This window comes from Rattus rattus, chromosome 2 (genome assembly GCF_011064425.1).
Source record: "Rattus rattus isolate New Zealand chromosome 2, Rrattus_CSIRO_v1, whole genome shotgun sequence".
Taxonomy (NCBI): Eukaryota; Metazoa; Chordata; class Mammalia; order Rodentia; family Muridae; genus Rattus; species Rattus rattus.
In genome coordinates this window covers 96,955,406-97,027,132 of record NC_046155.1, presented here as the reverse complement: position 1 = coordinate 97,027,132, position 71,727 = coordinate 96,955,406, and the positions used below count along the sequence as shown (strand labels likewise).

At 46.4% G+C, this 71,727-nt stretch overlaps 2 protein-coding genes and 1 long non-coding RNA gene across 3 annotated transcripts; 2 read left to right on the top strand and 1 right to left on the bottom strand.

Annotated features, from left to right (window-relative positions):
* Window positions 1–33,058: 33,058 nt before the first annotated feature.
* On the bottom strand, window positions 33,059–48,771 carry Thap12 (THAP domain containing 12). The gene is made up of 5 exons (XM_032893005.1): window positions 48,419–48,771; window positions 43,640–43,760; window positions 40,986–41,093; window positions 38,148–38,184; window positions 33,059–35,986 (listed from the first exon to the last, which is right to left on the bottom strand). Exons 1-5 carry the CDS (start codon window positions 48,505–48,507, stop codon window positions 34,068–34,070), a joined length of 2,274 nt encoding a protein of 757 aa, XP_032748896.1. The 5' UTR covers window positions 48,508–48,771; the 3' UTR covers window positions 33,059–34,067.
* A 146-nt stretch (window positions 48,772–48,917) lies between these two features.
* On the top strand, window positions 48,918–56,137 carry LOC116893955. Its single transcript, XR_004387017.1, has 2 exons — window positions 48,918–48,994; window positions 55,380–56,137. It is a non-coding gene; the product is annotated as an uncharacterized LOC116893955 (long non-coding RNA).
* On the top strand, window positions 49,330–50,712 carry Gvqw3 (GVQW motif containing 3). The gene is given in 7 exon segments (XM_032895671.1): window positions 49,330–49,572; window positions 49,574–49,602; window positions 49,604–49,695; window positions 49,698–49,799; window positions 49,802–49,901; window positions 49,903–50,027; window positions 50,030–50,712. Coding segments are annotated over 7 exon segments (792 nt in total). The 5' UTR covers window positions 49,330–49,467; the 3' UTR covers window positions 50,269–50,712.
* Window positions 56,138–71,727: the final 15,590 nt, after the last annotated feature.

Below are 71,727 nucleotides of genomic sequence, written 5' to 3'. Positions count from 1 at the left end.
AGACTGGGCCGGTGACCTCATCAAGGTCTTGGTCTTGGACCTTGGGAATCCTAATTGTAGCCAGACCTGTTCGTAGTCCTGACTTTCTCTAACCAGAAGTTAGCTTCCTGCTGTCTCTAACTGGGGCCATTTTCTTCTGCTCATGACACAAAAACAAAAACAAAACAACCCTTGCTCCCTGTTGCCTGGGGACAGGTTTTCCTCCCCAATAGCCAGTAGCTTCCACATTGGTCCTATCATCAGCCACAACTCCCACTGTGGGCCAGACGAGGGGGCCAAGGTGTGGTGGGTCAGTCTGCCCACCACGGCCTGCGGGAGGAGCCAAAGCATAGAGTCCATATAAATTAATTTAATTGGTCCTATTATCACTTTGCTCCGAGCCTGCAAGTCTAATCTAGCGTTGAAGTAATTCATTGGGTGTGAAGTGTCCCCAGCCAAGACTTCCCTCTGCTCACGGAACAAACCTCTCCACACTTGGCGGAGACCCTGGGCCACTGCAGCCTGGCTCCAGCAGAGGGGTTGTGCAGGGAGCAGGGCCAGCAGGGGAAGACTTAAAATAGCTCCAGCCTTGGCTGCCTCCCCTGACTTTCCCAGAATGAGGCCCCAGCCCACACCCACCAACCCCCCAAAGTACACATATGCTCAGCCACACAAATACAAGATGGAGTGACATTCGGGCCTTCACACACCCAGAAGATGGCTACAGAAGTCCCAGGAAACCCAGGTGAACCCTAAATTATAGGATACTTGGGACAAGTGGCCTCGTCTCTGCTCTGTGCCTCAGTTTGCCTTCCTAAAACCATGTCCTGGTTTCTCGCTTCAGTATCAAGCTACTAACTAGGCTTCTAAGACTCGGCCTCCCTACCTAGGGAACAGACTCTCGTAATGGCCAATAGAGACGCTGGAAGGATTCGATGGACTAGCAAAAGATGAGGGCACAATCGTATGCAGTAGGTGCTCCATAAATGCTCGCCTGTTGTGAGAGTCAGGTAGGACAGTGCAGGGAGCCATCTGCAGCTGTAATTGCTGAGGCCAAGGTACACACTTGTTGTAATTTCAGAAATGTGGAAGGGCATGGGATGGTGTGGTTCCCACGGAAGCTTTATCCCAGAATTAGGGGTGCCTGAGAGCTGAGAGAATGCATGTTGCCCAGCTTGATGTGTTATGATTTGATTTGCATAATTTATGGTGCAATTATTCACACCCTGATGTCAAGCTCATTAAGTAATCAGGCACCATGAACCTGCTAGTTGAGCCCAAATCTGCTCAAGTGGAGGAGACCCAACTTTGGGGAACCTGGGGACCCTACCCTGAGGGCAGAAACAGGCCACTCATGTGTGAAGACAAGTATTCACAGCACACCCACATGGGGCCTGTCCATGCCCCTCCCACCCCAGGCATTCCTCAGGAAGGGCTGCTGCCTGTGAAGGCTTAGGCAGGTAGAGAATTTCCTGATCTGTCTGCTCCTCTGCCCCTGATACTGAAATACCACCAAATTATTACCACCACCACCACCATCACCATCACCACCACCACCATCACCATCACCACCACCACCATCACCATCACCACCACCACCATCATCATCACCACCACCACCATCACCATCACCACCACCACCATCATCATCATCAACAACAACAACATCATCATCATCATCATCATCATCATCATCATCATCATCATCATCATCATCATCATCAATGACACAGGCTCTTACTATGTAGCAGCTGCTGTCTTGAAACTCAGTCTGGCCTTGAATTTACAGAGATCCATTTTCCTCTGCCTCCCCAGTACTGGTATGAAAGATGCATGTCAGGATGCCCAACATTGTCAGCTCTTGTCTGACTCCCGCTCCTGGGTCTGAGCTTCCCACGGCTGTATCAGTGGATGGGGCAAGTAAGGGATGGGGGGCCCAGGCAGAATCTCTCTTAGCAAGCAGCAACGTGCCCATCTCCCTAACTCAGAAAACGTAGAGGACTCTGGCTCAGCTTAGGGAAGGACCTGGGGAAACTGAGAGGCCTGGGTTGGGACGCAGCCTGTGTCCCACTCAGAGTGGTGAGCCAGGAAATACTCAAGCGCTCCTTCCTTCTAATCCCTATCTCAAGCAGAGGCCAATAGTGAGGAACCCTGGCCCTGCTTAAAGCCTGTGGGGAAACTCTACAGGCTGGATCGCGGAACCCAGCCTCCCTACCCACAATGCAACCTTCCATGTTCTCTTAGCCCACGGACCCACTGGTTACCTGGGAGCAGGGCAGTTGATCGGCTTCCCGTTTTTCTCCCCCAGCACCCTGGGCTCAGTGGAATCCAGCCAAAAACATTCAGATCACATTCACATTCACATCTGTCAATGGTGCGAGGGGGAGGGGGCTTGGGGAATGGATAGGGGCATAGTGTGAAGTACTTCCTCTCTACCCTCACTCTAGGGCCGCCAAGGCTCTGGGGGAAAGTGGCAGGCCATACTTCAAATTCCTCTTGACTTCCACCTTGGGTTCTCTCCCTCTCATCCGGGTTCCCAGAGTTCCCATCGCTTCGCTGTAGCGGGTAGAAACTCTGCCTTTGTCTTTTGCATGGGCTGCAGAGTGTCAGGCCCGCACAGAGTGCTGAGAACTCGCGCATCAGGCCTTCGGTAAAGCACCTGGGAAACAGAGCCCGTTGCGTGGGAGTCGGGAGTCGGTGTTTTGTTTTGTTTTACCATTTACCTTGTCTAATCCATGCCCTGGGAATGGCAGAGCTCAGCCCCACCTGTTTTGCCCCTTTAAACACAGTGCTGACATCACCTGTTGGCTCTCAGCCAGGACCCAAGCCATGGCTCTGAAGGGCATGAGGCCAGGGATGCTACAGGAGCCAAGTAAGGACAGTTCTGAGGTTGTAGAACACAAGAGGGGTCCCAGAGCCCCCTCTCTGATGCTGTCTTAGGTGTCCCAGACTGGTCTCAAACTCCCTGTGTAGCTGATGGCGCTCTTGACCTGCTGAGCCTCCTACATGGGATTATAGGTGTGACCACCAGAACCTGTTTATACAGTGCTGGGACTCAGATCCAGGGCTTCATGCATGCTAAGCAAACACTTCAACAGTTAAACTACATTTTAGTTTCTGGTTTGGATGGAATGTGTCCTGCCAAGTTTGAATGCAAAGAACTTAGTCCCCGCTGCAAAGCATCGTGATGCGGGACCGCTGAGAAGTCACTCAGCCAGAAGGACCCTCCCTCCTGAGTGGACTCATAAGGAGTGGGCTCCCTATGAAAAGGTTACCGTGTTATAACCCAGCAAGGCCCTCAGAGGATGCATTCCCAATCTCGGGCTGCCCTAGCTCTGAACCAAATCCTATCCCTGTTCATTACACATAACTCAGGCCATAGCATTCTGTTACAGCAACACAAAACATACTAAGACACTAAATGGGGAAGACACACCACGTGTGAGGAGTGACCTATGCCATGCATGAATACTGCTGGGCTTTCCCCGCCCCTCTTCAGGAGGGGACCACAGCCACGCTGGCTGCCAGCACCTGTGCGGTATCACTCCTCTTGTGGGATAGGTTGCATCTGGGCACTGGTTGACTCCCAGAGAAGGAAGATGCAGCCCTCACCTCAAACTGGGACACCTCTGTGTCTCACCCAAGTCCCGGAGTTCACTGGCCACTATAGCTCAGTGCCTCCCGGGCCCAGGACTGATTCCCTTTCCCTTGTATAGGAGAGATTCAGAGAGTGTTCCCAACCCCCAGGCTGCGTGTCAGCCTCCACTGCAGAGGCTATGCACAGGGGAGCAGCCGTCTGGAGAGGATGCTGCTGCACAGACCATTCTTTAACGGAGGAGGAGAGGGTCTCACTGCAATGGGTGACAGGCACGGTTTGAAGAGCCAGATGTGGCAGAGGCTCACCAGGTCAGCCTCCACGGGCTTTGACTGCTGGCTTCCTTGCTGCAGGATGGATAAGGGGAGATAGGGATCTGAGAAGATGCTAGGTTTTAGGCCCAGCTCTGAATGGGTAGTGAGGTCATTTACTGACCTGAAGAAACATGGGAGAGAAGGGGTTGGGTGAGGTAGAAATTAATGTAGATTAAATTTCTGATTTGAGGATGGGTGGACAGCCAAGGAATGAAGCCTGAACATCTGTGAAATAAATGTCTGAGCTAAGGACTGGGGGCATCTTAGAGACTGACTGAGTCATTGAAGGAAGGACCTTGTCAGGTCTCTCTACAAACCTACCTAACCTAAGCCTGGGACAGAGATCATGCTGGGTAAATCTTGGCTGTATGGGTAGATAGGTGGCTAATGGACCAATGATGGGTGGACAGATGGTAAGTGGGTGGGTGGTAGATGAATATATCAGTATGGACAATGGATACATGAATGGGTGTGCAGATACACATATGAGTGGGTGGGTGGGTGGACTGTGGGTGGGTGGACTGTGGGTGGGTGGACTGTGGGTGGGTGGGTGGACTGTGGATGGGTGGGTGGACTGTGGGTGGGTGGACTGTGGGTGGGTGGACTGTGGGTGGGTGAAGGGATGGGAGGAGGGGTGGACAGATGAATGAGTAGATGAATGAATAGACATATTGACAGATGGATGAATGAACATGCAGTAGAGGGCTATATAGATGTATGGGAAATGGGTGAACATGTGGATGGGTGCTTAGGTAGACGGACATATGACATGTAGATGTATGGATAGATAAATGGGAAAGTAGGTACATTGATGGACAGATGGATAGATGATAGGTAGAAATATGGACAGATGAATAGAAGAGCGAGTGTCTGACTAGATAGATAAATGGATGGTTGGACAGATGGACAGGTGGGTAAGTGGACAGACTGACAAATAGATGTGTTCCCTGCAGTACCTCAGACCGACTGACAGTGGGGAGTGGGCCCTTTTCCGATGCTCACAGCCTAGTCCAGGACTCAGTATCTCGGCTTCCGCTGTAGCCACCAACCTCACTGGCAAATTGGAAAAAGGAGTGGGGAGGACAGAAGCATTGAGAACCCACCAATCTCAGCCAGCATGGTTGGGACACTGGACAGTGACTATGTCCTGAGAAAAGAACACCTGAGGCCCATGGGAACTGCTCACTCACCCGAGTGCACAGTGGGGCCTCAGATGGAAATGAACTGGGCTTTGAGGCTAAAGCTTGGTTTCAGTTCCTCATGAGGGGCATTGAGTACCGAGTACTCAGAAGCAGTCAGGTTCTCTCTGTGGGTCCCACCTCCCCCAGCAACCAAAGAAGACCAGAGAGGCCTGCTCTCTTGGGTATGGGCAAGGTGTGTCGCAGACTGAGAAACTATGAGCATGGTCAGCTTTCCAACGCTGTGGGTAGCTGACGGGCACCATCTCATCACCCAGCCTCCTGCAGGTCTTGCTGATGTCAGTGGGTAACCAGCCAAGCAGTGACCTGGGGCAAGGGACCACAGCTGAGGTAGAGGTTCCTAAGATGAGACCATGAGAAGCAATGTGGGCTGAGCACAGCCCGACAGGCCTTCCCCTACCCTTCCTGGGGTGTTCTGGCTGAAAGGACATGGCCATCCATCTGCCTGTGCACAGATCTCCACCTACGCACCCATTCCAAGAGATCACAGAGGGCTCCAGTCCCTAGAGTATAGGTGGGGCAGTTGAAACCAGGGTAGGACAGGGTTTTGCCCAGTGCACTGTATAACTGGTAACCGGTCCACACATTGGAGAGACATTCTCCCGCAATGCCCGCCCCCACCCTCAACCTGTCGAGACTCTGCCAGGAGGAACTCTTGGTCTGCCAGGGAAACAACCACATACCTAGTCAATGACAACATGGAACCGTATGACAACGGCCACACAGGGCTGGGGGAGGCCAGAGGCAACCCACTAAAGGCTCAGGGTGTGAGAGGCTTTCTAGAAGAGTCTGCAGAAAAGAGATATCAACATGGGCAAGCACAGGACCCACAGAGAGATCCCACCTCACTGTTCACTTAGTCTGAACCCCCAGAGCCTAAGACCCCTTCTTTTCTCAGACTGTATCCCAATGATGGGGGACAACAGGCCAACAAATTGTGAAAAGAACGAGAGCCCTTTTGCCTGGCCGTGAGACACCTTCTCCCCCGTCGCAGCAGCTGTCCCTGCTGCACACTGTAATGTCAGGGAAGGCAAGTGCAGGACACAGGGAAGGGTGAACCAACCCATGCTGAGGCCCCTGAGGACCAGTTCACTCCATCATTAAGGGAGTGTTGATCAAATCCCTGTTGTGAGGGAGTCGCTTCCACCATCACGATCATTCTAGGAAGAGAGAACGGCTGAATATCCTTTCCCTACAGACATACAGGGACAATTTGGGAAGGGGACTGAATGCAACCCCAAGGTTCCTTCAAGGACCAGTTCTCTGGGAATAAATGGGCAAACTGGGGTCTCAATAGATGAAGGAGAAAAGAGATATGCACACCGCATGAAGCAGCAGTAAGCAGAGCAATAAGGCTGTGGAGCAGGGAAGGCCTCCATAAATGTGTGTCCCGGTGCCCTCTGTGCGTGGCCCCCGGCAGGCAGTAAATGAGCCAGGGATGAGGCAGAGCCAGAGGAGCAGAAATCAGGCAGAGAGGCAATGGGACGAGCCAAGACTGGCCTGCCTGATTTCCCAGCTGTGGTGGGACGATGCTTTCTCTCTCATGTCACCTTAGGCAAGTTGGCAGGGCACCATCCCAAGAGTTGATCTGATCTTTTTCTCACCAGGAAATAAGCAGGTAGCTCGGCTTGCATCCACTGCTGGGCTACAGTGTAGTCCCGCCTTCCAGGACAGGATGGAGGTAGTTAGAAGCATCTCATCCAAAGGGCTAAGTACTCGCCTCTCCAAGTGGCTTGACCCCCTTGGTTGCACCAAGAAGCTGTGATCAGGACCTTGTGGGAGCCACCAGGGAAACCTCTTAGGGAGGATGACCTCACCAGGTGGTGTGATGCTGGCTGGCAGCGGTTGGGCGCCATGTTGGGTGGCACCAAACTGACATCTCTCTTCCCCAGCAATCCTACAATGTCTTTGTGCACATATTCCCTCAAAGATGCTCAGCTGGAGGGAGGATACACTCGAGGGAGGCTCCCAGCCCTGGCTGCACATTCACCCTGGGGAGAGAGAGGATGGACGAGCTGCCAGAGACCCAGGCTTCTACCCCCGATCCCCAAGAGAGTCGAGGAGTAGCAGTCCTGGAAGAACAGGAATCGGCAGAGGGGCCAGGAATCAGACCTGCATTCTGGGCCTGGCTCACTGTGGACCTGGGCAGGGAAACCCTCTCTGTGCCTCTTTCTCCTTCAGATCACCCAGGGCTTCCAGGTGATGTTGCAATGTGATGCTGTCACCTATGATGTTCAGGCACAAGAACTGCACAAAGAGTTACAGAAACGAAACTTTAAAAACTCAGTGTTTTGAAGAACGTTATTCGTTTGTGTCGGGTTGTCTGCAAAGCTGTCCTGGAGACATGAACCCGACACTGGGCGACAGCTTGGACACACCTGTCAGCTTCAGATACTGTGAGCCACCCTACCTCTACCTCATATAGCTCAGGACTGCAGGGACACTAAACCTAGAGTCCCCAGTGGAACTCCAGACTAACATTTTCCTAATTGCTGCCTAAAGCACCAGAGTCCCATCATGGCAGAGGGTCCTCTTATCACTTATTCTAAGACCCAAAAGCCTGCATCCTCTCTGGCAGCCTCCAGTCTCTCCTGTGCCTCTTGAATTTCTCGGCAGTCAATAGTTCCAGCCTGCAGCTGTGTCCTGCCCGTCCTATCCAGGGGCATCCACATCATCGCTCCCCTCCTTGCCTTGTGGCACCAGCCAGCTCACTGCAGCGTCTCTTGGAAAGATCTCAGACCAAGAGCATCCCAGCCTCCAGACCTTGCCCCTTCCCTGGTCTCTAGCTGACTGCAGGCACCGCGTCAGTGTCACTGATGCCCAGGTGCCTGCCTGACTCTGAACACTGGGGCTCGCAGGAAGGGAAGAGTCTCACTTCTTTTTTAATTATTTTTATTTCTAATTCTGTATTGTGTGTGGGTACATGCTTGTAGGCACATGTGAGTACAGGTGTCCACAGGGCCAGTCACTCCCCAGCAGAAAGCAGTCATGAGCTACTTAATGTGGGTGCTGGGAAGCAAACTTGGGTCCTCTAAGAGAACAATGTAAGCTCTTAACTGAGGGCCATCTTTCCAGCCCCAGACCTCACTTCTTGAAGGCACTCTGCTGCAAGGACCTAGGCTAGCCACTTGAGAGCTCCTCACCATCCCTGTAGCCCCCAGTATGGCCCGCCGGGCTCAGGATCTCCTCAGTCATGTTCCCAGGATTTGCAGCACCAGGCAGTGTGTGGAGCCCACTTCCATCACACATTGCTTTGTGGTACCAGTGAAATCACACTCTCCTTGGGGCTTCAGTCTCCACTTCAGGAAAACCAAGACAATAATTCCATTCTGACCTCACCAGATTGCCAGAGGCGGCACGGCCTACGGAAGGTGGGCAGCGTCAAGGTGTTCCTAGAGCATTGCTCATCCAAAAATGGCTGTGCTGAGCCCCGTGACAGTGAATGGGGGTGGATTAGGTGTCCAAGTCCCTTCCTGAAGGTTCTCTCTGAGTGATCTAGCAGAGGAGACAGGCAGGGCACTCAGGCACACAGGGTGTCACAGGCAGAGAAGGACCCAGGACAGCTCCCATCAAGTTACAAGTGGTGAGCAGCAGTTTGACCTTAAGCAGTTTGCAGAGACCACTTCAGTGACAGGAAGGAGGCCTGAGAACAAGCAGGTCTAGGCCAGGGGACCTAGGCAGATCTGCATGCTAAGAGAACATGGGTATCTGTCAGGGACCCTTCTGCAAGGTTGAAAAGCCTGTGGGTGACCTGGACGAGAAAAGATTTTAGCAAAAGTGCCCTGGGGTTGGGGGAAGGACTTTGATTGACAGTTATGTAAAGTCCTACAGTTGGGGGTGGGCAGTAAGAAAGAAGGCTGGGGCAGTTCTGCCCTAGCCAGGCAGACTGCAAGGAAAGGATTGGAGGGATGGCAGCAAAGACTTAGGAAGAAGGAGCTGGGTGATAGAGCAGCTCCCCATCTGGTACACTCGAACCTTCCTGCTCTACTAACCTATCCGGTGACTCAGGCCAGCCCCTTCCTCTCTAGGCCTTGATTTCCCCATCTGGGAAATAGGAGCAGGTGCTAGAGGAGCCCAGAGGCCCACCCCCAAACTCATACCACTCTCTCCAAGAGGCTTTAAAGTACCAGTCTTTCATGTTTCAGGGGTGGGGCATTCACCTTCCCCCTGACACCCCAAATTCATCCTTTCTCAAAGTTTGGGCTCTGGAGTTAGGGGGCCTCACCCACCCTCAGGTGAGGGCAGGTAACCTAGTCCAGGAGGCTGCATGTACAGAGCTGCAGCGCCACCTACTGCCCATGAGGAAAAGCCCACCAGATTCAGGCTTTGGTACCCAAGTCCCTGTGGACTAAAGCATTCCAGGCCCTTCCCCAGCCCAGGCCTCGTATTAGCTCTTTCCAGGGGTACACGAGGCGGTGTGGGAAAGCACCACCTTCCCCTGCTTCCTCGGAGGATGGGCCTCCGTTCCGTTCATTTCATTTTCCCTGGCCCCACAGCCAGTCTACGTGGAAAAGCCAGCTCCTTCTTTGTGTTCCCACTGCTGCTACCTTGGCCCAAGGACCATCTCGCCTCGCACTTGTAAAGTGAACGCCAGAGTGAAGACTGGAGGGCCCAACGTCTCTAGAAGCTTTTCCTAGGCCACAAGCTGGTGGGCTCTTTCCAGCGTCCTGCCCTTCAAACTCGGTATTTCAGTGATGCACAGTGACACACATCTGTCAGAAGGCCTTTGCATATGCTGCCCTCAAATTCTTTGTCATTCAGAACTTTTCTTAACTGTTCTCCAGAAAGTCTACCCACCCAGGGGCCTGCACATCCCATGTTGCGCAGTGTGGATACCGGGGCTCTGGTGGTCGGGACAGAAGGTGCACTGAAAAGGTCCCCTCCAAGCCCAGGGACATTTACAGGCTGCTCCAGGGGCTGGCAAGAAAGGTGTGGAGGCTGGAGACCTCAGGAAGCAGCTTGCACCTGGGTACCATGTTGTCCCCAGTGCGATACGGAGGCTGGCAATTGATTGTGAAGGTGACCCTAACCCTCCTCCCCACAGACCTCACTGGTCCTCAGCCCAGAAGTAAAGAGCCCCCACACATGCTGTGCTGTGCTGACTGCCCATGAAGGCAGGAAGAAGTCTTCCAGAGGCAGGTGTGGCACTCCTTCGTGTAGGTGGCTGGGCATAGGTGTGTCTGCTTGAGTCTAGTTAATGGGCTCACTTCCCAGTTATGAAGCATCCCAAAGCCAGAGAGAAGGGCCTGCTCTATTCTCTTTGTGCCTTTGTGTATATACCCAGGAGAGGTATAGCTGACCTTTGGCAGCACTGTAGGATGAGGGTAGCTCACAGACAACCAATACGCACAGGAACAGTGTTCAGTACCTGTAGCTGTCAGAAAATAGGAATCAAAACTACAAGGAGAATCTGTCTCACCTTAGATGGCTATCATCAAGAAAGAAGCCAACAAAGATGGCAGGCACTGGGTGAGAAGAGCCCTTACGGCAGAGGTTCTCAACCTAAGAGTGGAGGAGGAGTCACATGTCAATATCCTGTATATCATGCACGTCATGATTCAAAACAGTAGCAAAATTACGTTATGGAGTAGCAATGAAATAATTTTATGGCTGGGGTTCACTGCAACATGAGGAATTGTGTTAAAGGATTGCAGCGTTAGGAAGGCTGAGAACCACTGTGTAGACCGCTGATGGGAATGTAAATTATTGTAGCCACTATGGAAATCAGTATGGAGGTTCCTGGGAAAACTAAAAAGAACTGTCATGTGATCCTATATCTCTCCTGGGTACACACGCAAAGGAGTCGAAGGTCAGCACATAGTTAAAATTCCCTCATGTCTCTGTTCAGGATGACACTAGTAACAACAGGCATTCGTGGGGTCAGCCTCCTACAGATGAATGTAGTTGTAACCGAAAATGAAGTGTACCTGCAGGGGAACCAATAGACCTAGAATCATCAGAATAAGTCAGGTGCAAAGACAAGTACTGTGTCTTCTCTTGTATTTGGGATCCAGAAAGTGCAGCATAAAAGTAGTTGGAGTGCAGGGGGTGGGGCTGGAGAGATGGCTCGGCAGTTAAGAGCACTGACTGCTCTTCCAGAGGTCCTGAGTTCAAATCCCAGCAACCACATGGTGGCTCGAAACCATCTGTAATGGGATCTGATGCCCTCTTCTGGTGTGTCTGAAGACAGCTACAGTGTATTCACATACATAAAATAAATAAATCTTTAAAAGGAAAAAGCAGATGGGGACCATGAGAGAAGAGGGAAGGAACTGGGGGGGAGCATAAGAAAGTAGTGGGAGAGTGAATGAAGATGTCACAGTGAACCCATTACTTTACAGGCCAACGCTAGCTGCAGTGAGGACTGCAGAAGTAGCTCTCAGTTGATGGAGTGCTAGCTCAGCAGGCCCGAGACCCCGGGTTCAATCCCCAATACCAGGTGTAACCAGGCATGATGACACATTCCTATAATCCTAGGAGGTAGGGACAGGAGGATCAAGAGTTTAAGGTCATCTACAAGTCAGAGGCCAGCCTGGGCTGTATGAGACCCTGTTTCAAAGCTAAATTATAATGAAAGACCAAATATAGTCACAGAGGACAGTTGCTAACACAGAGGTTCCACATAGTCTCCAAGGTAAATGTCAAGACAAACAGGCAGCCCTGCTGCACATACTGTGACATGTTGAACACGTTAGACATTCCCTGGGCTGACGATCTGATAAAACCAGACCAGACAGGGTGGGGATGCAAAGGGCTGGGCTTGGAAGGGAAGGATTTGAATCCCGAAGCCAGAGCTCTGCAGCTGTGAGGTTAACCTCTGCGTTCTGGTTTCCTCTTGCCTCAAAGAGAGATGCTGTTCAGCTCTCGTAATATCAGAGATCTGGCGAAAGTGCCTTGCAAATTTCTCCCCAAACCTCATTATTATTCCAGTCATTGCTGGTTCTCTGAGAGAAGCCAAGCTGAGGCTTCTGCAATGCCAGCCACAGGGAATGAAGACCCTCTTCCTCTGAGCCACGCCCACCTCTCCCTCTCCCCAGATCTATAGGGCTTTCCCTGTGTCTAGGCTGACTTTAGTCCGCGTGCCATTTCCTCACCAGAATGTGACTTCTTCCTTCAGGGTGCCTCAAAGTCAGTGATGACAGAGGGCCTAGAGGGAGGAGACAGACAGACCTGAGCTCAAATTTCCCCCAGAGGTGCAGGATCTTGATCAACTTCCTGAGCCCTGTAGCTGGGAAATGTGTAAATGAGATGACCTCAGCAGTAGACTGTAATGGCTGCCACTGGGTTGACCCAATCAGGTCAGGCAACACGGGAGCTTGAGCTTGGGAGACAGGAAGTCATCACAGGAAGTGGACATGGGCATTCACAGGGGGCTGGGTGGAGCAGAAAGGTTCCTCCCCTCCCCCAAGGTTGATGTTTGTAAGTGGGCAGCAAACAATCCTTGCACAGGGTGTGCTGCTACTTTTCTTTCAAAAACTGAAGTGAGGAAAAGAGCAAGCTGAGCTTGTCCTGTGGTCTTTTCTGAAGCCAATTAAACCAACACAGAGGGATTTATCAAAACGCTGGCAGGCAGACCCATAGCACCAGGACTGCTCAGTGGCTGAGTCCCAGACAGGCAAGAAAGGGCAGCTCAGAGCACACCTGAAACCCTTGGATGCTTCTGGAATTTGCTGTGCCAGGTACTTCTGAAACTGGGTAGGTGGAGAGGCTAACTACAGGAAGGCTGCATGGAAATCTACTTAAGAAGCAGACTCCTGGGCTGCAGAGGTGGCTCAGAGGTTAAGAGCCACCTTCTGTTCTTGCGGAGAACCAGGGTTCAGTCCTGAGCGCCCACATAGTGGTTCATAACTGTCCATAACTGATATCATAACTGTCCATACCTGATATCTTCCTCTGAACTCCATGGGCACCATGCATGCGTGTGCCACACGTACATACATGCAGGGACGCGTTCATGTACATAAAACAAAAATAAATATTTGTTAAAGTTGGACGGGGTAGACTCCCAGCCTTCCCATCACACCCCTCTGCAGAATAGCAACAAATGGTTCAGGAAGAATCAAGGACGCGAGAGCTCAGGCAGGAGAAAAGAGGAGCTGTTTCTCTTGATCAGTCTTTGCAGTGCCTCAGCCAGATCCTTGCCCCCAGAGAACCCAGGCTGTGTTGTGATGTTTGTTCTCAGACATAAGCAGAGAGGTGAGCAGGCACTGGGGACACCCCCAGTGGGAGAGCCAGAGATTTTAAAGGATAAAAGGCGGAATAACAACAGAACCCCAGGGGATCTAAAAGGGAATCTAGTTAAGGGAGTCTACAGAAACCAGGCTTCAAACAGAAAAGGATAATTAGTACTCTGAGAAGAGGTATTATAGCCATGAACAAGAATGGGGCGCTACAAAAAGAACTCTTGGGGATTAAATATAAAATAGCAGGGGGGGGGCGTTAAGAAGAATGGTTGGAAGAAAGCTTTGGAAACATAGCAGAATGAAGAGAAAACAGAAAAGAGGAAATAGTGAGGGAATGGATGGCTGGAGCAATCGATGGAAGGCCAGAATGAGACACGGACGGGCAGCAAGACAGGGAGCTTAAGATGGGAGCCACCCCAGGTCAGCAAAGATGCTCACCAGGTAAGGGAGCTTGGCTGTGCCTGAGGACGTCCTGAATTCAATCCTTTGGAAGGTTGGAAGGTTTGAACCAGACGGCTTCCATCCTCATTAAACTAGCTGTGCTTGCTTGTGAGAGAGGCCAGCACAATCTGGCCTGTGACTAATGAGATTCCCTCAGAGGAAGAGTGGTGGCTGTCACCATCCTAGACAGAATTATCCAGCCATTCTTCCCAGCCCTCTGTTTGCCATTCTGCCCTAATTATCCATGGCCTCTTGCTACAGTATACAGACTAAAAGCAGTAGGGGAAGAAGACTCCATCTCTGTTGCTATGGGGATGTCTCATCGATCAGTGTCGCTGCTTGGGAGTCACCCACTCTCCTGTAAGCAACCCCTCACCTGTGCATACCCTGGAAATAAGGCTCATAAACTCATCTGTTCCCCAGGGTGAACTACGGTGAAATGGAGCTTTCGTTCATCATTCGAGTCTTAGAGGGAGGGAGAGTCCCCCAGGAAGAATTTTAGCAACAGGGGCTCACAGGGTGAGAGAACAGACCCAGCAAGTTGTCTTTACTCCCACTGGAGTCATGGGTTCGTGAGAGCACGAACCAAGGTAGAGAAAGATGCAGCACCGAGGAAGGATGCGGCCGGGGAAGCTGGTAAAGGATGGTGGGGCCAACGGACCTGGAATGGAACAGGTTGAGACTGATGCCACGGGAGCTGCTGTGCGGGGAACACTACGCACCTGCATTGTCAGCAGCGTCGCCTTCATCAGTCACAGCAAAGAGTTCCTGTAGCCGAAGTTGTGATGCAACTCTGCTGGGGAGACACAGACTGCACACATGCTGTAGATATAACAAGGGGAGGGGATGACAGAGCAAGAAGCAGCCAGAAAGGCGGGGACAGGGCAGATCTCGGAGAAACCCTGACCTGCCAGCCTAGCTTCATGGGTGAACTTCAGGTGCCAGTGAGAGATCCTTTCTCAAGATGGACAGACAGCTCCTGAGAATAACACCCAGGGTTGATTCTGGCCTCTAAACACACACACGCACACTCTCTCTCTCTCTCTCTCTCTCTCTCTCTCTCTCTCTCTCTCTTTCTCTCTCACACACACACACACACAGAGACTCATATACACATGTACACACACACACATGCACATATGTGCACACATGGGGTGGGGAGAGGGAAGTAAAATAAAATAAAAGCAGTTGTCTCCTTAGAGTGAAAAATGATGTTACAAGGTTTCTAGACTTTCTAAAACCTAAACGTGCACAACTAAACTTAAAGGATTGCATGCCTACATGCCCCTAAGCCAAGGGGTCACTAATGGCCTGGGGCAGTCTTTTTCAACTGAAGTCTTACATTAACACGGGCCAATTCCTCAGTGGCAATAGGGGTGCTGTGGAGGATGCTGGGAGCTAAGTGGATGCCGTTTGAGATGATTTCTGTGGTCCCCACAGCCTGTAATGATGCTTCCTTCCTTCCCTCACCCCCATCAGCTTTTTACCACGGTGAGTGCCCAGTTTCAACAGTCGAGTAGATGTATATTGGGTCTCATCACTGCCACCAGACTCTGAAGTCTTCTAAGGACAGTGACTTCAGTGCGGATTAGCCACTCCTTTGCTCCATGTGTAAATGATCAGCAGCTACTGAGAATCAGGCTTCTGGAACGATACAACCCTTGCTGCTTAGTCATCAGAAGGATTACCCTTAGTCTTGCTCTGCCTCATGGTTCTGGAACAACGAAAATGCTTGACAAATTGCCTGTTTGAGCGGCTGGGGCTTCTACATTCCCCATGTGCTGTAGGATTTGAATAACTCTCTAGCAAAGTGCCAAGATGTCCCATGCATCAGTAGAGGTGATGCCGAAGAGAAGGGGTTCTGAGTCTGGGAGATATGACTGGGAATTGAGTGTGGGGAGAGAGGATGCGGTGCTGAGGTCATGGGTGTCTCAGAGGCCTGTTGTAGGAGTAGGGGAGCAGAAGGAAATAGGGAGTCAGGGTATCCTAAAGCAGCTACGGAGCAGCCTGAATGGAGAAATGACTCATCCTGGCCTGTCCCACCCAGAGCTGTCTAACGCTGCCCCTTGGTCTGGCTTCCACTGTCCAGCTTGCCGAGTTCCCCATCTGGAAAGATGTTTGAGCCAGATTCTTCCCACACCCTGGGATAGAGTGGGTGAGGTCCCAGGCCCAGGCCTCCTTTCCTTTGGCTGATGCATAGCTGAAGATGCTGGCTCAAGGACTCCAGGAGAATGGGACAATAGATCATTTAACTCAGAAGTTTCCAAATCTTATGGATTGGCAAGGATGAACTAGGGATGGCAACCAACATCGAATCATCACAAGCGATGTTCGCCATGGACTCACGCAGTAGGAGTGCATCAGGCTGCCCAGCTTGAGTACCTACTAGACATGCAAGAACTTTATTCACGACACCATCATGTGCAGTATGGTATTTAACAGTAAACTTAATCCCAAAATGTCAGGGTGGCTGGGACTTGACCTGACTGGGACAACAAGGGGATAAAGAAAGAGCAAACATGGCTACAGAAAAGCTGGGGTCAGGTGGACTGTGTGTGCTCTACTGGAGTTCCACCTACTGTGCAGCCACCCAGACCCTCAGCATTCAGTACAGCAGCCGGGAGTCGGGGCTAGCTAGTCTGGGTAGGTTTCTGCCTGCTAGCCTGCTAAGGATGTACACCGCCTGAAGCTGCAGTTGCTAGGTTTGTGCACACACAGGCCAATCATTTATAAACATTTGCACATGCTCACAGTCAATACTCACTCTCAGGGCAGAGAAGTTTCTGCCATTCCTCTGAGCCTCACTCTGATGGGGCAGGGAAGTTTAGCTACTTCCATGGGTCTCAGGCACTAGGTCCTTGGCATGGCCCTGCCTATGTCAAACAAACGCAATTCGCTCAAGGCTTCTCTGCTCCCCGCATATAAGGAAGGCATGGTTTAAAGGGCACGCACCCATCCTAAAAGGGTGCATTAGCCAAGCTTCAGCTGTCTATTTTATATGCATAATATCAAAACAACGTCCAAGGGAGAAGTGACCGAAACCCTATTTCACAGCTCCACTCCACACTGACTTTCGAGATTCAGTTCAGGGGGTTCCCATCAAGTCCTAGCTCCCCACTCTGACCCGGCTGAGGAAAATCCAGTTCCTCCTTGGTTATCTGGAGGGGAGTGAAAGTGACACCCAGAGTATCTCTGTTCATTGTTCATAGAACACAGCGAGAGAGGCTGAGAACCAATTGCCAGCCCTGCTATCTAACTTTCCTGCCTCAACGGCCAGGCTAGATGGAGGGCACTCAGCCTTCAGGTGCCTTAGTCACATGGCAGACTGATCAGAACTTTGTCTGAAAGGGATGCTGTAGACCCAGTCTCTCCACTGGCAAGCTTTTGGGGGATGCCAGTCTCCCTTGGGCAAAATCTGAGATCCAGAGAAGGGTTACCTCGCTCAAGTTCACACAACGGTTTGGGGGGAACCTGGACTCTGGGGCCATCCCCTCTACTGCAAGGCTGAAAGGTCCACTAGTGCTCATTCCTGGCCCTGCAAGCTGCTCACAGATCCTGCCACGAGACTATCATTCTTCAGACAGACCTCCAGGGCTCGTGCTGGGCTGCAGGGAATGGTTTGAGTTACTTGCATGGAGACTTCCCCTCAGAAGCCAGACAGCACTCTCTGGTTGGCAGGAATACAGCTCAGAAGGGCTGGGCTCCTGCAAGAGGCCAGAGCTGCTACAATGGAGGGCTTCAGCCACCCAAGCCTGTTCGGGGCTGCTGTCACCAAGCTTAGGCTGACACCCTGGCTCTGGCAAGAATGGGCGGGGCAGGAGCCGAGGTTAGGAAGGTTCTGCCAGGTGGGTTGGGTAGGGATATTTGGCCTCTGCGAAACGGTCTCTTTCCATCTGGAGAGCTTTGCTCAGCTGGCCTCCTCCTTGTTTCTGTCTCCTCAGCCATGCCCAGTCTCCATCGACTACATAAAGCCTCTTTGATTAATGAGGCCATGAAGAAGCTGCTTCAGGTTCTCCCCCTCACCACCCAATCTGGAAACTGGCTGGTTATAAGTGATAATCTTTCGAAAGGATTTCTCTTTATTATTTGTTATGTGTGTGTGTGTGTGTGTGTGTGTGTGTGTGTGTGTGTGTGTGTGTGTGTGTGTGTGCAGTGCCCATGGAGGCAGGGAGGGGACGTCAGATCTCCTGGAACCAGACTAACAAGGGGGCGTGAGCTACCTGTAGTGGTCGCTCGGAACTGAACTTGAGTCCTCTGGAAAAGCAGCTCTGAATGCAGAAGCATCTCTCTAGCCCTGTAAGTGAGAGTCTCTAAGGAGTCTATCGGCACACACCCTTAGCGCCGGGGAGCTTGGTCCATTCCTACCCTGACAGGAGGGGTAATGACCTTTCAGTCCTCTCGCACACAACAGAGACTCGAGCCAGGAAGATGGCCTGCCAGCCGCAAACTCCATGTGCTTGACAGGGTTGTATTTGTTGAATTATATGAAAGGATAAATAAATTCAGCTTAAGATAACTTTAGTTTTGTTTCGTAGATGGGAAGTAGGGGCAATGCAAGCATGTCCTCCACCAAGGCACATTCTTAGCTCTGTTTAAGATGATCTCAACCAGGGGATGGGAAGATGAGTCAGCAGTTAAGAGCACTTGCTTAGGACCAAGGCTAGGTTCCCAGCACCCATATGGTGACCCGCAACTACCCGTAGCTCCTGTTCCAGGGGATCTGACCCCTTCTTCTAGCCTCTGCGGGTACCAGTAAAACATATGCTACACATACATACAAGTAGGCAAAACTCATATACATAATCTTTTAAAATTATCTTAAGCAAAGATGCCATTGCCTCAACTAATCAGAGTCCTGCTCTGGCAGCCTGTATCTGACAGGCAGAGAAGCAAGGCCAGTACAGGACCCTTCTTGCTGAGGCCACAGGGACAGCACATGGGGATCAGGCTGGCATCCCGAACTGGCCTATTTAAGAGCTGCTTGTCCATTGGATGAGAATCTGCCTGCCCACCCGCCTACACCGGGCCAGGACTGGAAACTCTGTGGCAAACATGTAGCTTCCCATGACCCTTGAAATTCTTGAAAACGCCTGCCATCTAGCTGGTGCGACTCCTCTCTACTGAACTTCTTCCCGTTTTCTGGTGCTGTGGCCAGTGGCCAGCTGTGTGGCTTTAGGAAGCTGCTGAACCTCTCAAATCTCGAGCCTCCTTCGTGAGAAATTGAGAGGAAAATGGCTGGCCCTGCAGAGTTGCTGTGTGGCTCATGGCCCTAGTCTGGATTGTGCACGGTAAGCCAACCCTCTGTGTCATGCCCACAAGACCCAGGATGATTCCTGCATGAAACGGGGATGCTGACATCAGGTTCACAGGTAGCATATGTGGCAGCTGTAAGGACAACCCTTGTAGCACACTTTAGCACAGGGGTGGCAAAGGTCTCCTGTCAAGGAGCAGAAAGGAACTATACTTTGGCTTGAGGTCCATGTGCTCCCCACCGAAATGCTGTTGTAGCTCCAAGTCGGCCACAGATGAGCTTACTGGATGGGCACAGGTGTGGCTAGTAAATCTTACTAGACTTCATATACTTTGAACTGCATTCCAGCCTGGCCTTCAATTCCCCGTGTACAGGATGACCTTGAACTTCTGGTCCTTTTGCCTCTGCCTCCTTCCTGCTGCATCTGTGAGTATTCATCACTATGCCCAGTTCACATGGTGCTGGGGCCTGAACTCAGGGCTTTCTATGAATGCTAGGGAAGGACACTGAACCCCCCAACTAAAATCCTTTTAAAACCTAAAAGCCTCAAAACTTAAGGGCTATACAAAAATAGGACCTAGACTAGACTTGGCCAAAACATACCCCACTGTTCTGATTGAAATAGATTCAAACCATAAGTACGCAACTTCCTCAAAATCCAATCCCTTAGTCCCTGTGATGGTTTATATCATCATCTTGACTGGGTCTAGAATTACCTAGAAGCCAAACCTCTAGGTACATCAGTGAGAGATGATCATGATTAGGTTAACTGAGGTTGGAGGGCCTACTCTAAAAGTGGGTGGTACCGTTCTCTGGGCTTGGGTCCCAGGCTGCATAAAAAGAAGAGAGCAAGCTGCCCGGGTGTGGTACAGTGCTTAGACTCAGCATGCAGTAGACAGAGACAGGAGGATATCTATGAGCTTGAGACCATCCTGGTCTAGATGGTGAATTCCAAGGCAGCCAAGGTTACATATAGAAACCCTGTTTTTTACACACACACACACACACACACACACACACACACACACACAGAGAGAGAGAGAGAGAGAGAGAGAGAGAGAGAGAGAGAGAGAGAGAGAGAGAGAGAGAGAGAGAGAGAGAGAGAGCGCCCTAGTTGAGCATTAGCATTTGTCACTTCTGCTTTCTTACTGTAGATGCAAAGTGAGCTCCCTCAAGCTCTGGCACATTTTCTCCCTGTGATGGACTATACCCTCAAACTGTAGCCAAGGGGGCTCTTGCCCCTTTAATCTGTCAGGCAATTCTGTCACACCACAAGAAAAGAAACTAAGATGTACTTGACGTACATCGTACTGGTAAATTTTCCTGTGTTTTTAAATCTCATTCTGAAGCCGATTCTGGAAGCAGAGTTGCCCCTCCCCAGTTTCAGATGCAAGCATGGCTGTCTCAAAGTTCCCTGAAAGGTCTGGGGATGTGCTGGCCTCACTAACTGTGACAGGGAAGGGAGAGGAAGCCCAAGAGTAAAAACATCACGATCTTGAGGGCAGCCGAGGAAACAGGGTCACTACTGTATGAAAGTGTCTGTCTTGGGAAGTTCAGCCGTGGTGATGTTTTGTGCTCTCTTATTTTTTTCTATTTTTATCTTAATTTTTATTTTCTACTTTTAGTGAAAAAAATATATATATATATAGCCAAAACAGAAAGCAAAGCCATTAGTCTCTGGACCTTACAAGCACCTTTTCAAAATAAAGACATTCCCTAAAACATGGGGATTTGTGGTAAAATAGTTTTGGCAATGTCTTTGCTAGGTTTTCTATTGTTGTGTTGAAACACACACACAATAAATAAATAAAAAGTAATTTGGGGAGGAAAGGGTTTATTTGGCTTACACCACCACACCATTGTTCATCATCAAAGGAAGTCAGGGCAGAAACTCAAACAGGGCAAGAGCCTGAAAGCAGGAGCTGATGCAGAGGCCATGGAGGGGTGCTGCTTATTGACGCTCCTCATGGCTTGCTAACCCTGTGTGGTGGCTTGAATACGCTTGGCCAGAGTGGCACTATTAGGAGGTGTGGCCTTGTTGGAGGAAGTGTGTCAGTGTCAGGGTAGACTTGAGATCTTTCTCCTAGCTGCCCAGAAGGTAGTCTTATTTGCCTTCAAAACAAGATGCAGAATCTCTTAGCTCCTCCAGCGCCATGCCTGTTTGGATGTGCTAAGCTTCCTGCCGTGACGATAATGGACTGAAAAATACTGTGCTTTCTTATGAGTTGCCTTGGTCATGGTGCCTCTTCACAGCAGTGAAACCCTAACTAAGACAGCCTGCTTATAGAACCCAGGACCACCAGCCCAGGGACTGCACCACCCACCATGGCCTTGGCCCTACTATACCACGTACTCCTTGCTCCACAGGGCTTCTCAGCTGAGGCTCCCCCCGGTCGACTAGTTGTGTCAGGTGGACATAAAAACTGGACAGCACAAGTGTGTACTGCGTGCTTTGCTGTGTGACTCAGGGTGGGACAGCCTTTCCCATGGCATCTCCACCTTGTGAACCCACTGAAACATTGGTGCTTCTCAAGTGTATGACTGGGACCATTTTTCCAGGCAGCATCTCCCAGTACTAGCATTTCGTTGACTGGGGTGGGGTCACTGCCTCTAGGGAAGAGTGTCCACCTTCAGGCCTGCACACATGCACTCTATGCTGGGTCACTGCTCCCATGAGCTGCTCCATGGCAGGAAGCTCTTACCACTCCGTTGCACACTCATGCCACACACACTCACGCCTCCACCTTCGCCCATGCTGTTCCTTCCAACCCACTGTTTCTCAGGATCCCATTTCTCAGCTCAGGTCCCCTCATACAGCAAGGTGTTTGTGTCATGCTTTTTGCACCAAGACTAAGGCTCCTAGAGGAGCTTGACAGGTGCCCTCGGGTAGTCACCAGAAGCAGGAAATTGCTGAGTGGAATTGAGGAATGGCCTGGGGCAGAAGGGAGGAATTAGGGAATGGCTGGGTAGAAGAATGACTGAGATTGGATTCACGATAGGGTGTGCAGCAGCTCCTTAGGCCCGTCTCCCATTCCACTCATGCAGAAACATGAATCTTGCAGTCTGAGGGTGCCAGCTCTGGGGCAGTCTCTGGGGACAGATAGAAGGTCTTTCTCCCCTCAGTTCTCCCTTGGGCCCTTGGATATGGATATGAAAGCACCCGGCCTGGTCTAGCATTTTAGGTAGTGCCTAGGGCAAGGAACACAGGGAAGGAAGCAACACTCGAGTGGGACTGACCATAGCACCTGGCAGGACTCCATAGAAAGTGGGCTGTCTACACTTGCGCCCACACCCCACAGCTCAGGGGGCACCCAGCACTGCCATTTTCCCCAGCTCCTTGAGGGTGGGGCAGGTGTTTAAAATGACAAGAGACCAGCATTCCTCCACGACCTTAAATTTCCTAAGAAGCCATTTCCTGCCAGCTAATTGCCTCCCTCTTCCTTAACTCTGTAAGGAGGGCACCCACACACGGATCAGGTAGGAAAGCTGTGGCCCAAATAAAGCACAGACCTGCTCCCCAGAGCAGCCTGACCCCCACAGACATGCCCCTCCCAGAGAAGCCTTAACCCCTACCCCAACACAGACTTGCCCCTCCAGAGCAGCCTGACCCCTACAGACCTGCCCCCGCAGAGAACCCTTAATCTGTACCCCACAGACCTGCCCCCCCAGAAGCCTTAACCACCCCCCCAACACAGACTTGCCCCTCCAGAGCAGCCTGACCCCCTCCAGGCTTGCCTCCACCCAGAGAAGCCTTAATGCCCCCCACACCGCCAGACCTGCCCCTCCAGAACAGCCTGACCTCCAATAGGGGCTTTGCTAACCCTTCCTCCTCTGAGAATGGCTTTGACCTCAGTGATCTAGAACTATTTAGATTTAACAGTCTGCCCTCCCCCAAGCCTCCCACAGACACTAAGCCCCTCATATCAGGTGCCAGGACATCTCGGCTCTGTGTCACCAAGCCCTTCAAGGGATGGGCTCAGAGTGGGTTTAGCTGATAGAATTATGGGCAGGCTGTTATCTGTAGCTGTTGATGAAACACCCTTGAAGAGCGGCTTCTCTAGCCCCTAAGAGGTGTCAAGCTTTTGGCAAGAGTGAGTAGGCACCAGAAAGCCAGGCAAGGGGAGGGGAAGAAGGGGTGAGAGGCAGGGACGCACAGAACTCAGACCAACAAGCTAGTTTGTGATTTCCCCTTGACATTCATTCATCTAATGCCACAAGTATTAAGCACCTTGGATTGCCAGAATCATGGGGTGTTCTGGCTTGGGGTGCTGCTCCCAGCTAAGAGTGCTCCGTATCTGGTGTTCCACATTCTGGGGCAAGTCATTTAAAGTCTCTGATCCCTGGTGACATCAACTCATAGCCATAATACCCAATGTCTCACAAGGTTGTTCTGACATGCAGGAGTTTATTTGTGAAAATTTCTTGGCACAGTCCTTGCTAGTATTACTATAACTTAGAGACAGCATTCTTTCAGCCCTGCATGGTTAGAGCAGGCACTGGGGTCCGGTCTCCTAATCCAGCACTTTATCTCATGATTGAGAAAACTGAGGATGGAGCAGGAACAGATCCCTGGCCAAGGCGTTGTTTTTCCGAGTTTACAGAGCAGGCATGCTCACTGCCTTCCCAACCGCTCCCCCGGGGAAAGTGCTATGTGCAGAGCACGGCACAGTTCCCACAACAGCACAGCCTGGGCGACTCCTAGATACACAGCTGACGGTGTACTTAAGAAACAGTGCACCACAGACCTGCAGTGTGCTTCTGAGTTACAGCCTAGCCCAGGACAGAACTGATTCACTCCAGAACATTCTCCTAGTGCATTGAGTCTGAGGCGGTCACAGTGAATACAGTGTATTTGAAAGACTTTCTTTCCATTGTTCCAGAGTGCTAGCATACTCTGGATTTCACTGGACCCTCACGAGACTTTTAAAAACTATATTTAATGTGTGTGTGTGTGTGTGTGTGTGTGTGTGTGTGTGTGTGTGCGCGCGCGCACGCGCACTTATGTGTGCCATACCATGTATGTGGAGGTCAGAGGACAACCCTTGGGAGTTGGTTCTCTTTCCACCATATGGGTCCTAGGATTAAACTCGGGCTGTCAGGCTGGGCTGCAAGTGTGTTGGCAGCCTCCCCTCCCCTTTAGTTTTTACCCTGACACACCACAGTAGATGCTATTGTCAGGCCTCTCAACAAAGGCCACTGAGGAACAGAGGTCAAGGAAACAATCTCAAGATATTAAGCCAGGGTTCCAACCCAGGCACCTAGGCTCCAGTCTATTCTCCTTGCTTTAATATCGTCCCATGTATTTGAGGCTCCTCGGCGTGGTAGGGTATGTTGCTGCCCTCCTGGCTCCTGCTCCTTTGATGCTGGAAGTCTCCACAGTTGTAGGAGCCAAAAATGTCTGCAGACGTTGGCAAATACAATGTGAGGAGCAAAGTAGGGCCTGGGTGAGAGCTGCCACTCTCACATTAACCTGATAAAAAGCACAGCGTTGTTTTGAAAGTACAGCAGCTTCTAATCAGATAAGTACTATTTCTGCAGATCTCTTTCCAAAATGAATGGGCACTGAGATTCAAATCAGCCTTAACCGCTCTCCCCTGTACCCAGGCACTTACAGACCATCGTGAGAATGAGCAGATCAGAGCATCCAAGTTTCCCGCCTGCAATATCAAAGCTGGTCTGTGGGAGACTGGGAACTGGAACGCTGGTCTTGAATTCATATTTCTAACTATAAAGTGGCAGATCATTATTCTCTCCACTCTAAGATACACATTCCCCTAATGTCTTGGACTCGAGCTGCAACCTAAAACCAGTGCGTGTGTGATAGAAATGCTCTTAGTTCCCTTGAACACTATTATTCAATCAAACATATGTCTCACAGGTTTCTTAGAATCCAGAGTCGGGACACGAGCCATGAGGATTGAAGGCACCAATGGAGGAAGCTGCAGAGGAAGAGCCCAGTGATTGCTTCCCCTGCTCTAAGCTCTGTTGCCCCTCCATCTTGCTTCCACTTCAGCTAGCATCCTGACCTGCTGCTCACGTTCAAGAAGACTTCTGGGGAATGTGAACCTCACCCTTTCTAATTCTTTCTAGGAGTTTCTGTCAGTGTTTCAACTAAGAACTAGTGTTATGAGCATTTGGGCAGTTTCTACATGTTCAACAAAAGCTCGATCTCAGTAAAATAATATAAAAATTTGATTCCAAGTGGATCAATCCATGACTAGATCATAGTTTACCAGGCTACTGGGATTTGGCAATAATTTAATAGCTAGAAGCCAGTCACTGGGACATGCCCTAAAGGGGATAGCCTATATACAGCCCCTTGTACTCTCCCTGATTCAGGCCCCCTCAAGGTGAGCAGCTTTGCTCCTCCACACTCTCTGTGTACAATGTCTTCCTTGACATAGGCCCAGGAATGACATAGCCAGCCAGCCACAGGCTGAGACCTTTGCAACTCAGAGCCCAGATGATGCCCTAGAGGCACCTCACAGCAAGCCTTCATCTAACTGCCTGCTTTCCTTTTGCTGTCTGACCCTCGCCCTCTTACTCAAGCTCCTAGGCCTGCCTCTGCCCTCATCAGTAGAAAAGGGTCAACAGCCTCTTCCTCTCCAAGGATGAGGAGGCTCACCTCTCCTCCCCCAGATGACACAGGCATTGTGGGCTTGCTGTTCCAGCATGCTCTACCAGTTCTTTAAGTCTTCATAGCTAAGCTTAGAACCCCTCCAACCAGCCCAGTGGCAAGCAAAGGACCCTGGTGAGAAAGCCACAGGAACAGAGGAGAGGAGAGATGGCCAAGGCCCAGTGGCACAGCATTCAGCCAGTCTCTCAAGGACGGCAGCTCTAGCTGAGAAGCTATCATGAGGACTGAGAAGACATCAAGTCTGTGGTGCATTTTCAAGGCCCTCGGTGGAACTGCGCCCCGCTGTATGGCAGTGCAGACTGTGGCCTCTGGCTCTGCACAGACTTAAGCCTTAGGCAAACGATCTCTTTGACTTATAAGGATAACACACCAATGTCATCAAACTGTGGGCCTTAAATGAGATGATGTACCCATGTCATCTCACATTGCCTGGCACAGAGGGGGCACGTGAAAAGGATATAAGTTGATTTAACTGCTGTGGGAGAACACCTGACCAGCAGCATGTTGAATTCAATCCCGGGTTTCTATCATTTAAATACATGGATAGTAAGCCCCATGCTATGCAGAGAAAGCTTAGCCTTAAGTGAGCCTACCATTGGCTAGAGATCTTAAGTCGCCAGCAGCTGCCTTTGAATTTAATCATCTCTTCCTGAAAACCCCAAAGCAGGAAAAGAAGCTGTCACCTGGGGGAAATGCCACTCACTGTATGGCAGATCATTTAGAGAGACACAGCGTTCCACTCAAATGTTTCAGGTTTGTGACCATTCTCTGATGAAAGGCAGGAGCTCAGACAGAAGCCGGTTCTAAAGAGGGCAATGAAAACTACATGGGCTATGGTTTGAGAAGAGAAGACGAGCCCAAGGCAGGGATTACTTGACTAAGAAAGGAAGAGGGAAGATGGTGGTAAATACAAGGTATTACATAGCAGGGAGGGTGGGGAGTCCCGTGCCAGGGCCATTAGTGTGAAGGGGCCTTGGAGACCCAGAAGGATCACGTCTCAAGAACATTTTAGCAGAAAGACTATACCAATCACAGACTGTTAATAAGCATGCTTAGCAGCAATAAAGAAGTTTAGTTTGACTGTGTTTCTCACTTTCTAAACATGCCCAGAAACTGCAAGGCAGATAGATGCTGCCCCATTCACCTTGTATATGACAATCACTGATCTTGACCAGTTCACAGAGTTTGGAACTCTAAGCTCAGCATCTCTTGAATACCCTCGAGTAGAGAATGATGGGCAGACCTAAGCAGCACTTCCGAGGCTTTAGATCAGCTTCTAAAACCTTTCCCTCATCTCTGGTGGTTTTCCTCTCCTCTAATCCCCCAGCAACTTTAAATTCCCCATTGGTTCTAAGTCATTTTCTGCTCATTCACTAGAAAGGCATACAGCAGCTGTTACCTTCCAGGCTTGCTGAGCTAGGAATATGACCTCAGTGAAGAGGACTCGGGTCTAAAACTTGTAAAAAGAAGCCATTTCTAGAGAAAGAAGCCTGGTTTGGGGAGCATCTAGAGCAGTGGTTCTCAAGCTTCCTAAAGCTGTGACCATAAAGTACAGTTAATTCCTCATGTTGTAGTGACCCTTAATCATAAAATTGTTTTGCTGCTACTTCATAATGTAAATATCTGATATGCAACTCCCTACGGGGTCATGACCTGCAGGCTGAGAACTACTGATGTAGAGAAAATTCCTCTGTGCAGATAAAACTTAGATAGCAAAGAGGTGAGTAATACAAAAAGCAAGCTAAGAGTGAGGCTGACGGCTTGCAGACTGTTGTTGTTGTTGTTGAACTTGAGCCTCTCATATGCTAGGAAAGTGCTCTACCAACAGCTTTCAAAGTGCATCTTGAACATGCTTCTCTGCACCGGCTGGGTGAAAGGGAGAAGCCTAAGAGAATCCGTGACTATGAAGTCATTGGTGGGCATGGAGCAGTTCACATTGGGCCCTCATTCACGATCAGCAACCTGTGTGGAGGAACTCTTGTGAGCCAACCACATTAGAAAAGAAACTCAGATGGAAAGGTAAAGTAAAAGGTGATGACAGATTCAGAGCAGGTGGCAACTCGGGGAGAGTGATAGATAGTAGACATTGGGCTGGAAGAGTGCACAGTCTAGCATGTTGCCTGTAGGGCCCCGATCTTTGCAGACAAAACACCCAGAGTAATGGCTGGTACAATGTATACTAAGGGGTCTGAAATAACAAATATTTTTGAAGAAAATGCCATGATACTGACATTTCTCCTTCAGAATGCTACTGGAGTCTGAGAAAAACACGTAGAACATAAAGTGTTATGGATATAGGTAAATGCACTCATGCACATGCATGCACTTTAAAAAGAGATGTAATCAATATCAGATTTTTTTAGAGCAAACTTTTATAGTAACTAAACTCAGCAGTGTGCCAAACACTACCCCAGACCTTGGCCTGCTTAATAAATCTCTCCCCTGTAAAGCTGACACCAGTCCAGGACTACTGTTTATACAAGGAAGAGTTGAAAGGGCAGGCACTGCTCACCTGCCAAGACATGATTCAGTCTGTCTTCTGTGTGGTGTGACAAAACACAGCATTCACAGGACATTTGTGCTCACCCCTGGCCCCTGCCACCATCCAGGGGTGTGACTTGGAGAGAGCTGTCCTGTTCAGTCCTCTGTAAAATGAATGGCTGTCTATGTAGCCTCTCAATCTTTACATGATGGCTAATCTTGGTTGTCAACTTGACTACATTTGGAATCAACTAAAACTCAAACTGCTGGGTTTTCTTAATCAGATTATTTGGAGCTGCCAGACCCACGCTAAATCTGAGCTAGACCTGGTACAGCCCAGATAAAGGATGTGGAAGAAACTATTTTTTGTCTATTTGCCCTCACTCTCACTAGCGAGTTTAACTATCCTGTTGCAGCTGGTATTATATTCAACTTCTTTGGAATTTCATTATAGACTAAAGTCTAGCAGCTTTTCAGGAACCCTACAGGTCTCCAACACACACACACACACACACACACACACACACACACACACACACACACACACACGGAGGGGTGGAAGAGGGAGGGAGGGAGGGAGGGAGGGAGGAGAAGGAGAAGAGAGAGAGAGAGAGAGAGAGAGAGAGAGAGAGAGAGAGAGAGAGAGAATAGTAGCCCTGTTTTCACCAGGAAGAAGAGGCCATTCAGTTACTCGGTAGACACTGCTTTCAGAGGTCCATCTCTTAGCAAATGCTGTTTCTCAGTGGCTGGCTTTGCACTTGTTCCCCACATCTTTGCTGGAAATGATAGTGGCTGGTTATGTGCTATCATAAGTCAGTAATTTAAAGAGGCGATGTTTGGGAAACCAGTGCTGTAAAAGGCTTCTGCCGGGTGCTGTTGTTCACTTTGCAGACTTCCTGTACTCAGTGATGTCTATGCTCTGAGCTTCAGGATAGAAGCACCCAACAGACACACAGGTTCTCACAGGGCTTCTATCAGTGAAGGATCTTGGCAAACCCAGGGGCATAACATAGGTAAGAGCTACTGGACCCAGGAAAGCCCCTACAGAATGTGGCACACAAGTTGAGGTACAAAGGCTGAGCAGTGGGGCTGATGATGCGCCTGCCACACAGGCTATTGCCTACTCTGATTGGCTAGAATCCTCCTCTCATAACCTGAGGTTTCCTTAGTGAAGATGACCGACACTCTTATGCTGTCTTGAATGCCTTTACATTCTGAAATGTGCTCCAATTAGGATGGTGAACTACACCATTATCTACCTGTAGCCCTGGTTCTGGTAGTCCCCGTGCATGTCTGTATCACCTACATGACTAAGCTCAAAGCCTGGATTGCATCTTATTCACCTTCATATTCAGGGCACGGGCTCTGTTCCATTCTCCTTTGTTCCCATCATACATAGCCTGGTGCCTGAGGCTAAGTGGTAGGAACACTTCAGCTATCTATCCAATGTAGCATGTGAAGTCAGTGTAAGAAGCAAGCAAGAGTCATTAGACTTGCAAACCTTCACACCATGCTGGTTCTATCATAGCTCGTTCAGTGTCTGACTCCTGAGTCTTAGACTCTCACCTGGAAAAGGGTACATGTGTCCTCTTTGTGGGACAGAGGTTTCACAAGACAGGCCAGGCAAGCTGCCTTGGCATAGGCCTGGCGTACACCAAGCGGCTACACCAAGCGGCTAACAGTGGCTGCTACTGTGAACAGTAACTCTCCTGCTGCTGTAGGAAAACCAAATCGGCACCTCACAAGTATCCCACAGGGAGTCCGTTAACTACATTAAATGAATGCTTAGTCTAGTGCGAGGTGTTGGCTGCAGACCAGATTCTTGGATTACAAAACTCATTAATCAAAATTACAATTTAGAAGTCAGAAGTTGTGACTTTTCTAAGTCCAGTTTTAATAATTCAACCCCTCCCCATCCTTACGTCTTTATGAATAAAGCAGATGAGAGAAGGAAGCACTGCCCACTATATCCCAGAGGTTAATCAGCAGCTGTTAAACCTTCCCCTCCTCTAACTGTCCTGCCAAAGCTACTCACGTAAGCAGTCAACTTGGGTATTTGGGTCCAGCGCTTCTTTGCTGTCAGCCTCTTGTGTGAAGTGATTAATGTACTCAGAGAAAATAGAAAGGACTGGGACGGAGTCAACGGCTTTCTTGATCCCTCAATTACAATATCCTTTTTTGCAGTATATCCTTGTCGAGCATTTGGAACGAATTAGGACTTTAAACTTCCAGATGTTCCAGCTACTACTGTAGATTTAAACTCATTAAACCCAGGGCAGATTTACTACCTCTACTCAGTTCTGAAGTCTGTTGTTCACTCTGTCCGAGTAATTTATGGACACAAATACAGTGGCATGTAGTGTATTCTACTTATATTGCATTCACAGGGAGAAATAAGGGCATAAAAACGGGTCTGGAAATCAACTGTCAACCTACAGATCAGACTTATTATTCCTAAGTTAGTAATTATTTCCTGAGGCTGATCTAGGAGATATTTTTATGCTAATCTATACTAAATATTATTTTGCTTTTCCTGGCCACAGAAAGCTGGCTAGTGCAGCATTTGATGGTGGCAGGAGAAAGTTGCACCCACTCGTGAAATAAATCGACCTGGACCCACAGCCCCTTATGGTGGCGTCTTGGCAGCTGAACAAAGGCGGCAGCGTTTCTACATCCAGTTTGTAAAGCCTTAGAAGTTGCAGTCTCCAACTTTTTTTTTTTTTCAAGGAACACACGTCGACTATAATGAGTGCATTTTCGATGTTGTGTGGAAAGCTGGCAATGGATGAAGCAAGAACGTAAAAGAAGTCTATGTCCAAGGCAAATATTTCCTTTATAGGCCTTAAGAATGAAGTGGCCTTCATAATCAATTTTAAGATCAAATGCCTGGGCTGAAGTACCTGGTTCTGGCACTCATTAGCTATAATTTGGGACAATTAATTTATCTCTGAACAGCTGCTTCCTCAACTGAAAAATGGGGCTAATAACTGCTCCAGTTTTCCTGGGGAATAACTGAGAAAATGAAGGTACTCTGTCAGCTCTGAAGATATCATAAATACAACAAACACTGCACGTGCAACTTTCCTGCGCCTCAAGAATCACTTCAGTGGTAAGAAACACCACCCCCACCCCAAAGAAATGAGAACAAAGCAAATCCAGCTAAACCACCACAGAGGGGACGGTTCCAGAGGGGGCCTCTTCCCACTCACACTACTGACTTCATGGAGTCCATGACACAACAGAAATTACATGCAAGTTTGGATAAAGGATCTGTTGCCCTGTTTCATAGGCCGCCATCCTACAGTAGGATTCAGCTGTGTAGCTTTCCTCTCAGAAAGTGAGAGTAAATGTCAAGAGCAAAAATTCTGCAATTAAATGTTAATTCTTGAATATATTTCTCATGACATTTTGCAAGCTGTCTAGATACACATTTTATTCAAACTCCACAAGGGTTTTGTGGATACATTTTTTTCCCTTTGCTTTAACTTTAATAAATCTAGTCTACTGAAGTTGTGCACTTCGTGTGCATGGTTATTTCAAAGTACTGAGGAGGCTGAAGAAATGGCTGGGTGGTTAAAAGAACTTACTGCTCTTTCAGAAGACCAGGAGTTCCCAGCACCCACATACAGCAGCTCACAACTATCTGCTAACTCCAGCTTAAGGGCTTCCAACACTTTCTGGACTCCAAAGACACCTGTACTCACACATACAATTTTAAATAAAAATAAATATTTAAAAAATAAAATTTGGTTGTAATACTATAGGTCAAATCTAGGTTGTAAGTTCTTTGGTTAAGTGTTCTTGGCTACTGTCAATACTTAGTTGAGAAGCTTGGCATATTTGTGACACAACTAGCTATCACAGCTATCGTTTTGTGATTACCTAGTTTTAGATTTGCTTGGACAGTATGACGTCTAAGTGATAGTCCATGAGTTCCTGAGTCCAGATTTTGAAGGTTCTCTTGCCATTTTGGTACACTAGAACCACAATGATGTAAGATAAAAGACTAAATGGAGAAACCTGGCCATCCCACCCAGACACCAGTAAACCTGCCAAAGGCAGAAAGTCCACATAATACTTGCAAAGAATCATTTAACCAACCTCAAAACTGTGAAAAGTGAAATTGTTTCTTTAAGCCATTAAGTCTGGGCAGCAGCAGGTCATTGGCAACAAATTACCTACTCCCCACAGCACAACCTTACTGTGGAGGAAACAGACTTGGCCTGGGTAGTCTGCTAGTCACAACACTTGTAAGAGTCCCAAGAAATAGATACACACAACAGGCCAACTCTGGTCTCGTTCTCTGTTAAGGACAGAACTCTAACAACACAAAGTAATTCCATCTTTTTATAACCTGCACAGGTAATGTGTCCTTATTCGATAAAAACACCAGGACTGGGGGTTGGGGATTTAGCTCAGTGGCAGAGCGCTTACCTAGCAAGCGCAAGGCCCTGGGTTTGGTCCCCAACTCCGAAAAAAAAGAAAAAAGAAAAAAAACAAAAAACAAAAAACACCAGGACTGGCCCAGTGCTACAGCACAAGCATCAGATTCTGCTGTCTGAAGCTCAAATAACATTAACTTACTTCAACACAAAATAGCCCTACCGCAGTTATTCAATTCACCAGTGGCATTCTAATCAGCAACACAGTAAACACAAGCCCCAACAACCTATAGCAGGTCCATAATATATATCAATAATATATATTCAGTTAAAAGAGCAAACTTAAAGCTTGCTTTTGCAGTTCTCAGGCGTGAGCCTAGGCCTTGCATATGCTAGCAAGAGCTCCAGCCCAGTCCTCACTTAATAACTTCTTGATTTTAATTATTTTCCTATACCTTAAAACATAAACCAAAAAAAGAAAAACTAGAAAATACTTCATCTTGAATTATAAAAGGCATGAGGCTGATTACGAAATAACTATTTTAGGAAAATATACAAGAATGTGTTCTGTCCCACCAAAAATACCTCACCTGAAATTTAAACAAAATTCACATTTTATTTAGATTGAAATAAACTATACAAAATTGATTTTATTCACCAAAAATAACAGCAATATTTTCTGTATTATTTTTAAGATAAACCACAAAACATTTATTTCTGTAGGTTTTGCTGATAAATCAAGATGAGGCAGTAGACATAATCATGTAAAAAGAAGAAAACAGACAAGTCAGTTGCCTATTATGGATGGCCTCTGGGTCTGTCTTCTCCACGAAGCAGAGAGAATAACAAAAACGCCTATGAAAATGTGGGCTCAGCAAAGGAATGTAAACAGCAACAATCAAATGAGGGCGCCAGTGCCTGGCTCTGCCATTCTTACTTTAACTTGCTCCTTTGAGGCTCTTCTGCCCTGACAGAACCTGCGCAGGAGGCTGTCCTTACTTCCCGTGACTGCCCATCACAAGCTGTTCTGTTGGTTTTGCTTTTGCCATACCGAGGCAAGAGCCTAGGGCTTGCACATGCTAGGCAAGAGCTCCACACTAAGCTCCACCCCGGGCCTTACTTGTTTCTCACTATGTAGTGCAGGCTGGCCTAAAACATGTCATCCTCATGCCTCTGCCTTCCAAGTGCTGCTACCACAGATTTTAAACACCTGTAACTTCAAGTCAAAAGTCAATGGCGTATTTCATCATGACACGTTATAAAATGTATTTCTCTCACAAAATTCATTTTCCAAAGACCTGATAACTTAATAACTGACAACTGGATCAACAGTGATGATGTCAGATCTAAAGTGACTTTTAACTAAAACATTTCCAGAGTGCCTCTAGCAGAGAAGCATTTTGGCACTCCCAATGCCAACTTCTGGAAGAACAGACAGGTACTGAGAGCATGAGAGTTCAAACAGGGGCCATTTAAATATGTGGATTCCCAATAGCTAATGATATGTTAAACTGGAGGTCTATGGCAAGTCATTAACTGGCCTACTATACCTTGCAGCTTTTCTTCCAAACAGCAAAATAAGACAACAGCCATTTTTAAAATCTTTTAGGTATTTTCAATGGTTTCTGAATTATTTGTAGGAAGCTCTGATTTATTTGTATAGAGTTTGATGTATGTGTCCACCATTAAATCTAAATCATGTTTTATATCAAAATTTATGTTAAGCAAAGCCAAATTGCTTGACCTCTGGTCTGTCAGAGTGTTCCGCAGGTATGCTTTGAGACGCTTTCGTCCATTTTCATAGCGCTCATTCTCAACTTTCATCACAGGAAGAATACATAAGACCTTCAGCAAAGCATATACATTAGGGAAAAACTTGATGTCAGGAAGATGGAGGGCTTCATAAATGGTGGACGGGAGCTCGATATCTTTTCCTCTGTGTTTCCACTTGATTCTCCAACAGTGAAGCTCGGCAGAGAGCGTGTCAGGATTGGGTAGGTCACTTCTGTACATATCAGCATGGTGCTCTTCGGATGTGTTAAACTTGAGCTGCCCCATCACTGAGGGTACCAGAGACAGGCACTTCAGAGCTTTGAGGTGCTGTTCAGAGAAAATATCTTTAAGTTCCTGAATAATGTGCTCTACTGTTGGAACACTGAGAGCATCTTTATAGTAACTCTCGGAGGTTAGTTGAGATTCCAGGTTACCTTGTTGGGCTCTCCGGAACTTCCCTGGCAACTTCATTTGAATGTCAAGTTTGGTTGCTAAATTTGTGGCTTCCTCAAACCAAAACTCATGATAAACTTCGATGTTTTCCATCACCTCATTAAGTGAGTGCAGTACGGCAGTCAAGCTGCTGGCTGCGAAGAAGACATCAGAGGTTTGTCCCTGGAGATTCTTCCCAAAGGCCCTCGTAAAAGATAACACATTTTTAAGAACAACAATGGTAACAATGAAATCGAAATCTGTCACTGCGCTACAAAGTACAAACGCTCGTCCAGCTATATAGTTATTCCACCTAATATTTGTGTCGCTATTTATACCATCTAAACATAAGACAAGTGCTTGCAGGAGATCCACCAAGATTTCAAAGGCATCGTGCCTGCCTGTCCACTGTGAATGACAAATTTCCTTCAGTTCTTTACCTCGCTCTTCACTATTCTGGAAAAGAACAGAAATTACATTGTCAAGTTCTAAAAGCAGCTGTGGTGATCGATGGAAAAAAGAACAGACTTCCTCAATGGTTCCTAAAGCCACAGACACCCCGATCACAGGGACAGACTTTGCCAACCATGCATTTAAGGCACAGGAAGAACAGAGGGTGTAGACAGCCTGGGGATATTTCTCTAAAAGTCTTGAAGCAACAACTTTCATTTTGGAAGAAAATCCACTGGACACAATGTAAGCCTGACCACGACAATATTCCATATTCAATCCCCATTTCTCGGTTATTGTAGTGTGAAATTTCACAGCCAAAATCTCTGCGTCAGCTTCATATGGCAGAAATCCCACAAATTCCTCTCTCAGGTTATGAGCGTCATCGACAAACCTCACCAGCACGGGCAGGTGCTCTTCTCCTGCTATGTCTACCACGTCGTCTGTGATAATGGAAAAGAAGTGTGAGTCTCTCACTTCCCTGAGTGTCTCCTCCCGAATGCAGCTCTCACAGATCTCCAGCATCTGCCTCTGCTGGGTTTTAGAACAGAATAACGTGTTGACCGCCGTGGTCTCAAAGCGCTTCCTTAGAACTTCTTCTCCAGAATTGATACGGCACTCTAGGAGTGCCTGGAAGTTATCTGGAGCAAAGAGACCCTCTGGGATCTCGTCAGCCTCGTGCCCATCCAAGGGTATGTTCTGCTTTCCCATGAGAATCAGAATCTCAAATAATGATTTGAGGTACTCTTTGTTCTCCTTCTCTTCAAGGGTTAAAGGCAACACATTTCCATCCTGCTGGTCCCCCACTTCTGCACTGGGGTTCTGAGCATTGCTGTTAGTTTCCTGTTCTTGTTCAGAAGTTTCCTCAACTGGAAAACAAAAGTTAGTTTTACAAACAGATTCATGAAGAACCACGAAAGATAGAACAAGTTACACTTTTGATTGGCTAAATATTAAAATCCACAAACGCATTCATTTACCATTAATAGAACATCAGCAGAGTAGGGCACAATTTTTAATAAACTCACAAGGCATTTCACAAACTATTAATATGAATAACAGAAGTTCATGCCATGATAAAAAGGAAGGTGAGTAGAGAGAACAAATATTCCTACAGGCACTATGGCTAACATTTTACAGGTATCACATTACTTTCTTCAGGAAGACGGTATCAATCCCACTTGGCAAATAGAGAAGTAAATAACGTGCCCAAGGCCACAGATACAGTTACAGGATAGAAATGAAATGAAATCCACGAACCAGAGAGACATCACTTCTATCTAACTGCTAAGCCACACTTCTATATGGAAGACAGTCTATAAAACCAGGTAATATAGACTCATAATGGGATCAGGCTAATGTTAGAATATCAGCCAGCTCAGCCTGGTCTCTTTATATCTGGTTAGGGACAGTGTCCTCTCTACTCGAGTCATGCAGGTCAATAATGGCTCCAGGAAAAAGAATGAAAATCTGAAGAACCATTAAAAACCATTAAAAAGTTCTTAAGGTCTAGGTCTATAAGACCACCAAAAATTATATAGCATCACTGAGAAAACATCTGTGGTGGTTTGAACAGGAATGGCTCCCACAGATCCATATGTTTGAATGCTTGGCCATAGGGAGTGCCACTATTAGGAGGTATAGCTCTATTGCAGTGGGTGCGGCCTTACTGGAGGAAATGTGTCACTGTAGGGTGGAGACTTTGAGGTAGTATAAACTCAAGCCATGCCCAGCATAGCATGACAGTTCCCTTCTGCTGCCCGTGGATCGAAGTGCAGAACAATCGGCTCCTCCAGCATCATGTCTGCGTGCATGCTGCCAATCTCTCTGCCATGATGACAATGGACTAAACCAGCCCCAATTACGAGTTGTTGTGATCATGGTGTCTCTTCACAGATATGAACTCTAACTACGACAACAGCTGAACAGGAGGTTGCATTTGACAATGACGTGAGTATGGAGGACACAGCAGGGAAGGACAGCAGGTAGCTAGTGCACACACTCCAGTCAAAGCACTAAGGTGGCAGAGACAAGCAGACTCCCTGATACAGAGCAAAGTCTAGTGACTATGACTGCGCAAGCTGTACTTCTAGGCATCCCAGGCTCTCAGAGCTCAGCAGGGCTCAGGGAGTCCAGGAAGGATTCCTCCTCTAGCTTTCCTCTCTCATACGCACCCAGAAAGAAAGAAGTTAACCTGGATGCCTGCCTTCCTTTTTGTCCTTACCTCCCCTCTGTCCTCCCTTACTCCACTTCCAATCAACTGAGCAAGTTCTGAACACTGTGCTCGCTCCTCTGGGTTCATCTGAGACCTTAGGCTCTAAGAACATCTAGATGAATGGGGTTCTTTCTATCTAGCAGCTTGTTTTATACTACTCTATGTTTGTGTAGAACACCTTTCCTGCCTGTCTTTGCTGAGTTTGTTTCCCATCTATAACAAAGGAAAACAGCATTACTTATCATGGAGCTACTGTGAAAGTTAAATAAAAGTACCAGAAGGATAGAATGGCATCAAAACTCATGTCTATAGTAGCAAGAGAAGCTAAAGGAGAAATGGGGGCAACAGAAACAACTTTCAGCCTCACCTTTTAATGGCACACTTTACACATCAGCACCTACAGAGATTCTGTAACCATGACACCCAATGTACCAACTGTCTCCACAGTATTTTTCCCTTAAGCCAAGAGATAATTATGGACCACAAGGTACATGGGTGTAATTGGACTGGCTGGCTTTATTGGAGCCTTTCCTTCCCTACTGGAACACTCTGTGGTCTGCCACTACTACCACACTGAGAGCACCTTGAGGGCAGAAGGCGCTCCCTCTGTGCTCTGTAACAGCAATGCGTAGGCAAAGGCAGAATGAACTAAAACTGTAGTCTCTAATAATTCCAGGCTGCAGGATAGAGCCAACCACTCCTTTACATTCAATTTCAAGGGAGGCTGTGGAAATAAAACATATTTAGTTGTTCTTACCAGGTCAAGGCCTTCTTAAAAGGCCTTGAGAAGCTGAGTCATTAACACTATCACTTACTTTTTTTCTGTTTCAGAGTCCTGATTTCATCTTCACTCTAAAAAAAGAAGAAAACATTTTGAGAAAAATAACTTCTAGTAAATCATCTTAAACTTAAAAAAAAAAAAAAAGGCTGTTTTGAGAAAAAAATCTCATTCAAAAGTTTGAGGGGTACTGTTACTGTTGTTGTTTAAGGGAAGTGTCTCATGTATTCCAGGCAGGTCTTGAACTCACTAAGTAACTGAGGGTGACCTTGAACTTCTGATCCTCTTGCCTTCATCTCTCAGGTGTTGGTTTCTGTGGTGCTAGGAATCGAACCCAGGACGTCATGCTTGTATACAAGCACTTTAATCAACTAATCATTATCCTTAGCTCCAAAGAGCATCAATTCTTCATATGGAACACACTCTTCAAACAGATGATAAGAAACCAAAACTGTGTAATGTGCTCATGATTACAAGCTAAAGTAAAGTACCAGAAGAGAAAGCACATGCTCTTTAACATGCTTTGTCCCTGAGTATCCTAACTAGACAAACATGTATTAAGTAATAAATGGGACGAAGGTACACCACACATAGCACTTAGTATAGAATTCAAGAGGACACAGCAGACTCTTCTTCCAAATCTAGACTTAAGGATGTCACAAAACAAGAAGCCCCCTGCATCACAGAACCTACAAAAAACCAATGACAAGTGCCTAGGAGGCAGACAGCGACAGCGTCAGCTCAGACAAGAAATAAACACACAGAGTCTACATACTCTATGCACCCCAAGCCTACAGTAATGGGTAGACTGGGGAAGGACTCCAGCTTTGTCTTTTACTCTCCCCTCAAGCAAGGCTCTCTCATGTTTGTATTACACTACTACTAACCGTGGCAAGAAAACAACAGTACCAAGGAGAGCCTCAGACAGCACAGACCTGGAGGCAGCTCTGGACACTGCTACTAACAAGAAACATTAGCAGGCTGGTTAGCAGGAACAGTTCCTCCTCATCCAGAGGGCACGCCACATGGAAGTTGCCTGCTATGAAAGGCAGAGTTAGGGATCCAATGGCTGCAAACACAGAGGCTGAGCTCTTCACTGTGGGACAGAGCACTCAGAAGAAAGGGGGTGCAGAGGACTGCCATGCAAGCTCAGCATTCACCTACAACAAACACCAGAGAAAGGTGGGGAAGTCAGGAAGCAAAACTAAGTGACGGCTTAAGTCACAAGATGGTAAAATGGTCAACAGGCTGGATAATAAAGGAAACGAAGATACACTACGGCACTTGTTACTTTAAAAAAAAAAAAAAAAGGGTTGGTGGTGCTTGGGATTGAAGCCAATGCCAGGCAACTGCCAGGCAAGCACTGGACCAGACCAATCTCTGGCCCTGTTCAATAAAATGTTAATGTCCACAATAAGAAACTTTAGGAAGCTTTAGGAAGACGAGAATCGGGACAGCACCAGACTTCAAGGACAATGGAGACTTACAAGATCCTCTAGACATCACGTAACGTTTGGAAAAAAAAAATATGAGAACTTTTTAAAAACAAAACAATAGTCGTAGTTAAAGAACTAGGAGAAATTACAAAATACTGCCAGCTAAGCAGGGAGAACATCACACCTTCAAACTGGCTTGGGGTAGATATATGTGAGCCAAAACATCAGAAAGCCAAAAACGACAAAGCAAAAGACAAAAAACAAACAAACAAGACAAAAACCTTTAAAAAGAAGTACAACCCCCTAAATCAAGAGGACACCAGTAAAATAAATAAATATGGTGGGTGCTGATTAACTACCCAGGTCAAAGCACTGCTGAAGGAGCTTCAGGAACAGAGAAAGCAAAGCACTAAAACATTCTAGAGGAAGATCACAAACTTTTGGAAACAAAATTAAACCACAAGAAGAGAGAGAAAAGGGAGAAACTGGGCAAGCAAAGAAAACCTCCCCACACCCATTCCAAGACCTGAGGACTTTGATGAGTCTCATCTAACTTCCAGGAGCAATATCTACAACACGCAAGTTTTTCTTGAACTAAATCAATCCAAACCAAAAAAACCAAACTGAACCAAACCAACAACAACTCCCCCCTCAAAACCCAACCCAAGCCAAACCAACAACTCCCACCTCTCAAAAAGACCAAACCAAACCAAGCAACCCTCTGAAGATGGTTGTCTTCAAAACCAGGTAAGGGGAGCTGAGCCGGCTTAGCAGGTAATGGCTCATGGCTTACAAATAAATCACCGGGCTCCCGAGGAAGGAAAATCAATTCCTAAAATGTGTCCTCTGGTTTCCATACACATGGTATGGCATATGTGTGTGCACACTAATATTACATAAATTGAACCAAACTGAACAAAAAGGGTCTTGATAGTGGCAATGTGTCAGTAATTGTGTTCACCCAAGGTCGACATAAGCTAGGTCTATTTCTGCTATCAAGTCTAAAAGGTCAGAAGATTATAAAAGCACACAGGAGTCAAGCACACAACAGGAAAAACTTTTAAACTTTTTCTACAACCTGTCAAAAATCATAGTGAAATCCTGATCTCTAAAACAGTCCAGATCTCCAGTTCTAATACTTTCCTTTTCTCTACTCCTTTGTGCTGGATTCTGGAAACATGGCAGTTTTGTTCTCCTTGCTACCAAGCCCAGAAAAGCTATGAGCTAGTGACTGGCAATTAACAGCATACATCTACCCCAACTCAACACCTATCAACTGGCTATATTTAGAGCTTTTTCAGTTTAACCAATAGTAAGACAGACCAACTCTTAATAAGCATAGCATCATTTCCTAGCATGCCACCTGTGAGACAAAAGAACTTGCTTCCACACTTGTTTAACAGGATTATGGGAAGGGAAGGCCAGAGAGCCAGACATACCAATTCTTTTATTCGTTTTCTGTGTCTGCTATGTGGATTGTTCAAATGACTGGTAAGATCAAATATTGTGGGTATTGCATTATCTCGAAGAACTGTGCGATAAGGACTCTGAAAAAGAAAATATATCAATTCAGAGATGGTCTTTCAAAACAACAACAAAAAAAGGAAATAAAGTTCTATCTGACTCCCCACTACTTCTTTACCTGTCTCCAAAGTACACACTTGAAAAGTTCAATCAATGCCCTTCTGGAGATCTTGGCTTTTCTGCTCTTCCTTGAGCTGCCAAATCTACAGGACTCAGGTCTCCCAAATTACCTATATACCCTTCTGTATTCAGTCACAATGCTCCCTCCTTACCTGCTGTTCACTCCACTGCTGTTGTTAGTACCGGGAAATATCAAAACACAGGAAAAATAACATTAACTTGACCAATGACTAAGGGGCTCTAGTTAAATTAACTCACTTTTTAGGCCCCAGTTTCTTTTTCTAAATAGGAGGTTAAGTTCAACATTTTCCAAAATGAAATTATTAACAAACTAAGGATAACTAAATACATAATCATAAATCTACCACCATTCAACCAGGCATTTCTAAACTCCCTTCTTGTCCCACTGCTCTAATCACTGGAGAAGACACTTCTGCCCTGCTACTTGTGCTTTGCTGGAAGCAGGACTCAAACCTACATAGTAACAGTATTCCACAGTGAGCCAAGAGTAGCTGGACAACAAGAAATTAATTAAGGAGAGTAACTGATAAATAACCATTATTCCTGCTCTCTAATCCAAAGAGACAGTGGGTTTTATTTCTCCCTCTAGTTACAATGGAAAACACAGAGCACACTTTGAGAAAACTTTTGGTACTAGTGAAACTATGATCTCTTTAAATTTTTTCTCCTTGGTAAGGGAGATTGGGAAGATAGCACAGAAAAATATATCTATGTGGAACATACTCTTTGGGTTCCATTCAGAGATGCTGAAAACACTCAGGGAGAACTGCTACTCAGAGGCAGTGTTTTCTAACTCAATTCCACGCCAGAAGTTTGGGTTGAGATTGATTATGGACAAAGCTACAGAGGAAAGCAAACTCTGATTCCCCAAGTTTCTCCACTTTCTCACTAAGCCAAAGTCTCAAAATAAACACAGTCAACACCAAATAGCTAGGTGATTGGGGAGGGATAAGACATTCTAAAAAATTTAAAAATTTTAAAAGTAGCAGACAAAGGAAACATCAGAAAAACTAGAATGTGAATGAAAAATGGGACATTCTATATTCATTTATAAATACACGTGTCTAACTTATGTGAAAATTTTTAACTCCATATCAAGGTTTACTCTCTGGTAATATAAAGGAACTACACTGATCTTACTCTAGCATCAAAGATAATAAAAATTGTGGTTTTGGCAGAACTACTCATGTATGTTACTTAACAACATCTTAAATGCCAAACAAATGATGCCAAAGGGCTTACATATTTTAATTCAATTATCGTACAAGCTGGCTTTCAGCAGCTGCTTGCTCTACATATACAGAAAAAAAAAACATTTCTCATATTTGGGTTGATTTAAGATGAAAGAATCCTTTGGGATTTTTAAAAAAGCAAAACTAGCTAGTCTTTCTGATATAAACTCTGAATTATGTCAGCTACATTAGTGAGCTATATTTTAAAAATTTCAAATTCTCATCACTGAAATTATACAGTTAGATATTGACTAGACTTAAATAAAAAAGGCAAGTCTTGTATATTTCTAAATAATTTGTGATATTTTTTAATGAATGTCAAGAACACAAAAGTAGTTTTCCTTTTAAACATATGAAACTTTTTGGCTGATGAGTATTAAACTTGTAATAAAACAAGGCAAAAAAAAAAAAAAAAAAAAAAAGAAAAAGAAAAAATCCTTCAAGTATTTGTGATTAAATTGTTGAACCAGAATTGGCTCACCTCCCAATGACTTCACAAGTATCTGCTTCAATTAATATTGAGAAATAAAATAACCCAATCATTCTTTAGTTTTCTGATGCCTCTGCAAAATGCATCTAAAAAAAAATACCAAAATAAATTGCCGTAGTGATACACAGTGTACCCTCAAGTCAAGTTTGCTTCTCGAGCAAACCTAACACAGAACGTTAGCTCTACCCAAGCATAACACTGCGGATCCAAAAGCTCTTCCTTATTAGCTTCTACAGTGGTTCATACACATCAATCCAATCTGTCTCTGACTTTTATGAGTCACAGCAGTAAAAGAACCCTAGAACATTAGAAATATTAAGATTTCAAAAAGGCTACTTGATCTGCTATCTTTAGAATCAGGGCCAAGAAAGGAAAAGTCAGGGTAGAACTATTTTTCATGCTCCTTGTGTGACACTGACTCTCAAAAGTAAACAGTGGAAACAAAGTAAGTGCTGCTCCTTAAGAGGACACTCAAATGAACACAAAGACCATGGTCTGGATGAGACTGTCATTCACAGGAAAGCTCTGAGAGGGGCAGGGACTGACTTGGTGGTAGAGCACTTGCCTGATAAATAAAAAACTCGGTTCTACCACTAGAACCACACTAAAGAAACAAAACTCTAGAAAAGCTGCCTGAGATACATACACATAGCATCATACCCTTTTACACTGTAGGAGAGAAAGAGAGGCCAAGCTGATTACTTACAGTTCTACAGATCATAGAGGTCTCAAAGTGTTTGGCACATAGTCGATAATGTTTATTGAGTTGATCAGGTGTTTTATCTTCTAAGTCTGCTCTCCTACAATTTTCAACCCACTTCTGGCATCTGTAAAGAAAACCAAATATAATTATGAAATATAAACTCAAACTTTACATGTTAGCATATGGGCTGGTCATAGTGGCACACACCTATACTCTTGGTATGTGGGAGGTTGAGGCAGGCAGACTCTGGATTTGAGACCAGCCTAAGCTATATAGAAGAGTCTGTTTCAAAACATAATTTATGCCAGGCATGGTAGTACATGCCTTTAATCCCAGTACCTGGAAAGGAGGAGGAAGATCCCAATGAGTTCCAAGCCAGGCAAGGTCACACAGTGAGACCTCAAAACTCCAAATTTAATTTTAAGGCAAATATGTTAAGAATGGATTCCTGAGCCAAGTGGGGTGGCACACGCCTTTAATCCCAGCACTTGAGAGGCAGAAGCAGGTAGATCTCTGAGTTCCAGGCCAGCCTGGTTGGTCTACAGAGTGAGTTCCAGGATAGCCAGGGCTACATACACAGAAACCCTGTCTCGAAGACAACGAAGACAAAGGAGACAAAGAAGCAGGAGGAGGGAAGGAGGAGGGATGGGAGAAAGAGGATGAAGAATGGATTCTTGCTATATAGATCTATAACACAATTTGGAGAAGTTGATTAATAATACAATCAGAATTGAAAGAAACATTTGAAGACACTTAGACTAAACCCTTCAAACTAAAAAGTTAGGAAGTAACTTGCTCAGGCAAGACATCTACAAGTCAGTGAGAATTCAACTGGTGGCAGCACAGAGAGCTCATCAGCATCAGGGCCAACAGCCTGACAAACAGCTCTTCACTATTTCCCTCGAGCTAAGGAAACACCACCAGCAGGCAGAGAGGTAGCAAGTACATGTTCTACAAACAACTACCGTACCTCATATAAGCATGAAAGTCATAAGCACTTGCCTTATAACAATCATGATTTAGTTCACATAAAATATATGTACAAATGCAAAAGCAAGTTCCAAGAGAGACAGGATCTGCACACTCCACTATATTGAAAAGTATTGAAGATGCTAATCAGGGTAAACACATGTTTAGTGCTTAAGATTTCAGAAAAACAAATAACAATGTTTACTAAGCACTTATTAAGGGCCCAAGTCTTTCCAGAGATGAGTACAGATCAAGAAATAAAGAATTAAGATGTTTAAGTAATTCCCTGACCGTTAAGACTAGATCTTTCCTTCATTCCAAGGTAAGAAAAACAAAAATTCTGCCATGGAAAAAGTATCACAAGTTTGAAAGCAAATTTATGTTCTACTTACATATTACACTGTATTATAAAACGGATATAATATTGTTACTAGTATAATATTATCAGCATACTCGTATATATCCTCTTGGGTCTTTTATTTTTGAAACAGGGTCTCATTAAGTATCCCTGCCTGGCCTTGAACTCAGAGATTAACTACCTCTGCTTCCAGGAGTGCCAGGACTAAAGATGTGCAGCACCACACCCAGCTCTTCTTATGTCTTACTACTTTAAGCCTGGTAATTCCACTCTTAAATATGTGAACCACAGTGACTGTTATGATCTTCATACCTAAAACTAAAACAGTATACCTAAATTATATACCATTCCATTTAGCTAAGTATTATACTACTCAGTAACTATGACCAAGGTATCCATATTTTAATATTTTACAGTTATAAATTATGATTATAAACATTCTGCTTCAAAAATAAAATATTAGCCATAAAAATATCTTATTATGAAGCAGTTTAGCAAAGTGCTACAGCTACATTTTTAAATTACTAATCTCTGGAGATCCCCCACACTCACTACTGTCCAAGGAATCTCTAAGGTTCAATAGCAACTCAGGAACTGTCCACGTGATTAATCCTATACATTTCCATACCAGACATCTAGGAATCAATACTGGGAAAGACGTTTAAGGTCTCTCTTAAAGACAAACAGAGGCACAAACTGACTTACTGATTCAACTGAATCCACAAAACAAAAAAACTTTTAAAAAACAAACAAACAAAAAAACCCAAAGTAGCTTTGAACAGCAGTAAAGATATATTTTTTCCTTTAAACAATCAGTGCTGAGTAAGATATCTTTATTAAGAAACTAAATCTTCACTAGTAATCTCACAACATAGATAAAAACAAGCTAGGAATGGTGGTTCATGTCTATAATTCCAGCACTTAGGAAACGGAAGTAGGAGGAATGCAGCTAGTTCAAGGCAAGAATAGTGGATTCTAGGCTAGACTGAATGAGAACTTGCCTTCAATAAATAAATTAATAAAATAAACATATTTTAAATGGCAAAGATTTTGTTTAAAAGGCCACCAACCACACATACAAGGTTGATTCAAATATATAAACATATTTGTAAAGAGATTTAAAACAGAAATCTATGCCAAACATGGTAGCACATGCCTTTGATTTCAGGACTTACGAGACAGAAGCAGGCAGATCTCTGAGTCTACAGAATAAGTTCCAGGACAGCCAGGGCTACATAAAGAAACCATCTTGAGAAACAAACAAACAAAAGACAAATATTGATGACGATGTAGAAAAAGAGAAAACAGTCATTTGAAATTCATCTCCATATGAAATATTTATATTTCCCCCAGTATAGGGGATAGAACCTAGAACCTCACGCATGCTAATCAAGTTCTGTAGTGCTGAACCCCACCCTCTGGCTGAAGACACCTCTGAAATATGCCTGTCCAAGCCTATCAGATACCACATTATAAATCAAACCTATAACAAACTAAGACTCCAATCTTTCTTATATCAGTGACTGTTTTATGTTACAAACCTCAGGAGTCTAGGGGAGATGGCTCAGCCGGAGAAAGCACTCATCGTGCAGATGCCTGGAACTCCCAACACTTTGGGGAGTGGAGATTGCTGGGGTTGGCTGAACCTGGCTATAGGTTCAGTCAGACCCTTTCTTAAAGGAGTAGGGAGTAATAGAGCAAGACACTAGATGACCTCTGGCCTCCACACATACATGTACACATACACACATACCCCATACTCATATATAATCTCAGACGTTAACCTTGACCCTTTTATAACCTACATTCAAACTATTAGTAAATCCTGTTGGCTTTGTCTTCAGACCTTATCTAAATGCTTCAGTTTATCTCTTCATCCTCTTCTACTGATCTGAATTATTCCAACAGTCTTTCTTTGGTCTTCCTGCTTGCTCTTTGCTTCCCTATAACTAACACTGTTGAGAACAGAAATACTGTTGAGAACTCTCGAAGCTCTAAACTCTCCCACTTCACTAAGAATAAACGCCAGAATGTCTTCCGGGGGCAACAATTTCCTAAACAATTTTTGTCTCCCATATACACCTCATTAGCAAGCATGCCTTGACTTCATTCTTAATGTTTCCAGATGTTTTTCCAACATGGCTGTCCCCTTCCCTAATTTTTTTTTTTTTTTGTTCAGATTCACTGTGGTGAGACTTTTTTTTTTTGTTGTTCTGTTTAAAATAGAAATCATGCCTCCCTTTTTATAGGTTTAAAAAAAAAAAGGATCCTGAGAAGATTGCCTATAGCCCTAAATGGCCTGGAACTTACTTTAACCCGAGCCAGATTCAAAACTCAATTCTCCCTGCCTCCTCAGCTCTGGGATTATATAGACCATGTCCCAGTGCTCAGCTCCCTAGCTATACTTTTTATTTTTTAAATCTGCTTCTTTATATGCACAAGAGTTTTGCATTTCGCGTATACCTGGTACACATAAAGGCCAGAAGAGGCTCTGTAATCCCCTGGAACCGAAGTTACAGGTGGTTAAGTCACCTCATGTGGGTACAGAATCTAGGTCTTCTGCGAGTGCAAGTGTTTGTTCTTCAGCACTGAGCTATCTTTCCACCTGCTTCCTGGCTTAAAGCCCTTCTGACCTCTGTTGTATTTTTCTTCGGGATATTTTTCATTATTAGACACGCCATTATAAATATTCTACTTGCCAATTTCCCAAGACTTGATCGTAACCTCTGAGAGGAGGGATTTTCATTGATTCGCGTTAACTACTCTCGTACTCAGACCAATTTCTACCAATTGTCGACTTTCAATAAATATTTGTTCAACTAATTAATATCATGCTATATTCAACGCCCATTGATAGGTCTGTTCTCTCCGTGCTTTTTGCGGTCCGTGACAAAATTCACTCGAGTCACCAGCACCTGACATGAGTACTCCTGACATGGTTAAGCATTGATTTTTTAAATGAATGAACCAACAGGAGAACCCTGAGAACCACCTACAGCACATCACATTAAGTCACTATGATTCTCAAAGTACGACCCAGATTATAAGCTACCTCAAGGAAAAGTGAAGTTGCAATACCTATTCCCACGCCCTCACACGCATCCTCTGTGGTCCCCACAATAACCAAAGGAGACAATGAGTAACGGTCGGCATTTGAACATTGTGATGACAAGTCCGAAGGAAGTAGCAGTTGTGACCTGATTTAAGATCAAAGAATGCGGCTCCAAACAGAAACACTGTCCTAGAAGAGACGGGTAACGCGGGGGAAGGCAGGGCCCCCGGGAACACAGCCCTGGAGCCTAACCCTTCTTTGACAGCTAAGGAACCGCGTCGGACGACCGAAGGCGCTGAGTGCCCACTTCATTCGCCTTTGCGCCCCCGGGCGGCACCCACCCGGCCGGGTGCCCGCGAGCGCACGTGCGCCGAAGTCTCCGCAGCCTTCACACCCCACTCACCTGGCCGGGTCCCGCGGGAATCTGAAGAAGGCCAGGTCAGACTGCGTGCTCTTCCGTGTGCAGTTGGGGGCAGCGCAGAAGTTCGGCATGGTCCTCCGGCCGCCGGCCGGTCCAGCCCTCCCCTCCCCGCCTCGTCAGGGCAGCGCGGCCGCCCCGCGGGGCCGGGGAGGGGAGCTGGGCCGGCCGGCCGGCTCCCGCAAGGCCGCGCGCGAGGAGGGGCTGGCGCGCGAAGCCGCGAGGGGCAGGAGGGCGCGCGGGCCGAGGCTGGCTGGGGCCGCGGCTCACAGTGCTGTGTGCGGCCGGGAGGATTTACCGCCGCCGCCACCGCTGCTGCACCTCCAGCCCGCCCGGGACGCTGCCGCCTCCTTCCCACAATGCACCCGGGCGCTGAAGGGTGCCCTCTCTTCCCTCAGCCCTCCTCCCCCGCCCTCCCCGGAGGCGGGCATGCGCACCCGAGAGCGTCTGGCAGGCTGCGGTGTCTCTATGCGCACGCGCACAACTCAACCCGCGCAAGGAAGGAATTGCGCATGCGATGTAGTCTCCCGGGACTCTAGAGCACAACCCTGGGTTACTCTGGTAGGTTTGTTGTGTGCTGGTTTCTGCAGGTCCGGGGCGATCTTCACCGTTACTTCACGGCTGCGTTTTCCCTGCTTGTTTAAGTTGTCACAGTTCATGCATCCACTGCATAAGTCGCCGTAGACTCTTAAAGGCAACAGATTCGAGACGACTCTAGGAACTGCTTTGAAACTCCACGCACGGATTGGACGCACACATGGGTTGCAGAGGATTTATTTTTATTTATTTATTTATTTATTTATTTTTACCGGTTTTGCCTTTCGATTACTCTGTGACCGGGTTAGTGCTAGATTTCCAGCCACACACCTCGACTAGACGCTAAGGGCAAGAGCTCAGAAAAGCAATACCTTCCCTGGTGGCTTCCAGAGGGGCAGGAATAGTGAAATGATTAGGCCAGCAGCACCCTAGAGATTTTTACTTCAGGCTTCTCACAGTCGTGGCCTGATAACGTTCCTGTATGGTTTAGTGCCAAAATGAGTGACTGCTATTTAGAACAAAGAATTAGTATCAAATTTTGCGTGAAATTGAACAAATCTGCAAGTAAGACCCACCATCTTTTGAAAGAAGCTTATGGGGATAAAGGTGATGTCGAGGGCTTGAGTTTTTGAGTTTTAAGAAAGAGTGGGAAGACGTTCGAGGTGATGCTTGAAGTAGCTGTCCATTCACCCACAGAATGGATGCAAATATCGGGAAGGTCAAGGACTTTGTTCGAACAGGCAGTTAATGGTGAGAATGATGGCTGAAGAATTAAATTTAGGTAATGAAACCGTTAGACTCATTCTGAAAGAAAACCTGAACATGAGAAAAATGCCCAGGTTATAGCAAGTATTTTGAAAGATCATCCTAAACTTGGGAAATTTGAATGCCCAACTAGTCATTCAAAGGAAATTAGGAACACTAGCGTATGTGGGGAGAAAGCTAACAAGTTCTGAGATTTGGAGTTAACTGCAGCAGAAAGCTGCTGGGGAAATGTCTCTGCCTGCGTAGAATCCCAGAAGCCACTCCCCTGCCAGCCTGCTGCAGGATCCATCCTCAGAAGCATCGCCCCCAAGGTTGCTGAGGATTAGTTCACATCCTGGTGTAATGAGCCTGAGGTAGTGAGAACCTGGCCGGGAAACTGTCTTCAGATGCTTTTCATCTGTTTTATGCTCCTCCTTCAGACTGGGCAGTGTGAAGTACTGAACTATGGGGTCCTCTTCCTTGCTGTTCTCCACCATTTTGGAGGGCTGTGGCTGTTGACCTCTGGTTCTAGTTTCTTGATTTCTTTGGCTTAACAAGTTGACTCTTGTCAGTGTCTGTGCTTGTGCTGCCCCAGAGGGTCATGCCAGTGAGAAGCAGGATACTGGAGTATTTCTGTCCCCCGGGAGTCATACTCTTCTGAGAGGACCCCAAAAGAAGTCTGACATAGTCAACCTGCTTCATAGTCAGGGCCTGAGAAGTATGTTACAGAAGGCATAGGTGTGCTGATTTATTGAGTGGTGTGATCTAGCCCAAATGACTTGGGCTTGGCCACCAATACTTACCTTACAGAGTTCCTCAGACAGGAGAGCTAGGTTTGTTCCATTCTCCTGCACTTCAGACCACCATTCTTTTGGGTGTTCCTTAGCCATGAGACTAAGACCATGAAATCACATGAAGTGATCAGGTGATTCCTTAGCCCCTACATTAAGGGAGTCAGTGCCCATCCACACAGTACATTTATTGACTGAGGCCCCAGTAGTATCAGGTGCTTTGAGCATCAACAATGCAAAACTCCAAATGAGATTTCTGGGTGTGGGTTGACTTTATGGAGGAGGTGGGTTTTTGTTTTTGTTTTTAAAAAAAACATGTCCATGAAGAAAGGTGAGACAAAGATCTGGGAGATTAGAGAATGGTTCCCAGGGGTGGTACCGCATGAGGCTTGGGACCCGTGTAAATAGAAAATGATGGCACTTTCAGCTAAAATTGCTAAGGCTACACAGGAGGGCAATGGTGTTGCAGATGAATACCTCGAAATATTTTGCTGCTTCTCTTCTGCCCTTAATTTTATGCCAGTCATTTATAAATTGCTATCCCGATGTCTACAGGTAGATTTATAATAATGCACTTGTAAGAGTAGTTAATTTCCCATTACCTTCCACCCCACCTCTACCTTCCAAGCAGGCTCTACAAATTAAAACAGTCTCTTCCTACCTCCCTGCCAGAGTTCATGGGATGAAAGTTGTCATGGGTGGGTGGCAGGTACTCAGTACAGATTCAGTATCTCCAGGGTGCCTAAAAGAGAGGAGAGGAGAGGAAAGGGAGGCAGTAGCGTCTCACAGCTCTGGCTAGCATCTGCCTTACCCAAAGGTTCTGACACTTGATGCCTCCTTATTCATAAAGAAGTAAATAATACTGGCTGATGGTCTTGCCTATCACTGGTTGTGATGGTTGGCATATGCTTGGCCCAGGGAGAGGCACTATTAGGAGGTGTGGCCTTATTGGAATAGAGGTGTCACTGTGGGGGTGGGCTTGGAGACCCTCAGCCTAGCTGCCTGAGGATGCTCAGTTTGTTCCTGGCTTCCTTTGGAACAAGATGCAAAACTCTTAGCTCCTCTTGCACCATGCCTGCCTGGATGCTGCCATGCTCCCACCTTGATGATAATGGACTGAACCTGGAAGCCAGCCCCAGTTAAATGATGTCCTTTATAAAACTTGCATTGGTCATGGTGTCTGTTCACAGCAATAAAACCCTAAGACACTGGTCAAAGTAGTTCTTCTCTTTACTGTCTCTCTGGCTTTCAAGGTCGAACATGGTAGCACATACCTTTAATCCCAGCACTTGGAAAGCAGACGAGGGAATCTCTGAGTTTAATACCCATCAGTTTGGAAGTTCCTTGAAAAATAGATCTTGTCTCGCAAAGACATTATCTTTTAAAAGGGGACTGGAGAGATGGCTCATCGGATAAGAGCACTGGCTGTTCTTCCAGAGGACCCATGTTCAATTCCCAGCAACCACATGCTAGCTCACCACTGTAACTCCAGTTCGAGAGGATCCAACATCCTCACACAGGCACACATTTGGGCAAAACATCAATGCACATGAGATAAAAGTAAATAAATTGAATATATATATTTCACAACAACAACAACAAAAACCTCTTAAAACAAGGAGCAACTTATAGACTTTCTACTTGCTTAGTTTCAAGACACTCTTCTAGACCATTAAATCTTCCTATGAGGTGACATCCTGGATCCTCCACAAGTGCTTGCCATCGAGGGAACCACGTTTTTAGAATGAAGTTACCACTATTGCAGCATTGTTGATACATTTACTAATCTTTGCTCTGGTCTTTGTTGTAAGCATTGCTGAATTGTGTGTTCTTGGGCACAGGCCAGGATCCCACAACCACCACTTCAGGTCTTCTATCCATCTTATTTTGTTTTACTATACTATTTTGAGACAGTAGCACCAGCTGACCTGAAACTCACAAAGATCCACTTGTCTTGGCCTCCCAAATGCTGGGATTAAAGGCGTGTGCCCTGACTCCCAGCTCTCACTTATTGTAAGACAGGTCCTGAGAGAACTTCTTTCTGTGTTTATTTCATCCTATAAATAGGGCCGGAGTGGACCTGGCATCAGTGAATAAAATGGTCTCAGTTACAGTGTAGACCTAGAATACCCAGCATACCCAGAAGTGGGTAATTAGTAGTGTGAATTCAGATTGTTCCAAGTGGTTTCAAGAAAAGGGATGTACTTTATCACCTGAAGTCATGTCCCAAGAAGTTGTCAGTTTGAACTGCCATTTCAGCCCATTACTGCTTTGAAAGGCTTTCCCAGAAATAGTTAGCAGCAGCAGGATGTCTCAGGTTTGAGGGAAGTGGAATTACTACCCTAACTTGGTCAGGAGGAGCAAAGCATTTTGAAATGACTGTGTCTCGTCACTGAACTGACATAGTGGCCTAGGTACCAGAAGAGTTCCCACCTAACAGTGTTCCTGAAGTGCTTACCTGCTGTCCTGTCTTGCACCTTACTTCAAAGTTGTCTTGGGTTCCTAATCTGGTAAACTCAGATCGAGCCATGATCCCATATCAGTGTTTTCTCACTGTCCCTGAAGACACTCATTTTACTCCTGGCTAGCTTGTTCTTGGCTCTCAGATTCCCTGTTGTTCATTTTCTGATTCTGGGCCACCCCTCCAGGTGTGTCTGCTTTGGGCCTCTGGTGCGCAGTTCCACTCACACGACTCTCCTTTCTGACTTTTTGGCCCTTCTTCCTGCCCATGACTTAAGCTGTGCTCCGGTTGGAGCAGAGAGTTCAGCTCTGGCTCCAAATTGTCTTCCTATACTCAGAAACGGGATAGGCAGGGATGGCATGGAGGCTGGTGGCCAAGCCCAGCAGCCACCGTTAGCAAGCCCAATAGAACCAGTATGACCAGTTCCTCAGGACTTAGTTACCTCTAGAACCTGAGTCAGGAAGCCTTTCCGAATCACAACGTCTATATAACAGCTGTATTTTTCCCTAGCGTGAGATCAATCGGGCCTGGCTGTCTGAGGTTGTCAAGAGAGCTGGCCATCTGCACACCTTGACTCTCCTCACGCTTGCTAATCTGAATTTCCAGTTGATCTTACTCCCCATCTTCACCTCCACTCCTATTCATGTAGTCTCCTGTGCCTCTGCTAACAGTCTAGGAGGAATAGGTCCTGTTCAGGAAAGACCACCCATCTCTGGTCCTATCTGCTTTTCTCAGCTTCCATCACCTCATCTTGCTTCCTATGCTCCCCACAATAAAGACCAAAAAACAAACAAACAAACAAACAAAACAAAAACAAAACAAAACAAAACAAAAAAAAACCCACCTCTTTACCAAATCTGTGACTTGGAAAAAACACAAAGATAGTTCTGTAGTCTCCTGAACTTTATCCCTGGCCGAGTGATTGAAATGGCAACATCAATATGAACACGGCAGTGCACGCCTGCAGTCCTAACGCTAAGAGGCTGAGGCAGAAGCATGGGTTCGAATCCATCTTGGAAAACATAGTAAAGACCCTGTTTCAAAAAAGAAAGAAGGGAGAAAAGGAAGCCCTCTCATTTAGGGAGAAAGGTTGTAGCCCACATCCTGTTTTCTAGAGGATTCCTTTTAGACCCATTTCCTGTTCTTAGTCCACATTTGCTGTGGAGATGCCTGGAAGGATCTGGATGGAAAATGTCTTGAAGACACTTAGGAGAGGAGCAGAGTGCTGCTGGGGAGCTGCCACTGTGCTGCACACACTGCTCGGGCGGCCTGCGGTTTCCACACGTGTCGCCAGCATGTCTCGCTAGGCTCTGGGGACAGAGTCTCACCAGGTCCCAGGTCTTAGCTTTTGAAATGTGTGCCTGCTCACACTGCGGTCTCCAGATGAAGCTTCAGTTTGATCAACCCTCCTTGATTCTCTAGGCTCTCGAATCTCGTCCCAGGCAGCCATGCATTGTTCCGTGGTCCTAGTCAAGTGGGGCAGCTTGTATCACACTTCATCCCATATTAATATCTACAACCAAACCTGATGGGGGCCTTCCAAGGATCCACTTGGGCCTAGTGCAGTTGTCAGCAGACGATGTATAGGGAACACTATATTTTGTGAGCCATCCAGTCTCCTAGTACAAAAGCAGACAGAGCTCATATGGAAACAGATGAGTGTGGCCGTGTTCCAGTGAAACTATAAATGGATCTTGGAATTGGAATTTCATAGTTTCATAAAATATTTTGATTTCCTCTCCTAAGTCATTTTTAAATGTAAAAAAGAAAAAATTTAAATGGGGACCAGAGGAAAAGAGTGGTAAAGCACATTGGCCCGTGGACCATGGTTTTCATGTCCTTGTCTAGTGTGCATAAAGTACGTATCTAAGAATGACAAGTGAGTGATTGTTGTCTGTTAATAACACTGTCCATGCCAAGTCAGGCTGGTGGTGTCACAGCTTACTCTCTAGAAAATATGGCCCATTGGAAAGAGTATGTGACCAGGAGAGCCCAGGCTTGCCCACATTCAGAGTCACAAAATGAATTTTATTCTGTTTTTCACTAAAAATGGTACTAAACAGGCTACCATTTACATTATTCCTGTGTTTTATCTCCAAACCTATTTGGCAATGCCGAAAGTGATGTCACGTTGTAACAGGCAGCAAGAAAGAGAACTTTAGTCATTCCAGAAATGCCTTGACCATGGGCAGCATTAGAATACATTGATGTCATCACCTATTGAAGCATGTGCTATAGAGGCGACAGATTACACCACGGTATATTTTTTGCAAGCATATTAAAAGAAACCCAACTGTATAAATACTGTGACCAGTCTAGGGCGCGCCTTTCTAGATGGGTCTGTTTGTGTTTATCCTAAGTAGAGCTTTGCTGTGTTGCATTCATTGAAACTGTTTTTCCATTGCTGTGGTAGACTTTCAGGATTGAGCAGACCTTTACAAGATTGCTTCGTCAGAAAGTCAGTGTTCCCCAGGAACCAGAAGTGACCAAACCCTCTGGCAGCCATCTGAAAGAAGATTCTGTGTTAATTCACTCAGCAGATGTGTTCTGAGTGGTGCGTATGCCAGGCACTGCCCTCGAAGTGGAATACAGCAGTGGCAGAAGTGCGTCCGGCCTTGGACTTGGCCATATGACATCTGATTGTCTCCCCGCTGAAGTCTGCTGTCTTGAGTGCTCACACTAACTCACTGTTAACTGCATACCTGGAAATAGAGATGACCCCTGTCACAGGCCTCTGTGCCAGAAGTCACTGTAGCTCTCCAGCTTCATTAATAACCCAAGGACTGTATGTTCCACTTAAATTTTATTATCCTTTACACAGATCCATATTGGTAGAAGAGAAAAAACCATGCTGGCAATGCTGGAAGTGTAAATTGGCAACAGCTTTCTGAAAGGCAGTTTGGCAGTATCTGTGGGGAACTTTAGAGAGTTTGTGTCCCCTGATCCTCTAAGTCCACTTCTGGGAATCAGTCCTAAGGAAACAGTCTAAAAATCGGGCAAAATTTATGCTTAATAATCTGAAAGTCTAACAGTGGAAATTGGTTAAATAAATTACTGCCTGACTATAATAGGCTAGCATGCTGTCATGCTAATGAAGAGTATTCAGCAACGTAGTGGAAATGCCTGTGATGCTTTAAAAGAGGTGAAACAATTATATGCATAAATCCAAAACAGTCGGGGTGTCTTGTTTTTAAAGATTCATTTAATTAACATGTGTGAGGGCTCTGTCTGCCAGTACACCTGTGTGCCCGAAGAAGGCATTGGATCCCATTACAGATGGTTGTGAGCCACCGTGTGGTTGCTGGGAATTGGACTCAGAACCTCTGGAAGAGCAGTCGGTGCTCTTAACCACTGAGCCATCTCTCCAGCCACCCCCCACCCACACCCCCACCACCAACACCACACATATACAAAAATTTTAAATGCCTAGGAAGGATTTGTTAACCCTTGAGTTGTTGAAGGTTTTTGTTGTTGTTTATAGGCTTTTAAAAGATATTTCTCTAACATGAGTACAACAGTTAAAATAGCATCAGAACTTGGCAGCTGAGAGATTGAGGCTCCGCGGCTAGTTTGATTCATGAATAATTAACCGGCTTGGTCACATGGAGGCTGCATGGTGGTGTGGTGGCAGCCAGAGTGGGACAGAAAGGAAAAGGGCCCTTTCAGGGCGTGACAGGGACCTCTCAAAAAGCCAAAGTGGTTATGAATACACAAGGGTACAAGTGGCCCTGAAGAGGAGAGACTTTCTGGAAAGTCTCTGAGCCTCTCCCAGATCATCTATAGTGCTAAGAACAGCTTTCAATGTGCTAATAAGTCTGCTGCCACCCTTAGGACGTGCAGGTAACATAGCTTTGAGCTGTGCATATGAGTATGGGTGCCTGTGACAGACAGGGTGTAAGGCCGAAAGGGAGGTCAGATTCTCTGGAGCTGGAGTTGTGAACGGATGCTTGTGAACTGCGTGCAGTGGGTGCTGGAAACGAAACTCAGGCTCTCTGCGAGAGCAGCAAGCACTCTTCACCAGGGAGCTATCTCTTCAGCCCCTAGGCTGTAGAATTTTAAGTGACAAATTATGTAGCTAATGTCTGCCCAGGGATGAAATTAAATGTGCCCTTTGTCATCGCTCCAGTAAATACTCGTTATATCACTTAGTGAACTTCCAAGCCTTAAAGGAGCACACAGCATAAAGCACTGTGATTTAGAGTTCTGCAGGTGATAGGTCCCGTGAACTGTATGAGTTCCTCACTGCCTAAGTATTAATCCTGCTGTGTTTAGAAAGAGCAAGGGTGGGGCTCAGGCTTTGATTCCGGCTCCTCAGCCGGCCCTGGACTGAATGTTTTATCTGCACCCAGAGTGCCTCAGTTACTCATTTGTGAGGGAAAGAATGCCATATATCTTAGGGCATTGTCCATTTCTCCCATTCAGCAAATACTCATGCTCATACGAGCCTGACACTGTGCTAGGCAGGCATATGGTAATACACACACACACACACACACACACACACACACACACACACACAAATATGTGTGTGCATACATTTAAGCAAGGAAGATGAGTCAAAAATAGAGCATCTTCATGGTTATTAGATGGGACTTTTAGGCTGAATAACACAGGAGGTGCAGGGCAGAAGACCTGGCATGTAGCTAAGTGCTCCATTGTCTTACAGCTCCTAGAAAGCAGCACAAAGTGTGACCCATTCGTTACCACATTCAGTCTCTGGCTAGTTAGTACCTAAGCCAGGTTTGCTCAAGACAAATCCTTACATGCCCCATGATTCTGACTGTACTTCTAGAGTGACAGATGAATCCATGTGGGACCCAAGTCTCTAAAGGTGACCTTTTCTGGAGCTAGTTGTTAGGAGTCTTTGCATGGAACTAGATGGCAGGTGTTAGGTCCACAGATGCAGTGTTGTTGTCCTTTGAGTACAACCTATACAATAATTTTAATGATTGTTCTCTTTAAGAAAAACTATACTCTAGACACTGGAGAAGCAAGCAGTACTTACAATGCTAGAAGAATCGACTACTGTGTTATTTATGGGAGACAAGGGTGTTGACAGAAAGCCAGGAAAAAGATTTTAATATGTGCTTTGTTGATATTTTTGCTTGTTGAAAATTTAGAAAGGTAAGAAATGCTTACAGAAACAGAAGTTTGCCCCTAGCACTGGGGGCCTTCATCAGCCCCATAACTGCCTCAGCTTCCTCCCTTCAAATTATCTAGCAGAGAGCCACTTACTGAATCTCATTGGGCCTGGTCTGTAGACACAGACACTATAGCCCCTGCCCTTGGCTACTGCCTAGGTTTGTGGGATGGAGGAAAACGACCAACTGCGGCAAGATGTACCCACTGTGGGCTCTTGCCTTAGAAGACTAATCTTTCCCAGAACACAATTATAAGAACCTAACTTTTATACTGCAGAAAACGGAAAGTTGGAATCGTCACATTTAAAGCGATTGTATAAATAAGAAAATGGATGCGAAGAGGCAGAGTACACAGTGAGATGACAATAGTTAGGCTCATGCCATTACTAGTCCCTCTTAAGTAGAACGGCCCCCAAGCACTGGCCACAAGGAACTGGTTTAAAATATTACCTCCTGGAAGAAACTGGACATAGGCCTCACTTTAAGAACCTAGGAAGTGGTGCTGATGAGAGGTAAAGGGGCCTGTTGCCAAGCCTGATGACCTGAGGTCAATCCCTGGATCCCTGGAACTCCCATGATGGAAATACAGATCCAACCCCACAATGTATCCTCTGACTCTATATGTGGGCCATAGCACACAAAAGAACTTAATAAGTAACCTCAGGGGGTTGGGGATTTAGCTCAGTGGTAGAGCACTTGCCTAAGAAGCACAAGGCCCTGGGTTCAGTCCCCAGCTCTGAAAAAAAGAACCAAAAAAAAAAAAAAAAAAGTAACCTCAGAATTGAAGCCCAGGTTCGATGAGGAATAGAGCCAGGGGGATTGGACGACGTGTTGACTCACACACCTGCCTGATGGCAGGCAGGGCTGGGATAACAACAAAGGATCCTGAGCTTATCTAACTCCAGCCAAGCCAGTGAGTTGACTTTGGTTTGGTTCTGTTTTGTTTTTCCTATTGTGCCCCTGGTAATAATTCTCTTACTAAAATGTTTGTTCTTTAGGTACCGTGCATTGAATGTCTAATAAGAATGATTCATAGACAGTTTTTAAGGAATATGGTCACCACCCAGAACATAGTACAGATGTCTCCCACATTCCTCTGGGTGTCCAGGTCCCTAGTCCTTTCACAGATGTGTATTTATGAGGACATGCTGGCATTCTGTCATCCGCCTTTTCCATAGGTCTTCCCAAGTTGTATGTTGCATTTTTGTGGTTTTAATATTTCTCGTGGACATGCCCATGAAAAATTTAAAACCCGGGCACATAAATCTTGTAAAGCGCCCACTTATCTCTTCAGCGCTGGCTCATGTTTCCATGTTAGTACTTATGACACAGTATGTGAAGTCATGAATACTGTCACATAATTTGAGCTTTTATCCCCTGAACGCCAACATTGCATTTCTGCAGGTTCTAAAAATTCTTAACACTTCACTTATAAACCCCACTATATCGTGCCACAATGTTTCTATAGTAACATGTTTCAAACAGAAAAACAGGAAGCTGAGAGAGAGAGGGAGAGGGAGAGGGAAGGGGGAGAGGGAGGGAGGCAGTCAGTATTAGAACCATGAGGTGGTGTTGGGGCACAGTCTGTGGAGTGAATATTCTGCTCTAGTTAGAAGGCTCCTGAGTAGAGTGACCAGCCTGCTTACCACTGGGAGTTTGGGTGCAGAGGTCAGTGTTTTCCTCAATTGCTACCTTGAATTTTGAAGGTAGCAAAATCCTCCTGATCCTGGAGGTCACTTACTGGCTCCCAGAGATTGGCATTTGACTGTCCTGGAGCTCATAATGTAGACCAGGCTAGCCTCAAATTCACAGAGATCTTCCTGCCCCTGCCCCTGCCCCTCTGAATTCTGGGATTGAAGGTGTGTGCCTCCATACCTGGCTTACATACTATTTTAAAATTGCATTTACTCCGTGTGTGTGCACACACACTCTACAGTATGCATGTGGAGTTAAGAAGACAGCTTGTAAAAGTAGGTTCTCTTCCTTCACCATGTGATTCCTGAGGACCAAACACAGGTAGTTAGGTTTGACAAGCACCTCTGTACCCTAGAGGCACCTAGCTGACCCTATGTACACTATTTTTATTGTAACTATGAATATTACTTTTCTAATTAGACATTTGTGCATAATGAACACTACAATTACTTTCTTAGAAAAAATGCACATTTTATGACAGGAAAAGTGATCTGCCTCTAAGGAGCTGGTGACTTAACCGGAGGGTGACATACACACACAAATAAGTTTCTTACAAGGCAATAAGGATGATAATGGAAATTTTACCAAGTGTGGGTGGAAGGATCAACTCACTCTGCCTGGGAGAGCTGTCCTTTGGTAAAATGAGGTGACATCCGCACAGACTCATAAGGATGAATAGAGTTCTCTGGAGCTTTGTAAATGGTTAAGCACCCTATAAATGTAAGTTGGTCCTTGGTCTTCGGTTATTGCTGTCAAGGTTTACCTCATAGAAAGCTCTCTTTCTTGTCTCTTTCCCATGCTCCCCAAAGCCCAGGATCCCTGGGCCAGGAAACAGCCACAGTTAAGCAGTCACACATCAGTGCTGTAGCAAGTGAACTGAGGTGCATCCAGAAGATGCAGATTCATAACCAGAGGCTATAAAATCACCTGGGAGCCTTGCCAGGAAGCTATGAGTGGGAAGCAGTCTCCCCCAGCCCCCACCCCTCCCAACGCCACCCTGTGGAAAGGCCTCCACCCTGATTGATGTAGACATCTATACCTGGGGGATGGTAAAAACTAAGAACAAGTATCACACATCAGTCTGTGTTTTACCCTGGCGGGAAATGACGCATTAGATGTCTTAGGGCCTCCAGACAGGGCAGAGTGGAGAGCAGAGTATGAGCCAGGGACAGGATGGGTGGCTACAGATTAACATTTTCTAATCAAATCCTCCTGGTCCCCTCCCTGGGGTCCCCATCGTGTCACACGTCTCTGCCTCAGGGTGAAGATTAGAGTCCTTCTAATGACCTTCACTTCAATTCCTCTATGGGAAAATAGAGCACCCTCCGTGTCGGTGACAGGACACATTAGCTCCTTGATTACAGTGTGGCTTCCTTTTTACTCACATAAACACATACTGGACACTCAAAATACGTTGTAGAAGATATGTTCTGGGTGTAGAAATGAAGAAAAAGATGGCCATGACTTCAGACTCCCATGGACTGGACTGGGCATTTATTTTATTTAGTGTTTTGTTTTGTTTTGTTTTGTTTCAAGACAGGATTTCTCTCTGTAGCCCTGGCTGACCCGGAACTCACTCTGTAGACCAGGCTGGCCTTGAACCCACAGATCACCTGTCTCTGCCTCCCAGTGCTGAGATTCAAGGTGTCTGCACTCTTCTTGGCTTTATTTGGTTTTTTGAGACAGTCTCATGTTGCCCAGGTTGGCCTCAAACATTCCAAATAGCTGAGGCTGATCTTTTGTTCTCATTTCCCCTAACTTTTAAAGATTTACTTTTGTTTTATGTATATATTTGCCCTCATCTACCTGAGGGCGCCATGCTTGTCTGGTATGAGCAGAAGCCAGATGGAGGCGTCAGATCCCCTTGAGCTGTACTTACAGATGCTCGTGAGCTGACCTCAGATCCCCTACAAGAGCAGCACTTGCTCTTAACTACCAAGCCATCCCTTCAGCCCCCTGAGCTACTGATCTCTTGATTCTCTTACTTCTGCCTTCCAAGTCCTAGAATTACAGACATACTCCACTAAGCCTAGCTGGACCAGTGACTTTTGTTATGAGAAATATAGAATTAAATTAAAAAATAAGAAAACATCAGCTCATAAACACCAAGAGGGAGACAATAGGTCACTATTTTTATTTCTGTGTTAGGGTTCAAACCCAAGACCTTAGGGAACACTAGACAAATACTCCTGGTATTTGAGCTGCTAGCCTCATCTCTTAAAGGTGTAGCACCTCTAAATACATCCACACTAAGGGCTAAGTTTTTAGCATGGGAACCTTTGGGGACCCAAAAACTCCAGCTACAACAGAAGGGAACCGTGTGGTCATGCATGGGGTGCCTTTCTTTCTTTGAAATTACCGTATTCTCATATATCAACTTTGGCTCAAGCGCCACCTCTTCAGGAAAGTCTGTCCTGCTTTCCCAGATGAAATACCTTTTTTTCCCTCCTTGTTAACCCTGTATAGACTTGTGTCTGTAGGCCTGTAATAATTTGCTATTATTTTTACTGACTGGCTGATTTTGAGACTGTCCCAGTGCATAGCCTAGGCTGGTCCCACACCTACCTCATGCTGGCCTTGAACTTGAATCTTCCTGTCTTGGTGCTGGAATTAGAGCACCACCACCACCATGCTCCCCTTACTTTACTCACTGTGCTAGGTCACCACTATTCCCCAATAGGCAGGAGTCTCATTCAAGGGTGGCCTGAGGGTCCCATGTGTCTTAGTTAGGGTTTTCATTGCTGTAAAGAGATACCATGGCCAAAGCAATTCTTATAAAGAAGGCATTTACTTGGGGCTGACTTACAGGTTCAGAGGTTTGGTCCATTATCATCATGGCAGGGAGCATGGCAGCACACAGGCAGACATGGTGCTAGAGAAGAAGCTGAGTTAACATCTTAATCCACAGGCAGTGAGGAGGAACCATCACACACTGGGAAGACTCCCACAGTGACACACTTCCTCCAACAACGCCATATCTCCTAACAGGGCTACTCCCTATGGGCCAAGCTTTCAAACACATGAATCTATGGGAGCCAAACCTATTCAACGCACCACATTCCACTCTCTGCTCCCCACAGGCCTGTAGCCATAACATAATGCAAAAATGCAGTTGGTCCAGCTTCAAAAGTCCCCATAGTCTGTCACAGTCTCAACAAATGTTTAAAAGTCCAAAGTTCGAAGTCTCTTCTGAGATTCATGGAATCTCTTAACTGTAATCCCCTATAAAATCAAAAAAGCAGATCACATACTTCCAAACGTATCACGGCACAGGATACACATTACTGTTCTAAAATGAAGGGAAGGGAGCATAGTGAAGAAATACTGGCCCAAAGCAAGACTGAAAATCAGCAGGACAAACTCCAAACCCTGCATCCCCATGTTTGACGTCATGCTCTTCAGATCTCCAACTCCTTTCAGCTTTGTGAAATGCAGTACATGTTTTCCCCTGGGCTGGTTCTACTTTCTGTGAGCAGATTTCCGTGGCAGGTATCCTACTGCTCTGTCATCTCTAACATCTTGGGTCTCCAAGGTAATCCAGGCTTCACCTTCACAACTTTAGGCAGTGACCTCTCTAGGCCTTCATGCCTAGCATCAGCTGTTTTCCTCAGTCTCCAAGGGAAATTTCATCACCTTTTTCACTCAGTGGCCTCTCTAGACCTCTAAGCAGGGACCCCCTGACACATCTCTGGCCTCAGCAGCTTTCCTAAGCCACAGAGGGAAATTCCATCCTTGATTCTAAAGCCAGTACCACATGGCAGCTGCCACGTTCTGCTGCTTGCTGGGGCCCTCACATAGTCCCCTTGTTCAATTACATCTTCCCCAGCTTTCTGTTTTCAATGGTTTCCTTCACTACCTAAGGTTGACTGTTCTGGAACTTGCCCTGTAGACTGATCTTTAACTCAGAGATCTGCGTGCCTCTGTCTCCTGGATGCCAGGATCAAAGGTGTATGCCACCATGCTTGAACATAAGCTTTTCTTTAAGACTTTTTCATTATAGATCTTTATAAGCACCACTAAGCCTCAAGGTCTGGATTAAAGGTGTGTATGGATCTAGATCAAAAGCATCTGTCTGGAGCTGGAGAGATGGCTCAGCGGTTAAGAGCACTGACTGCTCTTCCAGAGGTCCTGAGTTCAATTCCCAGCAACCACATGGTGGCTCACAACCATCTGTAAAGAGATCTGATGCCCTCTTCTGGTGTGTCTGAAGACAGCTACAGTGTACTGATATATAATAAATGAATAAATCTTTTAAAAAAAAAAAGCCTCTGTCTTCCAGCCTCAAGATTGGGATCAGGGCTGGAGAGATGGCTCAGTGGTTTAGAACACTGACCGCTCTTCCAGAGGTCCTGAGTTCAATTCCCAGCAACCACATGGTAGCTTACAACCATCTGTAATGGGATGCTTTCTTCTGGTGTGTCTAAAAAACAGCTACAGTGTACTCATATAAATAAATGTTTAAAAAAAGATGGCTCTACTCAGGAAAACCAGAATTAACCTTGGAATATAAAAATAAGACTTTTAAAAAAGAAAAGATTCAAGTCAAAGGCATGTTGCTCTCCTGCCTCGAGATCCTGATCAGGTGTGCACCCCATTTCTGATTTGCAGTTCATTCAGATATAGTCAAGGTGACAACCAGCTGTCTTCACCCATTGTCAACACGGCTGACACACAATCATCTCCTTACGTCTGAATGAAGACAAGAACCAGGTCATAATAATGCAGAGCTTGGTATAACTGTCCCTCCTCTAACCACACACATGGGAAAGTCACAGTAGGTGACAATGCCCCATGGGGAGTAAACTTTTCACAAGATGGAAGCTTAGCTGGGTAAGATCTTGCCCTGAAGTCATCACTTCCTTAATTCCATTTAATATCTTTAATCTGTTTATCTCCTTGCACACAGGATTTAGGTCCATTCCACTTCCTACTGCCATTTTGATCCTTGGGCCAAAATACTCTTCTTAAGAGTGAACCATAGAACAGAGTCAATGCTTGCCTGCTTTGAGATTTCCTTTGTCAACGGAATTAATCTCCGTCTTAGCTTTAAGCAGACTCTTTGTACAAGGGCCATAAGCAACCACGTTCGTTCTTCACCAAAATGTCACAAGAACAATCTCTAGGCAACATACTAAAATTCTTCTCCTCTGAAACCTCACGAGCCAGGCCCCCACAATTCAAATCACCCTCAGCACCGCTGTCTTCCATGCTTCTCCTAGGATGGCCCATTCAGCTGCACTTAAAGCATTCTGTTGCTTTTCTAACCCCAAATCCCAGAATCGCACTCCTTCAAACCAAAACGTGACCCAGCCTATCAGAGCAAATACCCCAGACCCTGGTAAGAACTTTTGTCTTAGTTAGGGTTTCCATTGCTGTGGAGAGATGCTATGGCCAAGGCAATTGTTGTAAGGGGCTGGTTCACACTTTCAGAGGTTTAGGCCATTATCCTCAGAGCAGGAAGCGTGGCAGCATGCAGATACACATGGTGCTGAAGAAGGAGCTCAGAGTTCTTGGTCCACAGGCAGTAAGGAGGAACTGTCTCACATGGGGGGTAGTTTAAGCACAGGAGACAACAAAGCCACACTTCTCCACACTGATTTCAACAAGGCCACACCTACTCTAACAAGGCCAGACTTCCTAACAGTGCCACTCTCTATGCGCCAATCATTCAATCACGAGAATCTATGGGGGCCAAACATTATTCAAACCACCACACCATAGAAGTGTCCAGTGTCTAAAACAGAGGCTAGCATAGGGCCTCTGATTGGTGCTTATTAGTTTCCTATCAGAACTTTACAGTTGGCAATTTTATTTAATTTTACATGTATAAGTGCTTTACCTCTTGTATGTATGTGCATGATATGTGTGCCTGGTAATCACAGAGGTCAGAAGTGAGCACCAGGTCCACTGGGGCTGGGGTTATGGGTGATTGTAAGGCATGTGGGTGCTGGAAACTGAGCCCAGGTCTTGTGAAGAACAGCAAGGGCTCTTAACTATTGAGCCAACTTCCTGGTGTGTGGTGGTTTGTGTATGCCTGGCCCAGGGGTGGTACTATTGGGAGGTGTGGCCTTGTTGGAGTAGGGGTGTCACTGTGTGTGTGAGCTTAAGACTCTCATCCTAGCTGCCTAATTCTGCTAGCAGCTCCTCCTGTACCAGGCCTGCCTGGATGCTGCCATGCTCCCACCTTAATGATAATGGACTGAACCCCTGAACCTATAAGCCAGCCCCAATTAAATGCTGTCCTTATAAGAGTTGCCTTGGTCATGGTGTCTGTTCACAGCAGTAAAAGCCTATCTAAGACATGGTGTTTATTTAATTTAGACCTGATCAGTGCTGAGCCTTGTGCTATGTACTTTCCAGCCTGCTAACTTTCCTGGGCTTCACAATTGCCACATACAGGACCATATAATATACTATCATTAAAATCCAGTCAAAGGAAGGTCATAAATACAAATGAGAGACTTTAAAAATTCTTTTGTTTTTATTCATTTTTATTTTATGTCTATGGATTATGAGTGAGGTGCCTGCAGAGGGAATCCTAGAACCAGAGTTACAGATGGGTGTGAGCTGCTGTGTGTGTTCTTAGAATTGAACCCGAGTCTTCTGGAAGGATAGCAGTGCTCTTAGATGCTATGCCATTTCTCCAGCCATCTGAGATTAACAAGTAAAATGTTTTAAGATGTGTTTTTCTTTTTTAGTTATGTGCATGTATATTTGTCTGTGTGTTACACGTGCATATGTGCAGGGACCCAAGGAGGCCAGGAGAGCCCACCAGATCTCCTGGAACTAGAGCTACAGGTGGCGTGAGCTTCCAAGTGTGGGTGCTGGGATTAGAACTCTTGCCTTGATGAGACAAGAGCAGCAAGTGCTCTTGTCTGCTCAACTATCTCTCCTGCCTCTGAAAGCTGAGATTTAAACCCAAATCCTCCTGATACCATATTCTGACGCTTTGACTTCTATGTGATTCAATGCTATTAGCTACATATCAGTTCCTTTTGTGGACCCATCATCTTTTCTCCTGCCACTCCCCAAGGGAAGGCTCTATTTGACCTCGTATTCTATTTTCTATGGTACCAGAGCAATGCTTGCTATGTGGGATCTCTCTCTCTCTCTCTCTCTCTCTCTCTCTCTCTCTCTCTCTCTCTCTGAGATAGGTTTCACTATTAGCCATGGCTGGTTTGGAACTAACTTTGTAGACCAGGCTGGCCTTAAAATTCAGAGACTACTTGCTTCTGCTTCTGGAGTGCTGGGGTTAAAGCTGTGTCCATAACACAGGCAGCAGCTCTCTAGATGCTGAGATTAAAGGCATATGTCCCCATGCTTGGCTCACTCCATGTATCTTGAATTGAAAAGAGTAGATACTTCTGACATCAGTTCACAGGGAGGTGATAGGCTGGAGGCGGGGAGCTTTTGAGGGTGGGTACCTTCCCTGTTATCTCCAGGTTTCTTCTTTTGGATGAGGAAGCCTGAGGATGCTCTCAATGCCAAAGAACTTTTAGAACTTACATCTTTTGCTCAGCTGTATGCCTCAGTAGACAGGCATGCAAGCAAGTCGGACACAGGGGAACATGCCTGGTTTCCAGTGAGTTGGGAAAAAGAGGTTAGGTTTTGATTCAGGTAATTATTTGTGTTTTCTGGGTCTGCATGGTCGATAAATGTCCAACGAGCAGTGATTCTGTCCCTCATCTTTCATCGCTTTATGGGACCTCAGGGAACCAAAGCATAACATCCTGCCTTCCCATAAGTTCCCTGGTCACTACCCTGGCACCGATCAAAGGCATGTCTATGTGATTAATCAAAACCCGGTGTGGAAGCACTCTGGCGCTGCGCCTCCGATGTGCTGCTGCTCAGTATACAGTAGTCCCTCAGCCTCCGTGGTGGAGCCAGCACATAGGGGCTTTTGATGAACTGACTATGCCTTCCCCAAGTGTTAACTATGTCATCTGACATGACTAATGAGGCTCTGGATTTGATTTGTGCAGAGCGGCCCTGCCGTCTAGAGGAGGCTTGGGTTCCACAGCCAGCCTGGGAAGAGGCTGCAGTGTTGGCTACACACCTCATCATGTCAGCTGGAGTCTGGGAGGCCTCTAGTGTTGGAGCCGGGAGTTGTCCACCAGGAGGGTGAGAGAAATGCTGTTCGGTCCCGGAGTGAATGTGAATGTTACAGAAGTGAAAGCCAAGACCCAGTAAAAGCGAGGGGCTTGCAAGAGTCCTGAGCTTTGGACAGAGAAATAAAGGAGCGGACACAGGTAAACATGCAGTTTATGACTGGGGCCCAGTGCAAACACTTACGAAAAGTTCTAGTCTAGCCTGCTTTCCTTCCTTAGCAAAGTGTTATGGGAGGGGGGTTAGGCAGAGTCTCTGTGACCCCCGTAGTTCCAGGGAAGGGGATGTGAAGTCAACAGAGCTGGGTTGAGACGATTTAATATCGAGCAGATTGCTTCATTTTTTTCTGAGGTTGGGTTTCCTCAGCTGCAACAGCCATATACTGCTTCCCGGGATTCTTCCTAGAGCCTCGTGAGACTTGGCAGGGTTAATGGAGGTGAGAGAGGGAGCGCCTGTGGGTGTCAGTTACTATTCCTGTTATTGCCCCCTCTCAGGAGCACTGGCAGAACTCTGCAGAACATGGATCCACAGATACCGTTAACTCTTTTCCTTTTCCTGCTTCTCCCAGAATGCACAGGAAAGCAAGGGACATAAAACCAACTGCTCACTTGCCTAAAATCTCAATACTCTCCCCAGAAAGCCCATGACCTGTAAAGAGGAAGAATACTCCCATTGTCACCTAGTGTCATTCCACACAGTGACTGAGCACATGCCAGACACGGCCATGCTGTGTGGGGAATCAGAGCTGGATAAAAGAAGTTCCTTGGCCACCTTGAGATGCCCAGCACTCAGTGAAAAAACCAGACATGGACATGAACAACTATAATACATGGCAGAAAATACAACCGTCACGAGAAAAATGCAAACCAAGAGCTTTTGGAGACAGAGGAGGGAGGGGGCGACTTATTCCCCAAAGGGAGGCTAGAGAAAGGAGCTGAACTGTGGCAGGAGGCTGGGGATTAGCCCTGTTGGTGGTGCTTGCCTAACCTCGGAACCCTGCTTTGTACCCACAGTGGCACCCGCAGTCTGACTCCTCTGGATGGAAGGGGAAAACTGGAAGCTGAAGGCCAACCCAAGTTCCACAAAACCCTGCATTAAAGAAAGAAAGAAAGAAAGCAAAAGGATGAGGCATTGTAGTACAGGCAGAGGTTAGCTGTGTCAGGAACCACAAGAAAGAATACTCCAGGTAGAGGGAAGGGTGTGAGGATGGACAGCATCTGGAAAGTGTTGGTAACTGAATAAACATAGTCAAAACCGAGGCTCACAACACCCAGGTGTTGCTGTAGTTTCCGTGTCTGCTGGCTGGGGCCACCTTGGTCCCTGTCCTTCAGTCATCTCACACAGGCCTTCCTCTAGCAGGGCCACACTGGAGCCCCCGCCAGCAAGATCCAGCAACAAATGACCAGGGAACTGCAACCACCATCAAGTGTAAAAACTCTAGGTCACAGCTGAACTTCCCAGCCCAGGTCAGAACTTCTCATTGGCTGTGGCAACCATTTAGAACATGGCAACTCACAACCAAATCCTCCCAGCCTGGGCCACATGGTAACCTTTTCTCCTCTCTCTGTCTGGAAGCAGCTTCTTTTACAAAAGTGCTGCTGTCAGGATGGCTCCGGAAGACCCAGGGCTAATGCTTGACTCCAGGCATGCCACGTAGGAACGCATGTGTCCCCACACTTCCCATGAATTGTTCTTATTGTGCAAATAACACAGTGGTGAGAAAGAAAACTCAACTCACAAATGAAAGAAGAGCAGCCGCTCGAGTGTGTGTGTGTGTGTGTGTGTGTGTGAGAGCACATGCGTGTGCACGCATGTGCGAGTGTGAGTCTGTATGTGTGTGTGTGTTCCTCTTTGCCCTCCACCGTCCAGGAATAGCCTCTGCTTTCACTTGTGGCACTTGCACACTCTATGTTCTCTTTTTATTGCCCAGCATCATATCAATGTGGCCTCTCTTAGTTTTCTATCCACTGCTATCCACACAAGTTTCTACCCTGAGACCACACCAGGCATTAATCCCACCACTTAGGAAGCTGAAGCAGGAGGGTGGCTAGATTGAAGCCAGCCTAGGCTACATAATAGGGCACTGTCTCAAAAAAATAAAACAAAACATAATGTGAAGCTAGAAGAGGGATATGACGGAGTGGCCTGGAAGAAGTTGGAGCAGTCATAAAATGTGTACGGAAATCCTCCAAGAATAAACAGATGTGTTAAGAAGACGTCCCACAGATGTATGTTATGGTTTGGGTGTGACATGAATCTCTTCCCCTCTTCCCCAAAAACCCCTAATTTATTGAATGACTGGTCTAGATGGTAGTCCTATTTTGACAGATGCTGGAAACTTTAGGAAGTGGACATAGATTTTTTTAAAAAAAGTTACTATGCTAGGGTCCTTGGGGGATCTTATCCATGGTCTCTTATCTCTTTGCTTCCTGTCCATCAGGAAGTGAATGGTTTCCTCCTCCACACGTTCCCAGGGTCATGACACTCAGCCTCACCTCAGCTCCTAAGGGAGCCAGTTGACCACAGACTGAAAATAACCTGGTTCTCTCTTGACACTGGTTTCACGTATTTTGGTAATAACCATGAAAGTTCACAGACATACACAATCTTCAATGTTGACAACATCCTGTCACAGAGGCAAAACACTGCTCTGCCTTCACGCTAACTTGAGTTGGGATCTCAGCGTCTCTCTTCTGAGGTCAGCTGTTTCTAAGCAGATCATGCCATCTCTCGGAGTCTCTGGCCCTTATTTGTAAAAGGAGAACGGTATTAGTACCACCATCATGGGATTGCTGTGTCAGTCCTGACATCAGAAGGGGAGTGCTGGGGCTGGAGTGATGGCTCAATGCTTGAGAGCAGTCACCGCTCTCGGAGAGGAACCCAGTTCAAGTCCCTCAACCCACATCTGGCAGCTCACGTTGGCCTCTAACTTCATCTCCCTCAGAATCCCACGCCCTCTTCTGGCTTGCACCGGCGCTGCACTCATATATTCGCACATGCACATAGTTAAAACTAAAAAGTTAAGTCTCCTCAGTGCTCCTCTACACACTGTCTTCTCTCCAGCCTCAACCAGTGCCCTGCCTGAAGCCTAGCCTCGTCATGCTGGCTGTTGGCCTCTCTTACTCACCACAGCCATACACTTCCAAGCTTCCTACCCTACGTACCTCTACCCCAAGCTCTGCCTCCGTTGTCCAATCAACATGGCTGTTCTCATGGGTCACGTGACACGGGTGAGTTTGATGTTAGCGGGAAGACACCTAAACAAGCCAGACAGATACCTGGAGATTGAATAAAGGACTGAACCTACTCGTTGGCTGTGATCTGGTTCTCAAGTCCCAAATCACTGATGATACTTGGCAGGCGTTCTGGAAGCATAATGATTTTGCTAGTCCTGCTTGCATCCTGGAGTTTGTTAAGGACAAATAAGACCTCATAAGGAAATCTACCTCTCTGGAACTGTGCCTACGAACAGTAAAAGCCCCCTTGGTGGGCTTTTAAAGCCTCTATTGCCATTGGTATTAGATGGAAGCAACCACCTGGAAATGTTTTATTTGAACAAAATTGCCTTTGAGAATCAGACCGTGTAATAGTAAGTTGGACTTTAATAAAGGGAAAATAAGTTTGAATGGAAAAATACCCTTTAATTGGAAATGCTCAGTAAATGGGAACTCCCCTTGATGGGACTAAGAGTCCCCTGGGGGTTTTTCCTTCTTGCGTGACTTGAATTTTTCTCTTCACCACTAAGCTCAGCAGGTCTCCTGCATGAGTCTGCCTAAACTCTGACTGGCTTAATGGTCATACTCATCGGTAAGTGTGCCA

Excerpts from the sequence above, each read along its gene's own strand:
- Thap12 (XM_032893005.1), bottom strand. The coding sequence starts at position 48,507 with ATGCCGAACTTCTGCGCTGCCCCCAACTGCACACGGAAGAGCACGCAG. Across the intron at positions 43,761-48,418 it reads TTCCCGCGGGACCCGGCCAG|ATGCCAGAAGTGGGTTGAAA; the intron begins GTGAGTGGGGTG and ends TTTTCTTTACAG. Across the intron at positions 38,185-40,985 it reads GAAAACGAATAAAAGAATTG|AGTGAAGATGAAATCAGGAC; the intron begins GTATGTCTGGCT and ends TTCTTTTTTTAG.